We start from the raw sequence: 72,089 nt of genomic DNA, 5'->3' as shown, positions 1-72,089 counted from the left end.
AAGCAAGCTTCTTGTCGACTGAATAGATAATAGGTCTCCACACATGTATGTGTAATGGAGGTCTCAGGGAGAACACACCTGGAGCTTCCAGAAATGTCACTCATATGCTAATTGAATCTCTCTTACATAGCTGTTACTTTTTTTAAATATTTGTATACAGATACAGGTATGATTAATACAAAGCAAACTGATTTAAAAGTATTATTGAGTTCATAATTTCTTTGTCACATTATGATTTGTGTAATTCAGAAGTCCTCAGAGTGTGGTCTGTGGACCCTAGGGGGTCCCTTAAACCGTTTCAGAGGATCTGTGAGGTCAAAGATCTTTCTTATAATAATAATAAAACATTTTAAATTCTAATATGGCAAGTATCCCATATAAACAAAAGCTCTTTGGGGTCCTCGATAATTTTTAAGAGTGTAAAGGGATCCTAAGACCAAATTTGAGGACTGCTGACTTTATGGATAATAATAATACTAATAATATGATGAGGCAGGTCTGTGAAGTTTTTGACATTGTAAAGAGGTCTTCATTCTTGAAAAATCTGGGAACAATTGGTGCAGGCTAAATTATGGTTTGGGTGAATGGTTACCTTTAGCCAGCAGAAGAAAAGACTTGGGGAAATAATAGCAGCTTTCGAGTATTTGAAAAGCTATCATGTAGAAAATGGATTAGATTGCTCTTTTTGGTCCCAGAGAGCAGGAGCTATTTTATTTTTGTTTTTGTAGTAACTAGCACGATGCTTGGCACACAGTAGGGAAAAGACCGATGATTTAATTAGCCTAGGGAATGGTTTGTAAACTCTCCACCAGTACAGATTGGTACCTTCTCTACAACTTATATGAGCACTAAGAGGTTAAGAGACATGCTCGGTTTCAGCGCTAGCCAAACCTCACCAACTCCTAGCTCTAGTTAAGTGGGCACTTGGCAGCCTTGTGATGTCATACAGAGAAGTCACAGGGCGGTATTCAAGGGTCTGTAGGTTGCACACTTTGGTACCGGTTAACTTTTTCTTTATAAGAAAGACTGAGTATTCCACACTGCACAAGAACTCCTCCCAGGGTTTTTAACTTTGTTTTATTTTCAAAACCAGGTCAAATGAGCTTTCTGAGCAGCTGGTGTAGATACAGAGAAACCAGCTTCCTTCAGAGAGCAATGCTTTTGGCAGGGAAGAGAAGGAAATCCCTTCATACTTGAACATTTTCTAATTGCTTATTTATTGTATTCTGGGGTGTGGCATGAGTACAGAGAAGCTATCACCTCAGAGGGCAGCTTTTAAAAAAAAATCCTTGACACCATGATTCCTTTGACATGTTTCCAGCATTCCCAGGTAGGCCAAGGTGTCCTACAGAAGAACCTTGGGTTACACCTATAAGGGGGTCTGACTAGTGTTAACATAAGGGAGGGCAGAGCTGGAGCAGTTGGCCATGGAGGAAGCTGACTTGGCTGGTGTGGTACAGAGAAGCCAGCTTGTTTACATGCCTAGTCTATGGCTGCTGCCGTAAGCAGAAAGTGCCTTTCAGGCTCTATTTTTTGGAGGTTTATTACGTATGCCTAGTTCTCAATTCCAACAGTTTAGTGAAGATCTAAATAAATAAAATTCTAGGTTCTACCTTAAAAAAAAGAGAGACATGCTCAGGGTCACATGGTTAATATGTGTCAGAGGTAGGATTTGACCCCAGGTCTTCCTAGATCTGGTCAGCTCTTTCTAACTTCCATACCATCATGTTTCCTTTATTAAGTAGATACTTAAATATTAGTTGAATGAACGAATGAACTCGGAGTAACATTTAGAAGCTGCAGAGAGGCAAACATTTCTTTAGGTAAGAAAAAAACTTTTTGATAATCAAGGATATCCAACAGTGGAATGAGCTGCTTCTGGAGGAAATCAGTTCTCATTCGATGGAGAAGACAGTCAAGTACTTGAAAAGGATGATTCAGAGAGGATTCTTGTTTAGGTACAGTTTGCATTAAATGGCTGCTTACATTCTGAGACCTATTAATAGCAAATATGAGACAGAATAGTGTAATGGAAAGAAAAGAAACTTTGAAGGACTTGAAAACTCTTATCAACACAATGACCAACTGTGATTCCAGAGGACCAATAAGGAAACATGCTGCCCACTTCCTTGCTAAGAGGTGATAGACTCAAGATGCAGAATGAGACATATATTTTTAGCCATGACAAATGTGAGATTTTTTTAACTTGTATATTTATCACAAGTGTTTTGGTCTTGTGGGGGTTTTTTCCAATTGGGTAAAGATAAGAAGAGGGAAGAGAAAATATATTTTTGTTCATTAAAAATTTAATTTAACTTGCTTTTTAAAATAAGAACACTGGGTTTGAAGTCCTGAGACCTGGGTTTAAATTTTGACTCTGCTCCGTACTGTCTGCATCACCTGGACAGGTTTTTTTCACCTCTATGGCCCTCAGTTTCCTCATCTGTAAATTGATAAAGTTGAAACAGATGATTTTTGAAATCCCCTCCAATGCTAAACCCCCAAATAATAGGGCCATAATCCCTTAAAATTAACAAAGAATTTCACATATGTGGTCATATTTAGTCTTCACAATTTCAACTAAATCAATAACTGGGTTCTCCTACATGTGAAAACTCTTCCCACTGTGCAGATGGCAAACCATCTATAACTTAAGGTCTCAGGGAGTTGCCTGAAGCTCAGTAATTTACCTGAAGTCATAGAACTAGCATGTGCCAAGAATGGTATTTTAACCCTATGCCACCACATGATTCTACTAATTCAGCCTGACTCCGATTTTACAAATGAAGAGACTGAGGCTTAAAGAGATTAAATGGTCAGTCCACAGTCACTCAGCTAGTTAGTGTCAGGGTTAGGTTTCAGACCCTCCATACTCCAAGTCTAGTCCATTCTCTGCCATACTCTTCTGCCTCTATTTACTCTTTGTTTGATATCGTGGGCTTAGGGGCCTCAGATGGCTCTTCTCTTCATCCTAGCACTTGGGTCATATGTCATGTGGCCGAAGCCCAGAGCCCATCTGGACTGCTCCTGCACAAGTGACCAGGCAATTTGGGTTTATTCATTCTCTAGCCTAAGGGCAGGCTGCTTTCAGCTGTGAGGCTATTCTTTCTGAAGGCAGAACTGGACTGAAGAGAAAAACACTCTATGGGGAAAAGAACAAAGGACACTCCTTGTCTTTATCACTGGGAGGAGAAAAAAAATAATCCAGTTCATAGTTGAATTTTAAACTCCCAGTATGTGACAAGCCTGTGACTTCCAAATATAAAAACAGCCTGGCTGAAAAAGACACCTAAACATGTACATTAATTCCTTTTCTGTTATTTTCTAGTTAAAGTGACCATGTAGTGGGTCTGTCTTGTTTCTTCCTATAGAGTTCCCCAACAAAATTCTACAAGAACTTTGGTTATGAGTATTCAGAAAGACTTAAGTATATTGCCCTGAGCCATTAATCTGATTTGGCCTTTTTTGTTCCTGGACCAATAAAAGGATAGACAAAAACAAGCACACATGCAGATGGGTCTGTTGTCAAACACCCCCTCCCCCCCAAAAAATAATAATACAGACAGAAAAATTGAATCATCTGTCAAAAAGAACAGCAAAATCAGAAAGCCCCCACAATGCAGCCACAGGAAATCACTCACATTTATATAGTACCTCTCCTCCCTAAGTGCTTTGAGGCTTCAGAGAGTTCCCTGCCCCTCTCAATCTCTGGAGAGACAGCAACCACTGAAATAATCCACAGAGAGAAAAATAGAAAGTATTTGTGATCTCTCTCTCCCCCCTTCTCATTTTCTTCCCCTCTTTGTATATAGCTATGCACACTCATACCTCACTTTAGACAATAGATGTGTTCTTGAAAATGTATTTATAAATCAGATTTGCTATTTAAAGGAACCTTGGATTGGATCCTTTTGTAGTGTGAAATCAACCACAGTACATCTGTTAGGAAGGTTTGGGGTTTAGTAATTTTAACTACTCTTGGAAAAGCAGCTCGGCATGGTATGTTGCAGGCTGGTTTCAATCCCTTCCTCTGACACATACCACCTGTGTGACCATAGACAGATGCCATAACTTCTTGAATTTGGATTTAGAGACAAGGTGCCAACCTGCTCCCCTGCTGATGAAATCAAGTCTGGAACCATGACAACAAAATTACAAGGCCCTTTAAGGCTTCCTGAAATGCTTTCTTTACAATCATCCTCTCAAGTTGGTGATAAAAGATTTTGGTCCCATTTTTTTTAGGAATAGAAACTGAGGCAAAGAGAGGTGAAATTACTCTCCTAGGATCACACAGATACTGAATTTCAAGGCTAAGCTGGACACCAGGTTTCCTGGCTCCATGTCTATTCTTTCTACTATATTAGACTTTCCAGAAACGTCACAACTATAGAGAAAAAGATATATCTCCTCACCCACTATGCTGTCACAAAAAGAACGAAGGGCCACGATTCAGGAGGTCCAGTTTCTTGTCCTGGACCTACTACTAATTTGCTGGGCCAACCCCTTCTCCTATGGGTTCCTCATCTATATTCTGAAGAGGTTGGATAGTTGATATCTAGAGGGCCTTCCAGCTCAGAGATTCTTCAGTTTTCTGTATGTAATACTTATGAATAATACAATAATTATGAATGAATAGAAAAGCATTTTAAGCACTTACTATCTACCAAGAAATGTGATAAACACTGAAAATACAAACAGGAAAGCAAGACACCCCCTGTTTCACATTCTAATTGAAGGACAAATCACATACAGGCTGTATGGTAGCTGCACATGAAATGGCAAAGACCGATGGTATATAGGGCAAATCAGCAGGGCAGATGACAGGGTTTGCTGTTCTTTGAAAGAGAGATGGATAGATAGATAAATAGATAAATAGATAGATAGATAGATAGATAGATAGATAGATAGATAGATAGATAGATAGACAGACAGATAGATACATAGATGGATGGATTGACAAACAGATATTACACACTTATGTTCCAGGCACTATACTACATGCTAGAATATAAATTAAAACAAAAAGACAATCACTACCATCAAGGAGTTTTCATTCTCACAAGGGAAGACAACACATACAACAACCAAGCTGAAAACCAGGAAGGTAAAGGAATAACTTACCTATTAGGACACAAGGTGGAAAAATCTAGTTAGGAATAGAATTAGGAAGGAAGGAAGTATAGCTGGCTTGGGCCCTTCCTCAACTCACAAATCAGAGGAAGGGGCTATAGAGGGAGAGGGATCTCCAGAATAAGAAGGCTGCTAGGTTAGGACATGAGAATCAGGGAATCAGAAAAGAAGATAAAATAGCTAGGACTTATGTAGCATTTTAAGCTTTGTAATGCATTTTTATATGTTTTCTAAAGGGTTAGTCTTCAACTGGAAGACTCTTCATGCCAGCTTCTTCCTAGTCTTTCTTTCCCTTTAGTGACATGAAGAGAGGTTGGCATCATTCATTTTCTTTCTTGAAGCTGGAAGGCAGAAGAGTCAAGGATCCCCCTCTTCTCTTGCTCTCACTAACTCTGCTCTGCCACTCATTCAGGCAAAAGGCATTGGTCTCCACCAATGAGGAGAAGGTTCCATACCACTGGGCTTTAGGGCTTAGATTACTTAAGAAGGCTTAGGAAATTTAACATCACCAAATATGTGATTAGACATATTTCTATTACTTAAGCTTCTAATTATCTTTGCCTGGTTCTAGAATTGTATATTCCCTTTTTCCTCTTGAATAAGTCTCCAAAAGTTCTCTCTTGTGGTTGGGAATATGTGAAAATGGGGGTAAATGGGAAAGAAGGAAGTGGGTGCCGTTTAAGGTCTCTTAGAGATGGTAGCAGCAGTAGAGGAAGGAAAACAGGTGGCCAGTCACATTAGATTGTTCAACCAATGTACCCAGTCAGCTAAGAGTTACAGGAAGGTCGGGAGGTTCATTTTCTCAAGCTGGGGTTCAGTGATCAGAGAAGCTTCATTAGGAGTGAAAAGGAAAATTCTAAAGTCCAAAAGAAAGTCCTTGTAAAGCAACCCCAAAAGCAGGACTGATGATTATTGAGGCCTATGATCTGGGTTTGGATCTTTTCTTCTTTATACATTCAAGTGTCAAACAAGCTTCCTCAAGCCAATACCCGCTTTCTCACTAGCTATGACCCATTTTGGCAACTAGGTAGTACGGTGGATAGAGTGTCTGTCCTGGAGTCAGAAAGACCTGAGTTCAAATGGGACCTCAGACACTTACTAGCTGAGTGACCCTGGACAAACCGCTTAATTCTGTTTGCCACAGTTTCCTCATCCATAAAATGAGTTGCAGAAGGAAATGGCAAACGATTCCAGTATCTCTGCCAAGGAAACTCCAAATGGGGTCACAAAGAGTTGGAAATGACTGAAACAACTGACCCATTTTATGAAGAATCAATATTAAAAAATTCAAGGTTAAAAAAGAGAACTTCAGAGAGATTAAAAACAGAGAGCTGCTCAGATTTATAAAAGGATTCACCAGAATGTTCCTTTTGAATAATAGTTTTCCCCAATGTAATTAAAATATGATTGAATTTATAAAAATTCAATTTACATGCAAGTTTTTATAGTACAATTATTACAGAAAGTGACATGTACTGGTGTAACTAGAGAACACTTGATTTGAATCATAGTATAGCTGAATCTGACAAAGTGGATAGAGAGCCAGCCTCTAAAACTTGAAGACACGGATTCTAGTCTTGCCTCTGACGAATACTGGCTGTGTGATATTGGAAAAGTCACTTCAGCTCTCAGTCCTCTAGGTAACTCTCTAAGATTAGAAAATACAAAGAATGTGGATTCCTTGGTAGAGGGAATGTCCTCACCTGGGAGTTATCTGTGCCATTGAAAACAAGGGTCCAATATTTTACCCCAATAACTGAATCCATGATCCAATGAAGCATTTTATGACAGTTTGTTGGTTTAACTCATTTTATCCAATCATGATCTCATATTCTCCTCCTATTGGTGTTTTGGCCTGGTGGATAAAGACTGGTAGGATGTAGATGGTAGAAAGTACTACCAAAGTTAATTGCAGCAATAAGTACCATTGGCTTGACTGTCATTGGCCTTTTTAAAGCAAGAGATGAAGTCAGGAGTCAGTCTGGGTACCCTGAAGGTTGGAGAAGAACAAAGACTCACGATATCATCTCATCTGTTCCTTTTGAAGCTGGCTTCCTATTAGACTGCATCACAGTATTTGCATTTGTTCTAGTCCTAAGAATCAGGTCAACCAGGGAAATGAAGGGAATGAGCAACCCAGAATTTCACTGCTCTTGGAGAGTTCCTAGGTAGAATTGCCTACAATTTTGGATGAAATATCCTATTTTGTGATCATTTTTCACCTATTATTCCAATTCAATATTGCTTTTTATTGAATTGAGGATAGAAGCCAGCTTATTCAGATCTCTAAGGTTCTTGACATTAAAGTTCTTGGCATTGTCAAATGGTTCAAAATCAGAAACATACACTTTTTATCAATGGGAATAAGATTAAGGAAGAAAAAAATGTAACTTGCTTTGACATGGCACCCTAAGGACCTCAGAACTTTTCCATTTGACTTGCAACTGAAACCTCCTTCTCTGTGTATTAATTCCTCCATTATGAGCTTCTTGAGAAGGACTATCCTGCTTGCTCATATTTGTATTCCCAGCACTTAGCAGAGTACTTTGCATATAATAAGAGCTTAATAATGCTTTTTCATTCATTATTTTAGTGCCAGTGGTGTATAGGTTGTTCAAGGACTAGCGCCTCTGTTACGAGGGCTTGTTGAGCCCCTTTCAGGTCTGCTTATCCACCTTTGGTGTCCACCAGGCATTTGACTCTCAACCGTGGCTTAATTGCAGAGGCCACACCCCAGCAAATCATCTTGCCAGATTAGCTAAACCAGGTTGAGGGTAACCAGCAGGCCTCAAACCTGTTGGTAAGTTAGGGGGATGTCTTCCCCAAGCATGAGAAAACTTTCCTTGGTGGAATGAGCTGATGAGAACAATTTGTTCCAACAGCCATGAAGGTGGCTGAAGCACTTACTGCAGAGCACTTAGAGCTTGTTCAGACATTGAAGATGCCTGGTCATCCACTGCATCCAAAGCCATCACCAGTCTCCCTGACTTTTGCCAATGGCTCTGGAAGAGTGTGGCTAACGACTTTGTGCAACTCTGCCTCACTTAAATCCAATTCACACAAGTCAAGACATCACCTTGTGATAACACTAATCCTCTTCAAAACCAAGGGACGAACAACAGTTTCAGTGACAACCCTATAAAAAAATTAGAAGTGAGAAAAATTTGTTCTTCCTGTCCTACACTATTGCTTTTTTTTCTCTACTCTTCTACTTCATGCCCTTCCTGCACAGACTCACAACCCTTCACCTAGTTCCTGGTGCCATGGCATCCCATGATGACCTTTCTCGGAAAACACCAAATAATTTGAACTTCTCTCTTTACTATGTCCTCAAACAAAACTGGACAGCTCAGTGCTGTTGTGAGGATAAATGGATAATCTATATAAAATGTTTTCAAACTTGAAAGAGTTTTGAAAGAAATAAATGTCTTTTATCACTTTGGTTCCCTTCAACTACCTATCACTTTGGAAAACAACTGGAATCATGGAAACATAGTGTCACTGAATTACAGAATTTTGAGATGGAAAAAAAAAACTTTAAAGAAGACCTAAGTAAGCACCTTCATTTTCCAAACATGTAAAGTGAGGCCTAGGAAGATGAACTGACTTTCCCAAGGTCATAGAGTTAGTCAACAGGAGAACCAGGCTTCAAACGCAGAACTACTGACTCCAAAACTATTCTAGATTTAGGGGTGATACATTTCAAGCTATGATACTGATCACTGCTCATGGTTTATTCAATGCATTACCTCTCCCAAAGGAATTTAAATTTTAACAGAGAAGTAAAACTTCTGGTCTGTACTTTTAAAGAATGAATTTCCAATGGAGGTGTTTCAAATCAATAGGGGAAATATCTGAGGCCTTTCTGAGACCCCTCTTGTCACATGATGTAGGTGACAGAGGTGACTGATTATTTTGTCTACTTGTAAAATCAATAATGTTTCTGGCCCTCTACTAGTAAATAGAAGTGATTCCATACACCCATGACAAGAGTAGTCCATGTATGCTGATATGGGTCATGTAGACTGTTAAACCCATAAGGGAGGCAATGTAACATAGTAGAAAAGATGCTGGATTTGTAATCAGAAGATTTGATTCCAATATGAGCTTTGCTACTTACTACCTGTGTGATCATGGACAATTTATTTCACTTTTCTGTACCTCAGTTTCCTTGTCTATAAAATGAAGGCTTAGATTAGAGGTTTTAGATTAGATTTGGTCTAGATCTTAGATTAGAGATTAGATCTAAGGTCCCTTCCAGTTCTGAATTTATGATCTTATGATCCTACATTGTATATTGCCTTTGTCTCTTCAGGCCAACTGAAAGAATCCCCAAATCACGAATCTTGTCCTGGGATGGTGGCAGATCCTCTTCTCTATATAAAGATCCCATGGAAATCAAGGGATTCAGGAGTAACAAGAGTTCAAGGCTAATTCTGGGAGCCCTCTCCAATTCAGGGTAATATATTATATGCTACCTTCCCAAAGGTTGGGCTAGCATTGTTTTTGGCCAAGTGCGTCATTACTCCTCTCATGTCCTCAGGAGATATGTTATAACTGGGTCTTCAATTCAATTCAACAGACATTTATTAATTGACTACCAAAGACCTCAAATTGCTGGGTGGTTGGGAAATAAAAAAAAATTGGGTAAAATACGATCCTTGCCCTCATGGAGCTTCTAATCCAATAGGAGAATATGATGTACACAGATATTTGTAGCACATGATAAGTGAATTTGAGAATACGGTGTCAATCTTTTTTTTTAAGTGCTTACTTTGTATCAGGCACTGTGCTAAGGGCTGGAGATACAAAAAAGGACAATATTTTCTGCCCTCAAGGAGATTACATTCTAATGTGAAGTCTGGGATGGTTGTGGGATATTGTAAACCACTGGAAGTATTAGGAAAGACTACATGGAGGCAGGAGAATTTGAATCAATTTAGTAGGCAAAGACAAGGAGAAACAACAGTCTAGACATAGGAAGTGGAAAAATAACATAAGGCTTGTTTGGGGACTAAGAATAGTTCTATTGGGTTGAAGTACAGATTAAGTGTTGCAGCTAGGTGGTGCAGTGGATAGAGCACTGGGCCTGGAGTCAGGAGGACCTGAGGTCAATGTGGCCTCAGACACTTACTAGCAGTGTAACCCTGGACAAGTCACTTAACCCTATTAACCTCAGTTTCCTCATCTGTAAAATGAGCTGGAGAAGGAAATGGCAAACCAATGTTTTCCAAGAAAGCCACAAAAGGTGTCCTGAAGAGTCAGACATGACTGAAACAACTGACAATAATAGCATAAATCTAAAGGGATAGAATGGTACCAGATTGTAGAGGGCCTTCAATGTCAGGGAAAGGATTTCAAATTTTACTTAGGCAATAAGGATCCACTGATTTTGTTTTTGTTTTTTAAACAGAGGAATGATATGAAAGAAGGGAAAGTATTGTGGCAACATTAGACAAAATAGAGACTAGAGATGAGAAAACCTATTGGGATATTATTTTAAGAGTTCATGTGAGTGGTAATAAAGCCCTCTATTAAAGAAGTGGCAGTGGGAAGAGAGAAGATGGGATAGAGTCAGTTTGTAATGACTTTAACTATCACATGTTATCATCACTAGTATCTTTACTTTTAATGGTCTATAATTTTGTCTATTCAGGCCCTATCTCTCACATTTATAACTACTCTTAATCTTTTATGGGCTGTCATGGCCAAGAAGTCCAACACATGATGAGTAATCTTCAGGTAATGAGCCCCTCATCTCTTAGGCAGGTCCTTGAATTGCAAATGTACAACAGATATAAATTTTAAAAGTTTTTGTACCTAAGACCTCCATAATTTGAACTTTACTAACATTGACTTTGAAATCTGGAGGGAGAAGGGTAGTTACATGTGCCATTGTGGTATTGTATCAAGACCTCTAGGAAATATTAAAATTGTCATTGCAATTGTTCTTACTGTTCTTTCTCTTCACTGTTGGATGATGGAAAGGTATTATCATGAATTTGGACCACCAGCCACAGGGTGTCACCAGTTCTAAATATTAGTTTAAAACACACTTTGGGCTCATTTGAATTTTTGTCCTCCCCTAAATCCTTTTAACATCCCTGTTCTGTCACAACCCCCCACCCTGAAGCATACTACAAGGAAGACAACTCCAGTATTTAAATACACAAATGGATTTATGATATCATCAATGTGAGAAAATCATCTCCAATGATGCAGATCTCCCAATCCAATCATGTCAGTCTATTCTGTTGTCCCTACATCTTCCCATAAATTCCTCATAGGGTATCCACCCAATGTTCTGGAGGCCTTCTTTTTTCTTTTTTACATCCTGAAGGTGATGGTGGAATCCATAGTTTGTCCACTGGTCTTCCCTTGCTTTTGCCCCATGATTAGCCCATCTTCCTTTTCCCATCCTACATTTCTTTATTGATACACTTTATACTGCTCCCCCTGTATAATTCCTTTTCTTTTGCAATATGTTGCAGCCTGCTAACTTCCACTACAAACCTCTTCATTGCCTTTTGGGTGATTTTCAATTTCAATTCACTATGAACAATATGTTCTTTTAAATGCCTCCTTGAAACCAGTTGTTTCCGATCACATAGACATGTGCGGTCAAGAAAAGAAAACATTTTCTCTTTGTTTTCCTGATCTCCTAATTCATATTTCTGAGAACTGTCCTGGAGGTCACTTTTCAAACTCCCATTCTTTTATCTGGCTATGGTTGTCAAAAGGAAATTAATCTTTTGGAGCCAAATGAAATTTGGGCTTCCCAGCACTAGCCACTAATGAAAAATGCATTAACGGCAAGCTTCAGAAAATCCCTGGCTCTCAGCACCAGAGGGTAAATTTAAATAATTCTATGAATATAGATCAATAAAACTAATTTACTTATAGCCTTTGTGTGCAGTATTCAAATCTGAATAAAAGTCATTTGTATTACAATGTCTTGTATTAATTTGAAGTGTCTATTGTTTTACATATTAAATTAATCTTGGTCTTTAGACAGAGCTTCATATATAATATTAAAATATGTAGCATGTGATTTGGTATTAGTAATGCTGGGATTTCATAATTCAGCATGGTTTGCCTGGATGTCATTTGGAAGGTCTGGCAAGGTCCCAGAGGGCTGGGGCTAAAAAGCCTGGGATAAATTGGAAGGGGACCATAGAACTTTTGCGTTCAAGAGGGCTTGGAGGCAATGACTGTTTGGAGACACCCTGGGGGCTTTGGGGATTTGGGACAGGCTTAGTCTGGGGAGTAGCTAAAAGGATTGTAGGATTTGAGAGTTGACAGGGACCTTAGAGGATACCCAGGCTAACCAGCACATTTTCCACATAGGCCTAGAAAAATGAAAGTGCTCACTCAGGGTCACAGGGCAGTAGTGAGTAGAAGAGTTTGGATTTAAACTCAATTAAATTCATTTCCACAGATATTTATTAAGCACCTGCTATGTTCCTGGAACCATGTTGGGTTCTGGAGATACAAAAACAAAAAACAGAGAAACAAAACTGTCCCTGCTCTCAAAAAGCTTACATTTTACTAGGTATACCTAGGACATTCATGAATCAGTTAATACATAGAAACAACTCAAATCTTCTGACTAAGCCCAGTGTTATTTCTACAAGGTTTAAGTGTCAAAGAGCAGTAAACAAAAGGGAATGACTGAGTAGCAAGGATACATGATAGTCTGTCCTGATGATTCAAAACTTGGAAATGATGGCTTCAGGATTTACACATATCATGACCCTATGAAAGCATGGAATCAAGAGTAGTTCCTTTTTTTTCAACAACACATAGGGTGTGAGAAGGGCTAGAGGGAAATAAGGAAGAGAAATTAATTTCAAGCAAGAAGGTAGACAAGATGATGGGGACACAGGGATTCTAGCTGTAATCCCAGCATGGGACTGTATTCCAAAGTAGCCACCCACTCACACCCATTTATGCTCCTGAATGTATCTATACAATAAGACTATTTGCAAAAATATATAGAGTTCAGGTGCATGAGGCCAGACATTTTATCCCCATGTATATGGCAGGAGAAGCATTATGGGGTAATGGTTAGTTGGACTTGGAATCATGAAAACTTATGTTCACAACTCACTTCTGATACTTAGGAGCTGAGAGGCCATGAAGAAGTCATTTAATTTCTCAGAAATTAATTTCTCTGGAAACTCTCTAAGACTATAAGTTGCAAAGGATGGTGAGGGGAATTCCCATTCACAATGAAATTGCAGATCTTTGATATATTTGATATATTTCAGACATGGATCTTCTTAAGCCAACGAATGTCTGGCATCTTCCCTAAAACACCCCCAGACTAACTTTGGGCTTATGATATCAATAGAATCCTCTCTAGGAAAGGCAAGATGCCATAGGTAGAGTGGAGAGATGGAAAAAGAGATCTGAATTCAGACTCCAGCACCAACACTTATTAGCTGTTGGATTATAGGTGAGGGGCTTTACCTTCTGAAGCCTCTGTTTCCTCACCTGTAAAGTGGGGATAATCATCCCTGCAGTATCTGCCTCATGGGGTTGTCCACACATATCAAGTCACCAAGCATTTATTAAGCACCTACTATGTGTTAGGCACTGTGCTAAGAGCTGGGGATACAAAGAAAGACAAAGACAGCCTTTGCTTTCAGGGAGTTTGTAATCAAATCATTAGATTAGATATGTTTGTAAAAATGTTTTGTATGTACATGTTTGTATGTATATAGTTGTGAAATGTTTTGTAGGCTTCAAAAGTCTATGTAAATAGCATCTGGGCAGCATAGTGAATGCAGTCCTGTAATTAGAATCAAGCCGATTTGAGAACAAACCCTGCATCAGCTGTATAATTCTGGGGGTGTTACAATCTCCCCCAACTCAGTTCCTTTATATACAAAATGCGGATAGTAACAGCACTCACCTCACAGGGTTGTTGTGAAGATCAAGTGAGATAATATTTGTAAAGTACTTTGCAAACCTTCAAGTGTTATGTACGTGTTAGTTGTTATTGTTGTTGTTGTTGTTTTTGGCAATTATAGGAGCAGCAGCATCCAAAACACTATAAGCAAACCAAGGGATTCAGGGTCAACTGTAAGAACTAGGGACATCTCATGATCTGGAAATACTGTCGGAAAAGTCCTAGGGTCTCTAAAAGGTTTGAGGAAACTCAGGACCCTCCATCCCTTCCCGGCATTCTAGATCTCTAGGGGACACCTTCAACTCCTCTAGGTCTTTCTTGAGCCCTGTAAGAACTTCCTGTAGGGGGAATATGAATATCTGATACACCAAAGTAATATGGTACAGTAGAAAGTGCCCTATATTTGGTGTCAGAAGACCTGTATTCAAATCCTAGCTCTACTGCAGACTACCTATATAATCTTGGACAAGTCTTAACCTCTCTGAGCCTCAGTTTCCTCATCTGTAAAATAAGTAAGTTGGCCTAGATATAATAAAGCTTTAATATTAGCAAAGAGTTTACTTTTTTCTATATCATTTGAGCCTTACAATAATACTGTGAGGTAATTGGTATTACTATCCCCATTTTTACAGATGAGAAAATTGAGATTCAGAGAAGTTAAATTACTTGTCTAGGGTCACACAGTTAATAATTGACTGAGGAAGGATTTGAATTTGGGTTTTCCCAATTCCAAATCCAATACTCTAGCAACTACACCGCCTAGATTACCACTAAGATTCTTTCCACTTCTAAATCTATGATCTTCTGTCCTCCACGGCTAACAAAAGAGCCTCAGAATAATTTACTTCCCTAGATGTTTATTCATTCACATGCTTTGAGAATCTAATACAGGGTCAGCTGCACGTTTCCTAGTGAATGGAGTAGAAGGGGTAAAAGCCATGACAAGAGAATGGAAGATAGCAGACAAAATGAGTTGTGGGACAACATCATGCTCAGTTCTTGATCAATCATTTAGCATTATGTAGACCTGACCAGTGAGTACTTATGAAGAGAAATTTGAATAAATTAAGAATTGCATCATGGTTTACTTTTATTTTATTTTATTTTATTTTTGTCCTTTAAGGGCTTATGGAGTGGGATGAGCATGGATGGTGGGGAAAAATGTTGATGGAGTACATAAGAGGCAAGTAACCTCCTCCCGCCCCCACTATCATCCCCATCCTTGTTTTTATTCCACTCAATAGCCCCATACATGCCAGTTATTTGCCTGAAAATAGCACCTAAACACTCTGCATTATTATCCATGCAACCTTGGTTTTCTTTAGTTCAACAAGTCAGTGAAAGATTCCTACCACTTTCACTGGTAATGTTATCCCTCCTTTCTGGATAATAGAAGTAAGGCACAGCCAAATGCAATGTCTCTGCTCATACAGCAAGGTTGTGTTGGGAACAGGCTAGATCTCATTCACTTTGCACCCAGAGATTGTGGGTCTCCACAAATAAAATGAAGCTTACAAAAATATCTATGGCAGCTTTTCTCATGAAATCAAAAAATTGGCCACCAATGGGGGCATTCAACATTTGGAGAATGACTGAGCAAATACATAGTCCAGTGAGGTCAGTGTCTCAACTCTAGTTCTGATTTGTTCTTTGATTCCTGGTTCTTAAGTAATAATAGCTAACCTCTCTCTCTCTCTCTCTCTCTCTCTCTCTCTCTCTCTCTCTCTCTCACACACACACACACATATGTATATGTATACATATATGTATACACACATATATGTATATATTAAAGTTTACGAAGTATTTTACATATTTCTCTAATTTAATCCTCACAACAACCCAATTGGATTCGTGCTATTTTAATAATTTTACAAATGAGGAAGCTGAGTCTCAGGGAGGTTCAGTGACTTGACCAAGGTCACACTAGTAGGTGTCTGAGGCAGGAGTTTACTCAGATCTTACTGAATCCAGGTCCAGTACTGTATCCACTATGCCACCTCACCAATAGAGGTTTCAAGATTACTGTTGGACCATAAAAATCTTATAAGGTGTCCATAGCCTGCCATGAAACTTGCACTATTAATTCAAATGGCATGACAATGTTTATATTTTATAATCATTTATTTCTGATACGCCTTCATTTTTGTCTCCCTCAAAGCAGTGGAAGGCTTATTATTTATTTTGGTGAGTTTTTTCTGTTGTGGCAAGTGGAAGGAAGTAGGTGAGATGAGCCACGTGAAAAGAGGTATATTTACCTGCCCAAGTATATATACTAACAACATTTGAGAATCACAAATAGTACAATGTAAGTTATAGTAAGTTAAAGCATTGTAACAACATTGATGAAGCTTAGGAAAAGTCCAACTCCGAAAATTGATCATTCAAACACCTATTTACTGTGACTGCTATGTCAAATTATTTGTGAGGATGCAAAGTAGCCATGGCCCCTGAGTTCAAGGTGCCAGCAACCTGGTTAATGAGGCAAAATAAATAACAGCAATAGCAAACATCTATATAGTGTTTTAAAGCTTGCAAAATGCTTTACATATATTTCATTTCATCCTCATAACCATTATCCTCATTCTATAAATGAAGAAACTGAGGCTAAGAGAGTCAGAGAGAGAATGACTTATCCAGGATCACACAGGCAGTAAGTTCTGAAACAGGATTTGAATTCAGGTCTTCTTGCTTCTAATACCAGCCCTCTATCTACAACTTCACCTAGCTGCCTCAATGATAATAATAGTTAACGTACATATCAATCAATTGGTCAAAAATCATTGAATAATGTGTCCTATGTGTCAGGCATTGTGCTAAGCTCTGGAGATACAAAGATATATCTCAAGAGATTTACATGGGGGTGGGGAGGGAGGGGAGGCAGAAAGCTCACCATTGAATATAACACTATTGTTAAAAAAAAATCTCATGTACATTATCCTAGTAACCATATGAAGTAGGCAGAAATAGAATTTCTCCACTCTAAGATGAAGAAACAGATTCAGAAATAGTACATGATTTGTCTACCTCCCTCCTGGGGTACTATCACACACTCTTAGCATATGATGTGACCCAAAAGACCCAATTCCCTAAGGCCCATTTCATCTGAGGCAAAAGTAATGAGGAAACCAGCCTCCTCAGTCAAACCTCCATCTTAATAATAAGTAGGGGAAAATTAGATCAACCACATTTTTCAGCCATATCTGATTCTGATGTTTTAGCATTGACATTCATGATGTCATATAAAGCCAAGATTCTGAGATGAGAGTTTAAATTCCAGCTTCTCCTTCCCTCAAGGAAAACTTTGCAAAGGCTCTCACCACCCTCATTGGTGCATTCTAATTCACTATCTAGAAACCCCCTTTTAAGGGGCATTTTGGTGGTGTCCACCCTTCAAGGGACCCCAGATACTACAGGGGCTCTCTTGGCTAACTCCTGCCCACATGGAGTCCAATAAAGGGATCCAAGTTGTTCCTGAAGGTAGAGAGCAGCCCCGATGGTTTTAACACTCAAACAATTCTTCGCATTCAAGATTGTAGAGGATGGGTTAGGAGGTGTTGGGGCTCTTCCCCCCAACCCCACAGTGGTCACTGGGTAGAAACTAGTGGAGTGTTTCCTAGAATTCACTATTAGGCTTGATAAAAAGAATGGCACCCCACCTTCATCTCCCAGGAGGTAAAGTTCCTTCTCTCTTACCAGAAGTCTTCAAGCAGAGGCTAGGTGACCATGGGTCACTAGGTGGCAACTAGATGGCCTCTGAAGTTCCTTCCAACTGAGATTGGATGACTCCCAGTGCTGCCACCCTTAATAGAGACAGACAATAGAGAGGCACAAATCAAACCATAAAAGGAGAGTGAGAAAGGCAAAAGCCAAATGAATAGATGCAAAGATGAAAGCAAACAGAAAGTCCAGAGAAAAAAGGAAATGACCAAGGGCCAGAGCAGTGCCCAGAATGTAGCAAGCAAGAAAGAAACCAAGGGAAAGGGAGGGGAAGAAAGAGGAAAAGGGAGAGGAGAGGGGTGAGAAAGGAAGAAGGAAAAGCAAAAAGAGGGCAAAGGAGAGAAGGGAGAACATTACTAGCATAGGCAACATTACCAGTTATATGGTGTTGGAGTAGGGAAACCATTGCTTTCAATTCCCCCTGAACAGTCAGACCACAAAGTAGGTCCTGCTACACTGGAATAGGCCAAATCCATCATTAGATGGTAAGAGAACTCTGTTTTCCAGGAATGAGAATGCCCCCCATCAAGTTTGCCTGTGTGATTTGTCTTTCCTGAGGAAAGTTTCCCAGCTTGGGAGTTGGGTGGGGGAACAACTGTCCTTTCACCCCTACCCCCTGCATCATTTTAAATCAAAAGAGATCCTTATGGGACCGCGGCTGGAAGAAAGAGGAGCAACAGCATCAGGGAAGAGGGAGGGCACAAAGGGAAGTCAGTGGATGATGATGGAGGAGAAATCTTGATTACACAGGCCACTCTAAACGAGAATTGTCCAAGCTGATCTCCATGTGAGCCACGGACACAAGATAGAAGATCTTTGCCTAATAAAGCTGAACTCCATCCTGGTTTTCTGCAGTTCCTCAGTTTCCTGACCCTCAAGAATCCCTCCGGACCTGAGTCCAGAAAGTCCCCTTACCTAAGATGACAAACATAGCGTCTATTGAAACTAAAATCACTTCCCTAACCCCCTCCACCATATATATATATGTGTGTGTGTGTGTGTGTGTGTGTGTGTATGTATGTATATGTATTTATGTATATGTGTATATACACATACATACACACATATATACATCTATATACATATACATTCTAAACACACACACAAAAATGCACAAACACAAACAAGAAAATGACATGAGACAACAGCTGTTTATCTCCTTTCCTGTTTCTGATAATTCTGACTTTTTTTAGAAAGACAAGAATTTGGTAGCAGAGACACATGAGGCCATTTTCTTTCCAGAAGTGATTGGGCTTCTAAGAAACTATGACTGCAGTATGTTTGCAAAATGCTGTTGAGAAATGGACCTTGAGGAGTCAAAGCCGCTAGAGTCCTTGGAAAAAAATGTACTCGCATTCAGTGTGGACTTTATTAAAAATAGTTCACATTTATATAATGTTTTAAAATCCATGTATAAGGTGTCCCCCTCATAACAGCCTTGTGAGGTAGATGGTACAAATATTATCATTCCTTCTTTTCAATAGAAGAAATCTTTTTCTCAAAGCATTACTCAAGGTCACACAGCCAGGGAGAATCAGGGCTAAGTTTCAATCCCATATCTTCCCTGACTCCAAATTCAGGGCTTGATGCCTCTCTTATACAATGCAATGAAAATAGTTCCTCATATATATATAGTGCTTTATGATTTTTAAAACACTCATATCTATCACCTCATTTTTATCAATTTTTTACATCAATCTTGTGATATCCAAGGGCTGGTATGAACAGGTCCATTTTACAGATGAGAAAACTAAAGTCAATGACATTCAATGTGCTCATATATTCCAACGACAAAGAAAATTCAAACCCAGATCTCTTGACTCCTTGTAGGAGGCGCTAGGATTCCTGAAAGACCTTTGGATCACCAAATTTGGTTGAGGGAAAGCTCCTATATAACACCAATGGAAACATTATAAAATAGTTTTTCTTTACAAATACCAGGAGGGAATCTTAAGAGCACTCATATGGAATGAATTAGAAACAGTCTCTGCTCTGGTTTCTGGGGGAAAATACATGCATACATACATACATATATATGTATGTATATATATTAGTGAGGATAGATTTAAGTTAATCAATCATCTCTCCCAGGTGTATTTACATTTTCTACCTGATGTCCAAGTGGGGAATAAACATTTATCCCTTGTTAAAGGAATTTAATGCATGAAACAGTAGGGTCAGGGAGGAAGGGAGGCATTTTGGAAAATTAGGAAGCAAAATGGTTTCCTACACACAGTATCTAGATCTAAGGCCAGGACTGTGTTCTTGTGCTTGTAGAACTTAACAAGGTGGGAAGATAAACCATATTTCCACTTTTCATGTTGCCATCTCCTAGAATATCAGTTTTATATTTTGAAAATTCTCCCTTGAAACAAACCCTTTTTCCAATTGAAGCCTCCCATTATACTATCTACCTGCACAACGATTTGTCCATATACTTACCAATCAATGGACAGTCATTGTTTGTTTCCAGGTTTTTTTGTTTTTGTTTTTGTTTTTTGGTTACCACAAATACGTATGACCATTTAGGTATATATGGGATTTTTCTCTCTTTGACCTCCTCAGGGAATATGTTCAGTAGCAGGATATCTGGGTCGAAGGAATGGTAATATTTATACCATGTATTTCATCAAGTTTTTATAAGCAGTGTGACCCTAGGAAAAGGAAATAACCTCTTTGAGCCTTAGTTTCTTCCTCTATAAAGTGAGGATGGTCATACTTATACCACTCACCTCACAGGGTCATTGTGAGTCAAGTCTTTTGTAAATCACAAAGCACTTCCTAAGCCTGAGTTTGTCCTTGATGCTTCATGGGACCTGTGATCTCACAGATATAGGATTCACATCCCTTGTGCAGATCAAAAGTCATTCACAGCTTGTCATCCCTATGGGATTCTTACCCAAGTTTTGCCATAGATCCACACTGTGGGCATTTGTCTTTAGGATAAAAAATAATAATAATAATTTCTTGGGTATTAGTGCAATCCCTTGGGCTGCCTATTCACTCTCCTTGGCTCTCATGACATAACTCTCCCACCTCCTTTTCTGATTCTACATTTCCTGGAGGGGATCAATCCTTAGCACCACTCTTATGGAGAGAACATTGGGAATATGTCACAGCCTACTTTATATGTGCCTCCTATTTGCTTTTGTTCAGATTATGCGAATGTATTGGCACTTAGAAAGGGAATTCCTATTGTAGAAACTGCATTGACCAATGTAGAATAGTTTTGTATCTTATGGTCTTGTTGAGTGGGACTCGAGGAGTTAAGTGACTTAACCTGTGCTCACACAGCCTTTATGTGTCTGAGATGGGATGTTGTTACCTTCATTTTACAAGTAAGGAAATTGAGATTCAGAGTAATTTACCCATGATGCCATGATTAGTAAGAGTCAGAGTGGGGCTTTAAAGCCAACTACAGCTCTCTATCACACTGTCCTACATTACTTTTCTTTTAAAAAATATTTATTTTTGTATCAATAGTTATTATCTCTTCTGATACTCATAACAACCATGTGAAGGCAGGTGTTTGGAGTATCCCCATTTTGTGGATTAACATAATGTCCACTCTGATATAGCTGGCAAGTGTCAGAGGTGAGATTTGAATCCAGGCATCCTAACCTTCCAAATCCCACACTCCATCCACTAGTTCAGACTGCATATCACCATACTGCTTCTCTTAACATGAAAGACATGCGATTCATTGAATGTTAAATGCAGTGCTCCACTTCATAAGAACACAATCAACCCCTTAGGTTCCCAAAGAACAAACAGAGAAAATCCATCCCTCTCTTTCTGCTCTGTCCCCAACCTATCACATCTCACTCATCCTTCCAGACCTGCTTGTCTCTTCCATGAAGTCCATCCCACCTGCCCAGCTGGAAATGAGCTCTCCTTCTGAGCTCCTCTAATCCCCCTTGTCTCTGCAACTTATTTAGCAATTAATCATGTACAGTCTTGAAACACCCCTCTATTGATGTCCTGAGCCACTATTTAAATCTTTTTTTGTTCTTTCATTTTTCACATGTCTATGCCTTGTCTCTCCAGGTAGATTTAAAGTCTCTAGCGGGCAGGGATTGAGTCTTCCCTATTTTTACATCTCCCCCCACCTCCACCCGCATTTTCTGAATATAGACCTCGGTACTTAGCAGACTTTACATCAGGGTTTGTCAATTTGGTTTTAATGGCATCCTGAGGCTGTTCATCTTCTCTGAGTCATCCTTCCTTCTCTTCACCTCTTCCTGGCATGTTCCTAGAGGTCTTATTCTCCCTCAAACCACAAAATTAAAATGAAACAATTCAACCTGTTAAAAAAAAAGACCCAAAATAGTACCACGAGTCTTTCATAGAAGCAATGTCACTCCCTGGGCTGCCACAGCATCTGGAATTGGGGTCATCAGTGGCTTGGCACTGTTCCACCTCAGCAGGTTTCTGGAGGCTCACTGCTTCCAAGTCTCAGGTACCTTTTCTTAGCTCAGCCTAAACGCCTCTGGGGAAACACTCTCTGGGGAAATCCAGTTCAGAAGGATGTTGATGCCTAAGAATTACCACCTTAATAGTCACTACATTGGCTATATTCAGGGAATCCAAGTCTGCATTATTTGTGACCCTAACCTCAAGGGGCAGACAGTCTATGATGATTATACATGTAGCAAGTCTCATTCAAGGTCACCTTAGGCACAATTGGGAAGGAAGTTAAGCTTGCCTTCAGTGCCTCCATTTTCCTTCTGGATTATTTTCCTCTCTCTACAAGGGCCTGATGATTGCTCTCCCTCTCTCACTTCTTTCTGTCAAAGCTTGGAAAAGGTCTGCTATGGATCAATTTACACTTTAGTGTGAATTTAAGGCAGTCCAATAATGCCCCTACCAGTAGCAATTGGCCTTTAAGCAGGGAATTCCAACCTTCAGTATGTATTAAAGGAAATTTAAGTGTTAACAAGGACTGAGGATCTATTGGGAGTTGGGGGAAGGGAAGGTAAAGCCAAGGCCTTCTCTGATCTATGTACTTGCTTACTCTGCCTATCTGTAAGCCTAGCCCAGCCTTCATGTGACTATGGCACTCCATAGGCTGGTACAAAACGAATCACATTCCTTACTCAAAATTTATCATGTTCCATTGTCACTGTCTTCTACCCTGTCTTTTTTGTGCTCTTAAAACCCTCTTTCTTGGTGCCACCAGTCATTCTGGATTAGTTAAGCCACTGTTTTTTTGCAGCTTGTTTTTTTCCTCCCTAACAACTGTCTTCTAAGCCCTTTTGGCTGGCCAAACCAATGTTGTTCTCCTCCATCTCTCTTCAGAAGGCGCCTTATGCTTCAATTCTAGAAAGAATATGTTCCTCACTCTGGAATTTGGGAAATATAAATTTATCAGGTGTTCATTCGTTTATGAATTTACCAAGGAGTTAGTGGTTTTATGAAGAATTTTTCCATATAAAATCCCTTCCAGACACCTTAGGAACTCACTTGAAAGAACATAAACCAATCTGACTCAAGAAAAATGTTGTTCACCTTGCACTGGCCATTGACCAAACCAGTTTGGTTTGAATGAAGTCCACCAAATTACTTCTGAATGAAGATTTCACTGGACTCCATCCACTTTTCTGCTGGATGAAGAGAGGGAGGGTGATATGTCAAGGGCATTATGGAGACAAGGTTGTGTCTCTGAAGTTATAGTAACAAAGTCACTGAATCCAGGGTTAGAAAGCATCTCATAGATCTCTTCAATTCAATTGAGTAAGATATCCTACAACACACCTGATGAGTGATCATCCAGACTTTAAGACCTCCAGGAATGAATACTTTCACATCTCCTAAGCAAGCCCATTCCAATTTGGGACAATTTTGATAGGAAGTTTTCCTTTATGTCAAACCTAAACCTGACCCCCTGCATTTTCCAATTGTTCCTAGCTCTAGTCTCTAAGAACAAATTCAAGTTTAACCCTTCCACATGACAACTCTCCATTCCCTTAAGACTGCTAGCATGTCTGCCCCAACTCTTCTCTCCTTACAGGGATAATAATTATCAGGTTCATACAATTTAATTCTACAAATGAAAAAATGAGACCCAGAGAGGTTGTTTCTTGTCTTGTATCATACAGCTAGTAAGGGCCTAAGATAGGGTTTAAACCCTGGTCTTCTTGACTCCAAGCTCCATCCTTTATCCAGCATACCACCCGGCCCCCACAGGATAAACATCCTAATCCTCCAGTGGCATGATATCTGAAAAGATTCACCATCTTGTTCTCTTTTCTCTAACTTATCATTCCTAAAATGTTATTCAAAGGAAATTAATTAGACTATGAAGAATTGTTCCATTACCATAGCATTATTTCAGTGAACATTACTCACTGTATAATAATAATAATAATTCCTTTATGGCTTGTTTGACTCTTTTTTTGGTGAGGCAATCAGGGTTAAGTGACTTGTCCAGGGTCATACAGCTAGTGAGTGTCAAGTGTCTAAGGTCGGATTTGAACGCAGGCTGGAGGCACCTAGCTGCCCCAGGTTGCTTGACTCTTACAAAAGTGTTTTGGTGTGGAGGCAATAGAGCTGGATTTATAAAGTCCAGAAGATCTGAATTTGAATGCAGATTCTGAAACTTGCAATCTCCATGAATTTGGGAATGTCATTTATTCACCATAGGCTCTTGTTTCATTCATATGTAAAATGAAGTGATTGGGCTAACTGATCTCTAAGATTCCCTGCAGCTCCAAATGATCTTATGATTTATTATTTTCTTTGATCCTCACAACAACCTTCTGAGGTAAATGGTACCAAGTTTATCTTCCCCATTTTACATGAGGAAAGTAAAAATCAACAACGTTAGGAAACTGAGCAATGATGACACAGCAGGTGAATGATAGAACTAGATTCTTTCTTATTGTTCCAAATACAAATGCCCTTCCTACATCTAAGTCAGAGTAGTATAGTGAGGAAAAATGAATTAAATTCAGAGTCAAAGTCTTGGGTTCAATTCTGATTCTCCTCCTTACTAACCTGTGTGACTGTGGATAGGTCACTTCATTTCTCCAAGCCTCAGTTTCCTCATCAGTAAAACAAAAGGGTTAGACTAGATTACTAGGGTCCTTTCTAACTCTGAATCCTATAAACCCGTATAGAGATATAATAAATTTATATGTTCTCCTAGAGTTTAAATTAAGCTTAATTCAGTGAGAGTAGCAACCTCTGCTCTCAGATTTTTTTTCCCTAAAACCATGAGATTCTGCCCTTTATAACGGTACAGTACATATGGGGACCACACAACCCCCGTGGGAGAATAACTGAGTGCACTCAGAACTGCCGCACTGCTTGTCTTGGGAGCAGAAGAGCTCTGTCCAATTCTCTTTTAAGCTCCTACACTGTACGAGGTTCCAAGCATACAAAGATAGGTAAGAAACGGATCCTATTCTCATTCTTATTTATCATATAGATGAAAAGATTTGTGTAAAAAATAAATGATACAAGAGATAGTTAAATAAGAGTGATCAACTTTTGACATTAAACCAGCTTCTCCTCCTGGATATTTTAGCCATGTATTTCTATGACTCTCTTCTCTGCTGGTTCTCTTCCTAGCTCTATTTGATAATTCCTCATCAGTATCTTCTGCTGCTGAATCATCATCAGCTCCATCCTGAGCCCTCTTCTTCTCTCTTTCCACATTTCTCTCTTGGTTACCTCATCAGTTCCCATGGGTTCAACTATTATCTCTGTTCAGATGACTCCCAAATCTAGATATCCAAGCATAACCCTCCTTCTAAACTCATTTCAGATCTTCAACTGTCTGTTTCAGTTTTTCCTTGATATCCCACAGGCATCTTAAACCCCTCATGTGCAAAAACAAGATAATTAACACCCCCTCCCCAAAAAAAGAAAAAATCCATCCTCCTTTAATCTTTCCTTTTTCTGTCAAAGGCTTTCTCATACTTCTACTTCTCAGTGGATAGAGTGCTGGGTCTGGAATCAGGGAATTCAAAGCCCCAGACACTTACTAGCAGTGTGTGACCCCGGGCAAATCACTTAACCTCTCTCTGCCTCAGTTTCAGTTGTAAAATGGGGATAATAATTGTACCCAAAGTTGTTATGAGATATTTCTAAAGTGTTTAACATGGTGACTTGCATATAGTAGATGCTTAGCTATCATTACTATATAGTAATGCTAGCTATTATTATCATTGTTATTATTATTGTTAACTTAGAGTTATTCTTAACTCTCCATTCTCACCCATTACCCATATCTAGTCAATTGCCAAGTCAATCAATCAACAAGAACTTATGAGGACAGGTAGGTGGTGCAGTACATAGAGTGCCAGGTCTGAAGTCAGGAAGACATAAGCTCAAATCTGATCTCAGACATTTACTGGCTATGTGACCCTGGGCAAGTTACTTACCCTCTACTTGCCTCAGTTTCTTTATCTGTAAAATGTAGAAAATAATAGTACCTACCTACCTCCTAGGGTTGTTGTAAAGATCAAATAAAATAATAATTGTAATGTTTTTAGCACAATGCCCGGAATATAGCAAGCACTGAATAAATGCTGGCTATTATTATTTATTAAGCACCTGCTGTGCGTCATGTACTATGTTGGGGATAGGGGATACAAATGCAAGAGGAGCAATAGTCCTTGCCCCCAAGGAGTGTACAGTCCATCAAATATCAGGAACACATATAAAAATACAAAAAATAAATACAAGGTATATTGAGGGAAGGTCCTAACATCTAGGGCTATCGAAAAAGGCTTCATATGAAATTTGGCATTGGAGCTGAGCTTTGACAGAATTTAGGAATTTTAAGAGATAGAAGTGAGGAAGAAGAACTTTTAGACATGAAGGGCAGCCTGCGCAAAAACGTGGATGTGGGAGTGGAATGAGATGCATAAGGATAAGAAAGGAAGAAAATTTGACCAGAATATGGAGGGCATCAGTTTCATGATTGCTCACACTCATATAGTATCTATAGTTTACAAAGCCCTTTCTTCACAATTATCCTGTATTGTAAGTAGTATAAGCATAGGATTTGGGATACTTCCTTTCAAATTTGGGACCTCAAGTAAAGTTTCCTTATATTCGAGGTGGTCCGTGGATCCTCTTAAAACCATAACTTATAAGCTTATAAGTCCCCACCCCACAATTTTTTTTATTTCACTAACTAGCTAAATAATATAATTATTTTAGAACAAAATCACTTAATCAAATGGCATAGCAAGAAAAATAGTAATGGATGATTCCCTCCATAAACCTGGGGTATGCTCTCCCACAAATACATATTGTATCAGTGATGGACATGCGTAGATATAACTCATAGGGTCACAGACATTGAGAACATGTGTGGTCAAGGTACAGCCTGAAGGGACAGTAGAGAGCCATTGATGTCTTCTGAGTTTATATCATTGCACTGCTTTCTCTGAGCCTCTTCCTTCTGGGACACTACTCCTAGATGGACCTTCTCTTGGTTGTTTCATTGTATCTCTTTTTCTACTCACGTTTACCTCTCTATGTTGGGCTTCTTTGATCTGTACTGGGTGAATTACTCTGATGACCTTGTGTCTTGTAGGTAATGATCCTGGATACCAGCATTTGTGTTTTATCTCTTCTAAGCTACCTGCTGGCCATTTCAGTTCTAGTATTCTCAGATGAGTTGACTAGAAAGCCTCTCCCTGATAAGGACTGGCTGATAGCCTTTTAGTCATAGTCACAATCTATGAGCCACCATATTCAGCCAAACAGATTATGACCAGTAAGTACGGCAGAGTATGACACTTACATCGAAAGTCTTTTAACCTCAGAGCCTGGGGCTGAGATTGAAATACTTTGGCCCAAACAATTATCTCCCAAACAAGTCTCCACTAACCTATCCCATATTCTTATCTTTATAATTCATATCTGTCAATAACAAAATACTCTTATTTTCCAGCTGTATTTTGATAAATGAAATCCTTGCTACCTACCCATGCAAGTATCATTATATCTTACAGCTGAGAAAACTGATTATCAAAGAGAAGTGATTTGCTCATGATCATGCTGCTAGTTAATATGAGTTGATATATAAACTCCAAACCCTTCATCTCACACCTAACATTTCAACCACTATGTCATTTGACAATATATAATAACCATAGAATCACAGAATTTAAGTTGTGAGGATCCTCAGCAACCATCTAATCCAATCTATAAATGAAAGGAATACCAGCTATAAAAACCTTACAATGATCATGTAAAAGGATGTCATATATATATATATATATATGTATATATATATATGTATATATATATATGTATATATATATGTATATATATATATATGTATATATATATATAAATCCTTCCTATTATCATAAGTCATGAGTCAGAACCTTAGAGGCTGTCTATCTAATCCAATTCATTCCAATTTTACAGATGAGAAAACTGAGGTGAAGGGAGTTTAAGTGGAATGCCTAAATATTTTTGAAGCAAATATTTAAATCTAGGCCCTTTAACTCCAGAGTTCTCTCCATTGCACCACACTCCCTCTTCATGGCTAAAGACTAGCTTTGACAACCATTGGAAAACTCAGTTCTTATTCACTCCAATCAGCAGCCTTGGCCCCTTTGCATGAACCCTTTCCAGGCCTTATCTGTTCTGCTCAAACTCAGGGATGTTTCCCATCTCTCCTTTGGATTACCAGCTGCCTTACCCTTTTCTATGTCACAGCTGATTTCCCGTGTGAGTTTCAATGTATCATAAGAGGAGGAGGAGGAGAAAGAGGAAAAGAAAGAAAAAGAAGAGGAAGAAGAAACAAAATGAGCTGATTTCATCTCCCCATACTTCACTTTCCATTTCCCCTTTCTCCTTAGCTCCCCTCTTGCTTGACACTGCTCCCTCCCCTCCATAGCTTGTTGCTACTTACATCAGGACCCCTCATTAACCCATTGAACACATAAGGTTTCAAAATCTTGGGAAAGGCAGTTTGGGAGGTGAATTGTGTTCTCCGACAAGTATGTAAAGCATCAGATGATATACTATATCTGAAAGGTCCCATTACGGGAGATTTACAATTCAGCTCTAAGGTTACACTCCAGGTTGAGATTGGCTGACAAGGTCTCAGCTTGGGTTAGATTTATTCATACATATTAAATTATTTTTTTTAATTAGTTTGGTGCCCAGGTCATTTCTAAACTGAAGGAATGTGAAATAAATAAACAACTTCCTGAAACAAAAAAGAAGCAGACCATGGTTTGTGTTAGTTACTGGGTTTATACTGAAATGCTTCAGGTTCCCAAGTCATTAAACACTTCTACACATAGACTGAAACACCACAGGGCCATGTTAAGCTTAGACCTCTGCAAATCAGTTCCTGCTGTCACCAGTCTCCCCTCATCTCTAGGGCTCAGAGATTCATGTTTCCCTAGCAAGAGTCAAATGTCTGCAATGGGGTAGAAAGGGACAAGTTTGGCTTCCCTGGATTCCCTCTCTGGCTAGCATCCATTCTGCATCCCCAGTGTAGGGATTATGCGTGGGAGAGGTCAAGGGAAGGTATTTGTGTCTGGCAGATTGTGGAGAGGAGGTTCTAATCACACAAACACATACCCCAGATGGTAAATAAATGAGAAAAGAAGCCAACAGAGCCAAGAGTTATTCTGGGAGCAAATCTATGGAGCTTTGAACAGCTTTTCATTCCCATAATGTAGCTCTATGATTGACAGTCACTCTGGATGGATGGATGGGGTAGGCATTTATTAAACTAGTTTGTTGGTCTAACCAGGACATCTTTCCAAAGTCAATAGCTCTTGATGCTTCAGAGAGATGTAATACAACTTTTTTTTCCAGTACCTGGCCAAAGATGTCCGTCAAATATATTGTGTTCAGTGTGGTAACCAGGGGATCTGATGACAAAACTGGGGTAGGGAAGGTAACAGGTCAAGGATTTCCTAATTCATTGAATTACCATTCCAGTGAATGAATTTCTGAGTAATAGTACTACCAAACCAAAACAACAGGGCATAGTGACTAGAATCTTGACCTCAGAGTCAGGAAGATCTCCTTTCCAAGACCACTTCTGTAACTTACTAGCTATATGACCATGGGCAAGTCACTTAAACACTCTGAGCCTCAGTTTCCTCATCTATAAAGTACAGAGAACAGTGTCTCTTTCACAAGTTTGTTGTGAAGATAAAATGAGGTAATTTATGTAAAGTGCCTTGTAAACTGTAAAAAAGGTTGTGTAAATGTGGGCTATTATTATTATTCTGATGTAGGGAGATGGCATTTAAAGAGATTTTGACTACAGACTTCCTTTAGTACTTCATTGTGTTATAGTGGTGAGACTAGATTCTCAAAGGCTTTGCCAGTAAAGTTCAAGATCTAACAGGTCTACCAAGGACCAGGCAGGTAATGCACTATATTGAGTTCAGTCTATTGTTGTTTCCCAAAGTTATAAGCATTGTGAATGCCCAGAAGGTGCCAGTGGCTACCACTTCATTTATGGCTGCCTCACTCAAGGAGAAGATGGATGGGGTGTTGAATATTCAGAGGACATTGTAAAGATTCCCTCTCCTTATCAAGACTTACAGAAAGCCCTTCACCAAGAAAAAGTAAATTGGTTTCCATCTCCCCTACCATGATCATGACAGTTCCATAGACACCAGTTACCTCATACAAAACACAATGCACTCCCATTCAAATTATTTTATACATCAAATGACTGAGCAATACCAATTTTACTAGTGTATATTCAAACAAATGTAAAGAAAGGATTTTCCTGGTATTCATGGTCATTGACAAGGTATCTCTATACTTTTTTCTCCTAGCATGGTGGTGAGCTATTCCTATACCTCAATGCCTAGTTCTGAACAGAATAACCATTCATAAAGAGCAAGCAGCTCTTAGTACATCACAGATATTTTGGGAGTAGAGTTCAGGTCTATATCAGGTTGGATTTATGAAAAGCATTATCTCAGAAAAGAGACTAGAGATAACTGGAAGAGAGCCTTGTAGACATTGTTTAAACAGTATAAACATCTGACCACACTCTCTGAGTTAGTCTAGGAACCTGTGATCTTGCAATAATTGATCAATGTGGTTCTTGAAGACTTTATCAACCAGCATATATTGAAATATTTAGATCTGTTCATTTTCTCTTGGCATATACAGGAGAGGGCACATATTTCAGAAAGTATTAACCCAATTACCTCACTATGGCTTATGTTGCAAGCCCAAAAGTTCTGTTTTTCTACCAGAATTAGGTATGTTTCTAGAAATTCTTATTAGATCCAAGGATAATGGGACAGAAACTGGACCTGTGATTTCACTGACATAAGGTACTCTCAGGTAAGGAAACTCTTTCACTCAATGCAGGTCAGCATTTTCCCTGAAATTCTATTTTTTAGACAGTTGCCTAAAGTACTGAGATTAAATTCCTTGTGCAGGATTCGATGTCAGTATGAGTGTCAATGGTGCGACTTGCGCCCAGCTTTTCTGATAGGCATTAAAGTTCTTGATTCGTATCTCCTCAGATGTTCCCTCTTGATGAGAAAGTGAGAGAGTGAGCCCATAGGACTTCATCCTGCTACTGTACCGCCATTACTCCATGCCCCTAGAAGAACAGTAGCTGGAAAGGTTCATACTTGCTGCTATACATACATGCAACCAGAAATAGCATCTATTATTATTATTCTGATGTAGGGAGATGGTATTTAAAGAGATTTTGACCACAGACTTCCTTTAGTACTTCATTGTGTTATAGTGGTGAGACTAGATTCTCAAAGGCTTTGCCAGTAAAGTTCAAGGTGTAACAGGTCTACCAAGGACCAGGCAGGTAATGTACTGTATTGAGTTCAGGCTATTGTTGTTTCCCAAAGTTATAACCATTGTGAATGCCCAGAAGGTGTCAGTGGCTACCACTTCATTTATGGCTGCCTCACTCAAGGAGAAGATGGACATTGAATATTCAGAGGACATCTCCACCTGGGCCTCCCGGGCCTCAGGTTCCCCAAACTTTGACCCAGCCTATCTGTGTTTTCACTCCAAGTGTGTGGATCACTCCAAGGGGAAAAAATGAGAAAATAGCAGAATCTACCAGGTATGGAGAACAAATAACATCTTAAAAGCCTTAAGAAGGCCTTCTTATAGTGATGACACTTTGGGGGCAGGGTAGGGTCATCAATGGGTGCCTAACTCCTTCCAGGTGATGCTGTTTCTGGAGCAGATACGGTAGCTATAGCTTCTGGCATGGTTTCTTTCCTCTGAACCCTATAAGTTCCTGGGACAAGTAAGGCCTTGGGTTCTAACCTTTCCCCAATAAGTTTTGCTTCAGTGTCTCTCTCATAGAAATCTCAGAGGTATCTGTCTCCATATCACCCTCTTCATTTCCTCCCCTCCCCTACACATATGCCCATAAAAGAGAACAAGAATTAGGATGTAACACTAAGGCCATGCTCATGAATGCCTTCCTCAAGGGACCCTCCTGCTTGAGTAGTACAGAGTAGTGGCCTTACAGCATAAGGGGTAGTCTCTTTACTCTAATATCTCCTTGTATAATCAGGTTCTATTAGCTTGAGTATTTTAGGAATACTTCCTATAAAAATCCATTGTTCCTGAAAAAGAGCACAAAGTCTTTTCTCCAGCCAGGGAGGCCCAGGCTTGTACAGAGGCTAGATCCATTTATAGCCTTTCTGGTACTGGCAGAGGCAGTGGGTACAGACTAGAGAAATGTGGCCAACCAAGAAGTTTGTCTCTTTCCCCCTTCTTCATCAGAGCCTAGAGTACAGAACTCTCCTGAATGGTATTGATCTTCAGCTTGGATTCCTGGCTCTCTTCTCTCTGATATTTGGTGAAGCCCAAAAGATGACAATTATGGAAATGTTTCCATAATTTGTATAGCAAATGATAGCCTCTACGTGAAGCCATGCCAGCAAGGCAAAGCATTAGGCTTTCTTCACAGACAATATTTGATCCATTTTGTCAAGTCACTAACATGTCCACCAAAGGAAGAGAAATGAGTAATTATATAGTACCTACTTTGTGGCAGGCACTTTGCAAATATCTCATTTTGAGACACAACAACCATGTGAGGTTGGTACTGTTTTTATCCCCATTTTATGTTGAGGACACTAAGGCAGATAGATAAAATGACTTGTCAAAGGTCACACACCTAGCAAGTATCTGAGGCAATATTTGAACTCAGGTCTTTTTAACTCCAGCCCCAATGTTCTACCCACTGAGTCACTTAGCTGCCTCTAATATCAGCATTACAGCTATCGTCTGGTAACAAGACCATCTCTTTTCCTTAGTTTCCTGTAATAAACACTGCTATTGGCTTCTTGATAAACTTCTCTTACCATTAAAAAAAATCTGAGTTTGGAATACTCTAGTGGCTATAGAAGAATGTTGACTTTTTATCTACAAATGATGATGGTTTGCTAATCTATGGGCTAGAGTATGACTGAAACATTCTAGTAGAACAAGAGTATCCAGACCCACCATGACGGAGGCAGTAGAGTCCAGAGGGTGGGACTCAGGCAGAATAAGGCTTGCTTTCCATAGCTCGGGAAGTAGGGTTAGCACAGAAATCAGAAGTCACAGAGATACCCTGACTGGACCCAGGAAAGGAGAGTGAGTCTACCAAGCTGAGGATATATCAAGAATAATGGTGTTTGGGATGCCTGAGACAGGTCACAAGGCCCAATGAGAAACTAAGTTCCAGGCCAAGAGATTACATGAAGGGTCAGGAAGTCATGGTCTAGTTGTGGGGGACCAAGGCTGGTCTTGGAAGAAGAGATGGCAGCTAGGTTGTATAGCTCTGGACTTGGAGGCAGGAAGACTTAAGTTCAAATCCTGCCTCACATATTAGCTGTGTGACTCTGGGCAAGTCATTTAATCTCTCCTGCCTCAATTTCCTCATTTGTGAAACAAAGATAATAATAGCACCCCTCACAGGGTGGTTGTAAGGATCAAATGAGATAACATTTATAAAGTGTTTTGTAACACCTTAAAGTGCTATATAAATGCTATTATTATTGTTGTTGTTATTATTATTCTGAAGTATGATTTCAGGAAAGTTCATTATGCCTATCATTCCCAAAATCTTCCACCACCTGCTCCTTCAAACATGAAACTTTGCCATCAGAGCCTTGAATGCATGTATCAGATCCTTTCCTGAAAGCAGGTTTTATTGTCAGGAATAGAATATGAGCCAGTTGGGGCACCTGAGGTGGGAGGGGAAGGAAAACTCTCCCCCTGCATCCCAAGAAAGAAAGAAGGTACAGACATGGGAAGTGGGCAGTTCTAAAGTCAACACCACCCAATTTTGCCCTGAGCCAGCACACATGGAAATTCCTGTCTGGACCCATTGTTGCACCCCAGTTGATTTCAGGACACTAGGAAGAAGCCCTGAAGTCACTGCTTGGGATGGTACGTGCCCTGCCCTTTCCTTTCATAATAGGCTCACATTTCTTCCCCTGACAATACCTTTCAACTCATCAGGAAAAGGAAGGGGAAAAACAGCTCACATGTAGAGGTTCCCTGATAATGCTATTGCCTGGCTAGAAGGATGGTCTGATTTTTCCACCAAGCAATTACTTAAATGGTGTTTTGGTCCTTTTTTCTCTGGAGCAGGACATAACCTTTATTGACATTGTGGCTGCTGCCACATCTGTTACGTTGACAGAGAGACGGAGCGGGGCCCAATCCTAATGATGGATTTGTCGTTGTCAAACCTTCAGAACTATTTGTCACAAGGGGCAAGAGGGAGCCTGTTGTGAATGAAGGGATCCCCAGTCCCTGAAAAGAGGGACCCTCCTGCCTCGATGTGCAGACATCCGCCATGTACAGACATCCGCATGCTCCTTCTTCCTCCACCTCTCAGGTGGGCTTGAGTCTCGAACATGCCTCATTTCTAACAGGACCTCTTCCATCCCTATTTGCAGATAACCACCATGATCCTTCCTCCTTTATTTCTAAGGTGGGCTAGAGTCAAAAGGAATGTGCCCTGTTTCTAACAGGACATCTTTCACTGGTTCTGACTGGCAAATACAACAGCAGTAAGCAGTGTTCCACACGCCAGGAACACAATGTCTCCGGTATCCATAGAGAAGTCCTATAAATCTATCTCCCAAAGATAAATGAATGTCAGAAGAAAATAGGGGGAAAAGGGACCCTAGTAATATCTACAGAGCAGAGAGAGCCATTGATAGAGATCTCTGTCAGTCCATTAATAATAACTACATATGGTGTTCCTTCAGGTTCTTCTTTCTATATTAATCATAAGCATTTTATATAATAAACCTCTGTTTGTCCCCACAATCTAGGACACCCTTATTCCCATTTGGAGCCCTTAATGATTTAGCAATCCCAACCAGACTTGGCATTTGAAAGGACGGTTGTAGTTATAGTCTATCCTGAACTGAGGTCCTTTGGAGGTAATAAAACACAAAGGAGATGCTATCTAGTGGGTTTGGAGGATTTCATTCCCTTGAAAGTCAAGGAGACAGCTGATTTAAAGTTTCCAGCTAGGTCATACAAAAGTCAGTGGCAGCTACATCCAGCTGAGTTCAGAGTTTGAATATTTATGGTGTCAATCTGAAATCCAGATAACCACAAATAATCTAAATCCATTAACTCCCCCTCCACAAGGAAAGCTTTCTGGCTGCTAATACTGTGATTGCTAGGTTACCACAGGCCTAACACATGGACTTCTTGGATCAGGGCTTTTTTCTTTAAGGTAATTTCTCTTTTTGTGCAGTTGTGTCAGACCAGTTCTTGGTTCCATTATTCAGGAAATTCAGGCATGAACAGCTGTGTTGGGGATGTCCAGACCCTGCAAGAATTTTGGTCAATCAAGTTAGCCAAAATCAGAATAAGAAGCTGTCTCAGACAGACATCTCATAGCAGAACCATGCAATGATGATGCCTACTTAGCCTAACCCTCTGCAACCTGCATATGTTAAGCACATTAGTCAATAATAATACCTCTGGCATTTATCTCACACAGTTGCCTTGAGGAAACACCATAGCTAAGTGACTCAGTTGATAGAGGGCTGGACCTAGTGTCAGAAAGACCCGAGTTCAAATTTGGGCTCAGATATTTACTAGCTGTGTGACCCTCAGACAAGTTGCTTAGCCTTTGTATGCCTCAGTTTCATTATCTGTAAAATGGAGGTGATAAAAGCAGCTACCTCACAGGATTGTTGTATGGACCAAACAAGAAAACCTACATAAAGCACTTTCACAACATAAGTGCTAGAGATTAATAGTATTTTAATCATTATTGTTATAATGAGAAAATGCATATGAAACATTTTTGCAAATTGTTAATGAGAGAGTCCCATGTTAATGAGAGTTGTACTTGCTATTAAATCAATAAAGATAAATCAATGAATGAAGAAGCATTTATTAACCACTATGTTCCATGAAGTATGCTAAGTACTGTGGATACAAGAACATTTATATATCACCTACTATATGCCAGGCATGGTGCTAGGTGCTTTAAAATACTGTCTCACTTGATCCTCATGACAATCCTGGGATATTGAGGCTATTATCATTCCCATGTTATAGATGAGAAAACTGAGACAGACAGAGGTTAAGTGAAACAAATTTTTAAACAATCAAAACTGTCTCTGCCCTGAAGAAACTTATATTCTAATGGAGAAAGGGAACACAGATAAGAGAGTAGTAACCAGGGAGGATATTTTGGTGTGGGAAGTTATGGGAATGGTGAGTGGAGTCATAAGACAATTAATTAACATATCCAGTAATCACCTGATTTATCTATTTTTTTTTCCCTCAAGCAAAGAAAGTACCCACTCAGAGATAACTTTTCTCCTTTTTTCTAGAAATTTTCATCAGCTATACTAGGAAGTAGCTCTTGTTAAATCTTGAAGATTTACTTAGAATAGAAGCCAAAGACTCATCACCAAACCATTACATGGCCAAGGACCCTGACTTAGCAGGGACTTGGGCCCAAAGTTATGGTGGATAATACTGGGGGAAGGGTTCTAGAAAAGCCAATAAAGATAGGGCCTTCAAAGTCCCACATCTCAGAGAGGACAACCAACCCCTATAGTTTTCTTTGGACTGGGAGACTAAGTACAATATGAAAGAAATGCAAAATTTTTTTTCTCTTTTTCATGAAAACCAATGTTCCTCTAATTTATATTGGTTCCTTCATGACAGTTCTATTTCTGGAAACTTGATCATGACTAAGAGATGACTCTAGGATTCTTTTATTTCTACTTTTTATTAATTTGTTTATCTTTAGTTTTCAATATTTACTTCCACAAGATTTTGAGTTTCAAATTTTCTCCCCATCTCGTCACTCCCCCACCCCAAGATGGCATGCATTCTGAATACCCCTTCCCCTAATCTGACCCCCCTTCTATCTCTCCCCCCTTCTCTTATCCCCTTCCCCTTCAATTTTCCTGTAGGGCAGGATAGATTTCTATACCCCATTGCCTGTATTTCTTATTTACCAATTGCATGTGAAAACCATTTTTTTAAACGTGTTTTTAAAACTTTGGGTTCCAAATTTTCTCCCTTCCTTCCTCCCCACCCACCCTCATTGAGAAGGCAAGCAACTCAATACAGGTTATACATATGTAATCATGGAAAATACTTCCATAGTAGTCATGCTGTGGAAAACTAAGTATATTTCTCTTAATCTTATCCCACTCCCCATTTATTCTATTCTCTCTTTTGACCCTGTCCCTCCTTAGAAGTGTTTGCTTTCCCCTCCCCCAATCTCCCAATAAGTCTCTTCTGATTTTTCTTTCCTATTTATCTCTTCATGTTTCACTTGAGTCTTGTATTTGAAAGTCAAATTTTCTATTCAGCTCTGGTCTTTTCATCAAGAATGCTTGAAAGTCCTCTACTTCACTGAATGATCATTTTTTCCCCCTGAAGTATATTTCTCAGTTTTTCTGGGTAGGTGATTCTTGGCTGTAATCCTATCTCCTTTGCCCTCTGGAATATTATATTCCAAGCCCTCTGGACTCTTAATGTAGAAGCTGGTAAATCTCATGTTATCTTGATTATGTTTCCACAATACTTGAATTGTTTATTTATCTTTGCTTGCAATATTTTCTCCTCCACCTGGGAATTCTGGAATTTGGCTACTGTATTCTTAGGAGTTTTTCTTTGGGGATCTCTTCCAGGAAGTGATCAGTGGATTCTTTCAATTCCTATTTTTCCCTGTGATTCTAAAATATCAGGGCAGTTTTCCTTGATAATTTCATGAAAGATGATGTCTAGGTTCTTTTTTTGATCATGGCTTTCATATAGTCCAATAATTTTAAAATTATCTCTCCTGGATCTATTTTCTTTTTTTATTATTAATAAATTTATTTATTTTTTGTTTTCAACATTTACTTCCACAAGATTTTGAGTTCCACATTTTTGTCCCATCTCGCCCCTCCCAGTACCCCAAGATGGCATGCATTCTGAATACCCCTTCCTAGTCTGCCTTACCTTCTATCTCTCCCCCCCTTCTCTTATCCCATTCCCCTTCTATTTTCCCGTATGGCAGGATAGATTTCTGTATCCCATTTCCTGTATTTCTTATTTCCCAGTTGCATGTGAAAACATTTTTTTAAACATGTGTTTTTAAAACTTTGGGTTCCAAATTTTCTTCCTTCCTCCCTCCCCACCCACCCTCACTGAAAAGACAAGCAACTCAACATAGGGTACACATGTGCAGTTATGCAAAACACTTCCACAGTAAACATGCTGTGAAAAACTAACTCTATTTCCCTTAATGTTATCCCCCCATTTATTCTATTCTTTCTTTTGACCCTGTCCCTCCTGTTCTGGTTACCCCCCTTCCCAATCTGCCCTCCTCTCTATCGTACCCCTACGCTCTTGTCCCCTCCCCCCTCCATTTTCCTGGAGGGTAAGACAGATTTCCATACCCAATTGAGTGTGTAAGTTATTACCTCCGTAAGTCAAATCCTATGAGAATAAGATTCACTCATTCCCTCTCACCTTCCCTTGTTTCCGCTCCACTGGCATAGCCTTTTCTTTTCTGTTTTTTTTTTTTGTGAGATAATTTACATCATTCTACCCCTCCCTTTCTCCTTCTCCTAGTGTAATCCTCTCTCACCCCTTAATTTTATTCTCCAGATATGACCCCTTTATCTTCAACTCACACTGTGCCCTCTATCTATCTATCTGTCTCTCTCTCTCTCTCTTTCTCTCTCTCTCTCTCTCTCTATATATATATATATACATATAATTCTTTCCCTCCAACTACCTTAATACTGACAAAAGTCTTAAGAGTTACAAATATCATCTTTCCATTCAGGAATGTAAACAGTTCAGCCTTAATAAGTCTCTTATGATTTCTCTTTCCTGTTTACCTCTTCATGTTGCACTTGAGTTTTGTATTTGAAAGTCAAATTTTATATTCAGCTCTGGTCTTTTCATCAAGAATGCTTGAAAGTCCTCTATTTCACTGAATGACCATTTTTTCCCCTGAAGGATTATACTCAGTTTTGCTATGTAGGTCATTCTTGGTTGTAATCTTATCTCCTTTGCCCTCCAGAATATTATATTCCATGCCCTGTGGTCCCTTAATGTAGAAGCAGCTAAATCTTGTGTTATCCTGATTGTGTTTCCACAATACTTGAATTGTTTCTTTCTGGATGCTTGTAATATTTTCTCCTTGACCTGAGAACTCTGGAATTTGGCTACAATATTCCTAGGAGTTTTCCTTTGGGGATCTCTTTCAGGAGGAGATGGGTGGATTCTTTCAATTTCTATTTTGCCCTCTGGTTCTAAAATATCAGGGCAGTTTTCCTGAATAATTTCTTGAAAGATGATGTCTTGGTTCTTTTTTTGATCATGGCTTTCAGATAGTCCAATAATTTTTAAATTCTCTCTCCTGAATCTATTTTCCAGGTCAGTTGTTTTTCCAATGAGATATATCACCTTGTTTTCTATTGTTTCATTCTTTTGAATTTGTTTTACAATGTCTTGATTTCTCATAAAGTCACTAGCTTCCAATTGCTCCATTCTAATTTTTAAGGAAGTATTTTCTTCAGTAAGCTTTTGGACTTCCTTTTCTATTTGGCCAGTTTTGCTTTTTAAGGCATTCTTCTCCTCATTGGCTTTTTGGACCTCTTTTGCCATTTGGGTTAGGCTATTTTTAATGTGTTAGTTTCTTCAGTATTTTTTGGGTCTCCTTTAGCAAGCTGTTGATTTGTTTTTCATGATTTTCTTGCATCACTCTCATTTCTCTTCCCAGTTTTTCTTCTACTTCTCTTACTTGCTTCTCAAAATCCTTTTTGATCTCTTCCCCATGGCCCGGGACCAATTCATGTTTTTCTTGGAGGCTTTGGATGTAGGAGCTTTGACTTTGTTGTCTTCTTCTGGTTGTATGTTTTGATCTTTGTCACCAAAGAAAGATTCTATGGTCTGACCTTTTTTTTGTACAGTTTGCTCAGGATCCCATCCAATTACTTGAGTTTTAAACTCTTCATTAAGGTAGGGGTCTGCTTCCAGTGTGGAGAATGTACTGTCCAAAGCTTTGGGGGTTTAGTGCAGCTGTTTTCAGAGATACTTCTAGGGACCTGTAAATTTTTAATTCTTCCAAGATACAATCAAGGGTGAAGTGTTTACTCCTTTCCTGGCCAGTGTTCTGGTCTTTGAGTGACCACAAGCATGTTTTTCTGCCTTGGAACTGTGAGGAGGATTTCCTCTCCACTGAGGATTTCCTCTCCACCACCACTACGAGTTCCACCACACCAGCACTCCTCCTCACCCCAGGATTGCCACCCAGAACTGTGACCCAGATTCAAGCACAGGCAAAGCAAGAGAATCCTTCCTTAGCACCAGCAAAGAGATCCCTGCAGTCCCCCTCTGATCAGCCACTCGATTCCCCCTCAGTCTGTGGGCCAGAAGCTCTGGGAGCAGCTGCCATCCCAGGGCTGCACTCAGGGCCTGGGGCTAGGACCAAGCTTCTCTCTCACCACAGTCACAGACTTTTCCTACTGACTTTCTAAGTTGTCTTTGGCATTTGTGGGTTGAGAAGTCTGGAAACTGCCACAGCCTCCTGTGATTCAGTCCTCTGAGGCACGCTTCAGGTTCACTGAGGCCTGTTTTGCCTGCACACCCATGCCGAACGTCATTCCTCTCCCTGCCTGGCATGATATACCTTTCAGATCAAATATCCAGATTGTCTTGGGCTGGAAATTTGTTTCACTCTGTCTTGTTGTGGGTTCTGCTGCTTTAGTATTTGTTAAGAGCCATTTTTTACAGGTTTTTGGAGGGGTTTGGGAGAGAGCTCAAACAAGTCACTGCTTTTACTCCACCATTTTGGCCGACTCCAGGTTTCTTCAAGACTGTGCCAATGAAGTAGATATTGTTGATCCAACTGTTAAGGCCTAATGATGGACTGGATATATGCCACTCAAGAACCAGGATTATCTAAGGTCATGGAAGCTCATCTTAATGTTGGCTTCTGGGCAATGAATCTTCTTAAACATAGCAAGTCCTAAAACTGTCTGCTAAGGCATAGAGGGGTTACAATTTTTATAATTGCAAAGGGAGTACTTGGTGTATTTGACAGATGTAATCACAGCTCTCAAGAGGTAAAGTAGTCTGGTGTCAAGAGAACTGGACCTGAACTCAAGAGTTCTGGGTTGAAATCTTGCTTCAGATACTTTATTAGCTACATGACCATTGAGAAGTCATTTATCATCTCAGAACCTGTTTGCTCATGTAAAATGATGCAATAATACTTGCACAACCCATCTCACAATCATTCAGTTAATAAACAATTATTAAGGGCCTACTATGTGCCAAGCACCAGGAATACAAAGGAAAATAAAAGACAGTCTCTGCTCTTAAAGACTTTGCCATCTAATAGGGGAGACGATATGCAAACAGCTCTGTACTAATGACTATATACGGGATAAATTGGAAATAATAGAGAAAAAGTACTAGAATTAAGTGAAATCTTGTAAAGAAATCACATTATAATATAAAATGTAGTGGCCATAGTAGCACACACCTGTGTCTCTGCTACTAAGAGAGCTTGAGGCTGGTGAATCACTTAAACTCTGACATTGTTAGCTGTAGTAGAGCTGTACAGTCTCCACCAATATGATGAACTCCCAGAATTGGGAAGCAGGAAAAAAGGGGAGATGAGACTTCCTATGGAGGAATAAATCAGGCCTTGTAGGAACAAGAGGAGGTCAAAGTTTTCATGCTGATTACCAGGAGGATTGAACTCTGAATGGCTGTCTAACTTCCAGCCTAGGCAAGATAGGAAGACCTAATCTTAAAAAAAATAAATAAATAAATGAAAGAAAGATAGATATAATAGCTATATAGCTATAGATAAGTGAGTGAAGGAAGGAATGAAGGAAGAAAGGAAAGAAAGAATAGAAATAAGGTGAAAAATAAATCTGAGTTATTTAAGTTATATCTCCATCATCATACTCCCTTATAGTACAGTTCTTTACATTTTTTTTTCAAAGTACATTACCTCTGTTCTCTCATTTGATCCTACCAACAACCATGGAAGGTAGTAAGAGAGACTTTTGTTATTTACCCCTTCACCCCTCCATTTTTACACATATAGAAACTGAGGCTGAGAGCAATTGCATAATTGGCAAGGTCACATAAATAGGAAGTTGCATTCGGGGCCAAAAACCCGGGCTTTTTGCTTATTTGTCCAGTATTTTGACCATGCCAGCTGCCATAAATTATCAGTGCAATCTTTTTTCTTCATCATCACTGTCATCATCATCATCATCATCATTGAGTATTCAAGCAACTGTCTCTTTAAAGTGCCATGCTATGAAATAGTATATTAATCAAATGGATCCTTACTTCTGAGAGCTTACAATCTAAGACTGATGAGAGAGATGTGGATGTATCCAAAACATATACAGGAAATTGAATAAGCATTGAAAAGTCATGGGAAATAAATAAGCATGTCAACTTATATACAAGAAGGAGGGCCAGTTCACTCTATGGGAAAGATAGTGAAGGTGGAGGTCCCAGAGATGTATGCATAAACCAGGTAAAAGGGAATTGGCTTACATCTTTTGGAAGAGAGCTTCCTGGAGAACACTGAATTTTAGAAGCCAGTAGAATTAAATAAAAGAGCAGATTTAGTTTTTTGGAGTACGTAATTAAGTTTATTCTTACCCGAAGGCCATTTCCACTCTTCCTCAGATGCTAGCTCCTTCCTCCACACCAGCAGTGAAAGCATCCTAATTCAGATATTCATTCTTCCTGCTTAGGCTAATGTTGTATTTTCTGTTTCTAGGAATAAACCCCAACAATCTGTCCACACTGCAACTCAAGTAGTCCATCCAGTATCCCACTATGATTATGTCATTTCTCTACTCAAAAACCACTGAATAAGGTATGAACTCCTCAGAGAAGCATTTGAGATTTGGCATAGTCTAATTCCAACTTATCATCCAACTCTATCTCACATTACTTCCCTTAAAATATTCTATGTTCCAGCCAAATTTGACTATCACACTTCTCTTATTATTCCCTCTTTTAATTCTATTCCTTTGTTCACATAGATCACCGTCCCTTAAATAAACTTCTATTAGCCATCTCTTTGTTTAAGTTCCTTCAAAGTCAAGTTAGGTCACCTCCTGCATCAAGTCTGTCCTGACACCATCCTTATCAACTGACATTGATGTCTCCCTCTTCAAATATATCCAAGTATCTATATCCCTCCATATATATACAAATCCTTCCTTCAAAGATTATAAGGTTCTTGAGATTATAGATTATAAGATTCATAATTATAAGGTTGAGGAAGCTAGGTGCTCAGTGGATACAGTGCTGGCCCTGAAGTCAGGAAGATTTGAGTTCAAATCTGGCTTCAGACACTTACTAGTTATGTGACCCTGGGCAAGTCACTTAAGCTGTTTGCCTTAATCTACTGGAAACCACTCCAATATCTTTGCTAAGAAAATGCCATGGACAGTATGGTTCACGGAGTCACAAAGAGTTGGACACTATTGAACAACAGCAATAACAATTATAAGGTTCTGGAGATTAGTTTAGATTATGCATTGTAAAGATTTTGTGAGTTTATCCTGAGTTCCTATCTTTGCATCCCTACTATATAGTATAAGGGCTTACATAAAGTAAATACTTAACAATTTTTGACCAATTGTCGACTCAGCTAGAATAGAAAAGGCATGCATCAGATATTTTCTGTACGGCAACTTCCCAGTGCTTTCTGAGATATGACATTTAGGGAGAGAATCTCAAAGTTCATAATCCGCTTCTGCCACCCAAGTGTTTTTGTTTTTATTCAATCCAAGTCTTTTTTTTTTTTTGCCAATTTGGTTTTTATTTGACAATACATCACTTCCTGGTTTTAAGGTCAAGAGAACTTTAAAAAGCTTTTTTCAAAAGCTCGTGTTGCTTTTTGGACAGCTATTATGTCTTACAAAGTAACATTGAGATAAGTTAAGGGTAAATAAATCAGAAAAGTACCAATTACATGACCCTTGAAAACCATGCCAATTTGAGAACTAGAGAGGATGTGGAGTGATATATCTTGTTTTACTAAGCCTCTTGAATCTGAAAAGGTATCTGAGATATTTTCCAAACCCCAAATGGTTTCCAGGTTCAGCCATTAATAACAGTGATGCCTTATGGTAAACACTCATGTCATCTTTTCCTAAAGGTATGCCATTCATAGAAATGCAATAGAATATAAAGCATTAGCTGAACCACAGTTCTTCTTGCTTCACAGACTGTTGAATACCAACTATGCTTAAAAAAATCAATTTATCTATGAATATTTAATGAGTTTGTACAATGTGTCTATACTATTAGGTGCTATGGGAATTACAAAAAAAAACCCAATAAGGCATGGCCCTCATCCTCAATGAGCTTATACTTTAATTCGGGACATAAGACTAACATACGCAAGGTGATTAGAGAATAATTAGGTGCTATTGGGTACAATTAAAAAGATTACAGTTCTATGTAAAACAGAACTTAATTATTAGGGTGGAACTGGAGGAACTATTAATAGATGACACAGAATTTTTGTGCTCTGAAATTTCCTTTAAACAAAAAAGCATTCATAAATATTCTGGATTATTTAGATATTCATCTCTATATGAGATCAGACAAAATTATCTTGGATTCCCAACTCTCAGCATCAATGATTCTAAGTTGATTACCTAAAGATAAAGGGTCCCTGTGTCCTTGTCCGTCAAAGAGGTCAAATATTCCATTCAATACATTGATACTAGAAGATATGTAGTGATCTACATTCTCTTTAAAATTGACCATATAATAAGGAATTAGAAACAAATTAAATACACATAGATTGGAGAATGACTAAGCCAATTTTGGTCTACGAATGTAACAGAATGTTGCTATGTCATAAGAAATAATGAATAGGAAGATTTCAGAGAGGCATGGGAAAACTTAAGTGAACTGATACAGAAAGAAGAAAGCAAATCCAGGAAAAGAATACACAATGACTATGATGTAAATGAAAGAACAACAAGAACAACAATAAAAATGAACCAGAATGCTGTGAAACTATAATGACTAGAAAACTTGACCACAGAGAAAAGTTGAGAAAATATACCTCCCTCCCTTCTTTATAGAGATGGGTATATGATATTTTTATATACTGTTAGATTTGGTTGATTTGTTGGTTGCTTTTCCTGAACTGACTCTCCCACCTCCATCGCCTTTCTTGTTCTTAAAATCTTTGTTACAGGGTTGAACTCATTCTGGGATATTTTTCCAACTTGTACTTGATATACCTAATGGTTACTCATAAGCCCCCACCACTGTGCTGCCCATTAGTACTTGAGATATCTCCAATAAATACACATAACATCTATGGAAAGAGTGGTCGCATTCTTAGAATATAATGATAGTGAGGCACACATGTGAGATACATATGTAAAAAAGGCAATTTATAACTCCTGGTACTAAAGGCACTGATAGATCTTCTGTCTTTATAAAGTTTTTAAATAGTTCCCATTGGATATGGTATCTCCGTTCAGTTGGGTTCCCATATGCTATTCTTTTCCATAGCTGACTCACTTACAAGGGTCCTATTTCTTGAAACTTCTTCCTCCTTTAGGTAACTGTTTCTCTGTACTCATGTCTGTCTGGCATGTTTGTTTCTGTTCTTTACTGCCTGCAGGGTCTTCTGGTCCAGTAAGTAGTCCCTTTTCAAAGCTGCATGACTGATATATATGGGAGAGGAAGGGGAGAAAAACTCTCTCCTCCTTACTTCAAGGATGTCCCACAAAGTGGCTCCTAGCTTGACATGTTATCAACTCTCAAGTTCTGAAATGCATCCTGGGAGGTAGGTGCTATAATTTTTCTCATTTTACACATGAAGGAACTAAGGCAGACAATTTAAGTGACTCATCCAAGGTTCTGCAGCTAATATATGCGTATAGATGGATTTGAACTAAGATCTTCCAGACTCCAGGTCCACTGCTCTATCCACTATGCCACCTCACTCCTTTGGGTGAGGGGAGCTGAAAACCTCCCTTATACTCTGGATCCCTGGGGAGATAAGGGAATAGAGGGTTATATGTGGAATTGAGGGTGATATAAAAATAAAAGATAGCATGAAAATTGTGTATATAGTTTATCATACATAAAAATAGTATTAAATATAAATTTATATGTAAAAAATAATTTACCCTAAAATTTGCCACCAGACTGTAAGCTATATGAGGACAATATTGTATTTCAATTATTCATTCATTCACTTACTGTGCTGTGTGCAGAGCACTATGTCATTCAGGCCCAGAGTAAGTACTTAATAAATTGTTAGACGAATTCTAAACAATTACTACTTGGCAAACATTCTTTCTTATGAAATATGACTGATGAATTTTAGCTCCACTCTGAAAGCAGGTCAGTAAAGTCTCAGGATGGAATGTCCTGGGAGTATCCCTCCCTCTGCTCCAGGGAGAATTCTGTGTAACACACCTAGTCTCCCCAACAGAAGCAGTTCTATTTCAGATAGATCAGTGGGGGTAGCTAGTTTCTCCAAGTCTCGAACAAGAAAACTAATTGGAATCTGACCTAAAGGATGGAGGAAAGACAGAGTTTTCCTCCTAACTACCAGGCTTGAGAATTGAAGTTTAGGGTTTGCCTAGCACCATCTTTATAAATAAATCATCCATGAAACAAACTTAATTAGTTCACAGACAAGAACATCTCCAAGAAAGGCTGAAAGATATTACTTTAAACTGGAAATAAAAGGTCACCACCTCAATCCAATGAGGTGTCTTCCAGGTCACTAGGGAGGCCCTATCTCAATGGAGAAATTGAACGTTTGGATTAACCAGGGTGATAACCCTTACCTAGTTCTGGTAAGGCAGCATTAGAATCACTTAGCAACTAGCTGGGTGAGAGAGTCTCTGTTGTGATGCAGATGGAAGCCTATATATACTTTCTTCCCACCATAAATCACTGATCACCATACTTGAAAAACAAACATCAAAATCCCCAACTAGGATAGAGAGCTGGTCACTTTGCCTTCAGCTGTGATACTAGAATCATTTACAGAGCAGGTACCAACAACCCTGCGGACTGTATGTCATATCATCTATCATAAAAAGCCAAACCAACAAGGCATGTAAGGATGGTTGCTGGGGACTCTTGTCAGCAGTGTCAGAATTCTTCATTGACAAGACCAGGCAGTATTTAGTATTCCAGACCACTGGAAAAGTTCAAATGGTACATTCCATCCTAAATCCACTCTGAAACCAATAGCTTATCCACATCCTGGTGACATAGATCAGTATTTGAGGGGTAAATTAGTGGATCTGATTTTGGGGATATGTCCATTTCCATCACTCTGTCCACTACCTTTCTGTCTTTCATTTCTGTGGTGGTGAATGGGCATGGAAGCAAGAAGGCTGGGCTTGGAGTGATGTAAGACTTGGGTTTGGATCCTGTCTCTATCCAGCACTTTCTAACTGTGTAACTGGTAAGTGACATAACCTCCAAGCCCAAGCTTCTTCATCTACAAAATGGTTATATTAATAGCCATAGCACATCTCCCAGAATTGTTTTAAAGGTCAAATAAGGTAATGAACGTAGAGCACTTTTCAAACCTAAGAGATCTGTAGAAATATCAGCTATTATCACTATTCATTTGTACTCTCTAGTTTATGGACAAGGTTAGTCATTTAAAGTGGTCACTATTGACTTTAGTAAGTTGATCTAAGATGGAGGCAATGTGGTTCAATGAAAATGTGACTGGATTTGAAATTACCTTCCATTTATACTGTACATATCTTATGTTGCAGAATTGTTTTCATGCTATCTCTCCTTCTTTATTATCTGAGATTCTTAAGGACAGGACCACGTTTTCAACTTTCTTTGTATCATCATAACTTAGCACAGTACCTGACTTGCAATAAGTGCTTAATAAATGCTTTTTGATTACCTAACTTGAATTCAAGGATCTTCAATCATCTAGTTCCCATCCTCTGGTTGCGCTCCTCTGGACCCTCTCCAGATCATCAAAGTCCTTCCTAAACTGTGGTATCTTATACTCAAAAGAATACTCCTGCTATGGTCAGGCCAGATTCCAGTGAGACTATCACCTCCTAAATCCTAGAATCTATGGTTCTCTTAAAGCAGCTTAAGATCAGAGTAGCTATCTTCTCTGCCACATCACAGAGAGGAATGAGAAGATTTCTGTAAACTGATGCAGAGTGAAGTTAATAAAATGAGAGAAACTATGCACAGTAATTGCAACCATAGAAACAGAAACAACAGTTTAAAAACTTGCCATATTTGAACTTGCAGACCACTAAAACCCCATTTTTTTTCAGATAAACTATAAACTCATCAATCCCACCCGAATATGACCCAGTTCAGGGGAGTGGATTCATGCTAACTAAACTCGTAAGAGATTGACTAATAAGAAAAAGTATCAATGTAAGATGAAACTGGCATCAGGCAGTCATCTCCATGGGACATCTCCTTATGGAGGATGGATAATTCTACTCAGGAGACCAAATTACAACAGAATCAAAAGGTTACTTAGTGAGCAAAGAGAGTTAGATATTCTTAAGGGATATTCCCTTCAAGCTCAAATAGTTTCTCTACTCTAGAGATATATTGGCTTAAAGAACCAGTTGCAGTGGATAGAATCAGATCACCCTCTCCCCAGGACAATGTGGAAAACACATTGACAAAATCATATTTATCTCTGTTCCTTTTTCTAGACACTAGACAGACTCATTCTTCTCTAAGGTTGAGATTATCTTATGCACACACATTAAAATATAATCAATTGGTCATCATTTTTTGAGGAGATACTAGTAAACACCCTGTTCTTCTTGGCTAAGTTTTGGAAAATAGCTTTCTTAATTGATTAGATCACTCACTCAAAAATGACATGACTTAATGTTGTCCTTTGAGACTTCTGGGATTTGGGCTACAGTATGGGAAGTAGGTCAAAAGTTTCTAGCTTGACCAGTGCCCTTTTTATTCTTGTACTTGAATTGACTTGCATGGCACCTAGAGTCATTATTGGGTTTAGAAAGAATCTTCTCACTAGGGCTTCAAGGGCATAGTATAGTAGATAGATTAATGAATGTGGAGTCAGGAACACATGGTTTCAATCCTGGCTCCAGCTCCATCATTTAATATCCTTGTGATCTTGGGCAAGTGACAACATCTTTGTGCCTCAATTTCTTTGCCTATAAAATGAGGGGAATAGACTCTGACCTCTAAGGTCCCTTTCAATTCCATATAATCCTATGTTTCCTATGCATATCTCCCTGAACCACCTGTAGTATGGTAACATGTGGGAAAGTGTACATCCTATGCATAGGGGAATAGGGAGGACTTTTCTTGGCATTTACTTTGCTATTATGGCTATGTGATTAAACGTCTTTGGCTTTAAACTAATGTGACCTTTGGTTAGCTTAGTAAAATTAAACAAGTAGGGGTTCACAAGCTGTGATTCTGAGTGGATCCTGACCCACAAGGTGTCTCAAAGCTAGGGGGAATTTATAATGTGTAGCCCATATATAATTCAGAGTAGGTCAGTTTATTTTACCTAAATAATACTTCAAATTGGTGTCCACTTGCTAAGTTTTCAAAAGGTACCCTAGTCTTACCAACAACCTTAACTAAGAGGAAGGTATACTTGTTGCCCTTTGCCTAAACTTTCTCCCTTCTAATCTATCCTGAACATCACTGCCAGAGCGAACTTCCTGATGTACACACCATTCCCCTGTTATGAGCCTTCTATGGCTACCTATTGCCTACCAACTATAGTCCAAACTCCTTAGTCTGGTATTCAAAGCCTGCCAAAAGCTACCACTGATAACCCTTCAAACTTATATCCTATTTCTATCCTTATTGCACTCGGTGTTCCAGCCAATTTTACCTACTTGCCATCTCTCAAATAGGTCCTGCACTTTCCCTCCTCCACATCTTTGCTCACATTATTTCCTACAATTAGAATGCCCCCTCCTCTGCTGATTGCCATCCTACCTTTAAAGTACAGCTCAAAGGCTGTATGTTGTTTAAATATTCCCCTACTGGAGTGATCCCTGCCTCATTGAATCTCATAACATTTTGAACTCTTCTTATGTATTAATCATATTGAAATTAGTGTTATATCAATCTCTCTCTCTCTCTCTCCATACACACACACACACACACACACACACATATGTGTATATATATACATGTAAATATACATATATATATATATATATATCTTATCACTTCTATTTTAACATCCTTGAGCATAGGGACTACATTTTATTTATTTATCTTTTTTTATCTCCCAGTGGACTCAGGATAGGACATTTTACAAAATAGCAATTTAATAAATTTTTATTGAATAAGTGAATAAGCAACTTAATAATAACATCTGACATTTATACAACATTTTTAGGTTTACAGAGTGCATTGAATCCATTATTTTGTTTGCTTTTAATAACAACCTTTTAAGGTAGGAATGCTAGGTATGACTATTTCCATTTTAAAAATAAAGTAACTGAGACTCAGAGATGTGATATGACCTGTCCATGGTCACTTAACTAGGGTCATAACCTATTGTCACATCATCTTTTATGACATTTTCCCCTTATATTAAAAGTCTTGTTAATGCTTTTTTTTTTACACTATAGTCAATTCATGGTAGTTTCTTTCTTCCTTCCTTCCTTTTTTTCTTTCTTTCTTTCTTTCTTTCTTTCTTTCTTTCTTTCTTTCTTCCTTCCTTCCTTTCTTTCTTTCTTTCTTTCTTCCTTCCTTCCTTCCTTTCTTTCTTTCTTCCTTTCTTTCTTTCTTCCTTCCTTCCTTTCTTTCTTTCTTTCTTTCTTTCTTTCTTTCTTTCTTTCTTTCTTTCTTTCTTTCTTTCTTTCTTTCTTTCTTCTTTGTGATCTTTCTTTTTTTCTTTTTTATAGCTGGCTATTCCTAATACTTTTATATAAATTTTCATCAGCTACAAATTCAAATAATTTTTTTTCTTTTACTTTGTTCCAGATTCTTAAGGCACACCCTATTTGTGTGTACAATTCCTTATATTCTGACTCTAACATTCAATCAATCAATGAGCATTTGTTAAGCACTTATTACATACCAATCATTGTAGTGAGTACAGAAAGTCATCATTCTACCTAGAGAGAAATGTCCAAGGACATTCTCAGACCCCTGCATGACAGAATCTGTACTCACTTAGGGAAAGATTTCTCCTTGCATGGAGAATCCTTTCTTCCTTGCATTCATAACAGCACCTCCCTACACACAAACAGCTGTTCAAAGAATTAGGACAGAATGAAAGCTCCTTGGGGTGTTACCGGCAATTTTTAATGAGCTGCTCAGGATTTAGACCCTGCCACAGAGCAACTCTGTGGAGTTCCAGGTTATTTTCCAGTGACCATTTCTACCTAGCTCTTGCTATTTGTCGGTGACATCTGTCCCATTCCTTGGGCTCTTTGAAACTCTGAGCAAATCACTTTTTCTCCCTGGCTGTCTCGATTTCTTCAGCATCTGAAATGGACCTGCTTCCTCCTTATTGCTCTGAAGATTAAAGAGATAAACCATGGCAAAGCTAAAGAAATTTGGAAAGGGGATGTTACTGAAATATCAAGTCCCATCAAGATTGGCAGAAGAGTTTAACCTAAACAAAGCTTCCTGGAGATTGTCCTTAGAAGCATGTACTGAAGGAAGGATGAAGGCTGGGCACCATTCCATGGTATGTATGGTTTCGCTGTTATCAAGGCAGCATCACACCAGCCTTAAAAGCAGGATAATCTTCACTGATCTGATGACTGGGCTTGGCAACAGTTGTTCGCCCAACCTTTACGTGTTGAATGTGGAATGTTAAGTGCATTTTAACAGTCGTTAAGCACATTAGTGCTTTTATATTATGGGCCCTTTGTCTGTTGCCAAGTTCAATGTAAATTAAAATGATATGCAGGCAGGCAAGAACTATTGAACCTGAACTGCTCTGTCTCCATCTAGTAGTCACAGGTACAAACAGGAGCCAAACAGCAGGCGGGAAACTTAATCCTTTGGGGAAGAAAGGTGAATTGGAAGTGAACATAGACTCGAGGTGTCTGCCCTCCTGTCTGCCTTTGACAGCAGGGCTGAGCCAGTTTGCTGGGGCCAGTCTCTATCATCAGTCTAGATTGCCACAGACCTATTGACCATGTGGCGATCTGTAACGATCGCTAAGATGGCCCCTGGTGAGCCATACTGATCACTTTGACAGCACTGAAGTCTGCTTCTTTGCCCTGAATAGACTTGGCAAGAGAGAAAGACACACACGTACTCACTATGAATTAAGTATTCTATGGCTTCCTGAAAGTCTGGTATATTTGAAATGGACTTACAGATGTATTCAAAAACATACCAGGCTCCCAAAGCTTTCACCAACATTTTAAGTTTTCCCTAGCCAAAAAATTAAATTCAAGACACATTTATTGAATGCCTACTGTATACAAGGTGAGAAGCAATATGCCATTAGGATAAAGAACTGACTTGGTAGTCTAGATGACACTATGTTCAAATCCTACCTTGATCCATACTAGCTCTGTGGCCCTAGGCAGGACAATTAATCTCTCAGGGCTCCCAGAAAAGTAATCACTTTTTAAGGGTGTAAGTTGTTGAGTAATTGCTAATCTGACTTTGAAAAGCCCACACAGAACTCTCAGGATTGATGAAATAACAATTTTTAGATTATGTGTGCAAGATTCATTGTTCAGTTTTTTCCATTATTTTTGATTCTTCGTAACCCCATTTGGAATTTTCTTGGTGAAAATACTACAGTGGTTTACCATTTCCTTCTCCAGCTCATTTTCTACATGAGGAAACCGAGGTAAACAGGATGAAGTGAATTGCCCAGGGTCACACAGATAATAAGTTTCTAAGACCAGATTTGAACTTAGGAAGACTCATCTTTCTGACTCCAGGACTGGCACTCTATCCACTGCACTATCTAGCTGCCTTTATGTACAAGATACTATTAGGCAATAAGAATACAGAGATTTTTTTAATAGCACAATTCCTCTTTCAAGGAATTTACAATCAATAAATATTTATAAAGTTCCTACTATGTGCCAGGCACTGTGTTAAACATTGGAATCCAGCAGGGAGAACAAAACACACACACACACACATACACACAGACATTTATAATACAAGTTAGTGCATATAGGGGATCAAACAATCACATGAGCATTTTATAAAGGATGAAATCACTTCTAACAAATGTCATTTGATAAGTTTTCATGGAGAATGTAGCCTCCTGAACTAACTTATTAAAGTAAGAAAAAAATTTTCACTAGACAGAGGCACAGGGAGGGTCCATTCTAGGAATATTGGGCAGTTCCTGCAAATATGCAAAGGCAAGAGAGGGTAGGACAGGGCTGCAGGAAATTGGAAGGCAAAGATGGCATGCTTGTCAAATGTTGGCATCCACTCCCTAATTTTTTTATTGTCCAACCATGATAAGTTGTGTAGGACAGATGGGAAAATAGGAGATTATTATGAGGAAATGAAGCTTCAGCACTCAAGATCTTGGAGTTTGAGCAATTTCAGGGGACAGTGAGGCCTTTGATACGTGTGCCTGCAGTAAAGTGATGGCAAAGGAGTTGAGGGGATTAAGAAAATGAAAGGTCAGGGTGTTTGGTCACTAATAGGCATACTGAAATTCAATAATGTAATTCATTTCAATTCATTTTTAATTGAATTGTTGAATATTGAACTCTTCAGAAATATCAGGAGAAAGGGAGGAACTTGAAGTCAAAGTTTTTGAGAAAGATTGTAGACTATCCAGGTGGTTAGTAAATGACAATGGCAAGGGCCAGTGGAGATATAATTAGCTGGCATGAAGTTTAAAGGGATGTTGGTGGTTATATAAGTGCTGTCTGGAAGTGCCATTGGGAAACAAGGAGCATAACAACTTCTCTTGGCCCAGTGAATTGTTTAGTGAAGCCTAGAAAGTGAGCAGCCTGCATTGGCAAAGAGAAAAGGGTTGTATCCTTAGAAGAAAGGCAAGTTCTAACTGAATTTAGTAGCTATAAAAAGTGTAAGAGGAAAAGTTTGTTGACAATAAACCAAAGATTACAGAATGCTCCCCAGAGGCAGAGGAAGATAAAGATAAAGACAGGGTAGGGCTGAGATGAACCATGATGAGGAGATCACCAGGAAGGGTGGCAGAGGAAAAGCACTTGTGACTCCAGTGATAACTTTGGATGAAAGTGATTAGAGCTGGACGTTAGGAAGTAAAAGTTGGAAGTGACCATGCCCTGAGGCTATACATGTATAGTGACTCCAGAAGGCATGGGTAAATTAGTTTAAAAAAAAAACAGGGCAAGGGCAGATCACCCCGAATCAGGAGGTCTTGCTGACTCAGACCAATACCTATTTCCAGTTATTGGTGTGTCTAACTAATAACTGGCAAAGATGGGATTCAAACTGAGGAATCTCATTTCTGACCTCTCAGCCTACCCTACTCTCATTATTACATATTATGCTGCCCACATGCCAAGGATGGTCCCAATAAAAAGCAATTATTAAGCACCTGATATATATATAGAAGACTATCCTAACTGTTCTCCTACTGGGAAATAGATAAACAAATTGTGGCATATGACTGTAGTGGAATATTATCATGCCACAGGAAATTACAAAATGGAGAATTTCAGAGGAAACTGGGAAGACTTCTATGAACTGATGCAGAGTGAATGGAACTAGGAGAATAATTTATACAATGATAACAATTTTGTAGAGAAAAATAGGGGAAAGCATTAGAATTCTAATCAATGAAATGATAAACCACAAGTCTAGAGACTGAAGATTAAACTCATAGGTCACTTCCCATCAGAGAGGTGATGAACTTAAAATGTAGTGAGAAATATAAATTTGGGGGCAAAGCCAATATTAGAATTTCTTTTGCTGAAGTATACATGTTCATATGAGAGGGTTTTTTTTTTCTGGCTCATTGGGAGAGGTAGTGGGAGGGACAGATTACAAATCCATGTAAAATAAATACACAAATTTATTATTTTTTAAAAGATGTCCTCATCATGCTTATAGTTTAGTAGGGACATGGAAAAGCATGCTGGAGCCAGCTTGAACCTGATTAAAAAAAACTGGTTGTTGAATTTTCAGTGTGATCACTTACACCTCAGAATTTTGAAAATTATGCAAATCAGGACTCAATATATTGGTTGGTTCATTATCTAGATGCAAGAAAGTGATAGAGAAAATGTTAATAAAGCAGATTAAAGTTAAAGGTGTGTCATAAGTGTGTTTCTTCAGAGAGCTGGTTGTTAAACATTTACTCCTGAATGAGACACAAATAGATAACTGTATTACATGATAAGTGCATGAGAGATGTTTAGAACAAAATGTTAAGTGAGGTCCAAGGGAGAAGGCAGTTACCAATGGGAGCCAGATGCATTCTTCCACGCATCTCCATTTTTTTGTTTTTGTTTCTGTTTTGTTTTTGTGTCTTTAGCACGTAGCCCAGTGCCTGGCACATAGTAGGTACTTCATAAATTCATGTCAGTTTAGATTGAATTATATGGAGAAAGTATTACTTAAGTAGGGCTTTAGAAGGCTAGGGAAGGACTAGACTAGCAAAAAGGGAGTCTGAAGACATTTGAAGCATAGAGAATGGTTTTAGCAAAAGCCTACTCAGGGGACAGAAAATAGTCAATGTGACTTTTCAGAAACAAAGAAAAGTGAAAAACCACCTATTGCCATCTGGTGACTAGATATATTCATTACAGCTCTCATTTATTTTTAACCTTTATCTTTAGGCATTTCAACTCCTCCACACTATGTCCTATTATTGTAATTGTCCAGCAAGTAAGAGAAGAAAATCACAGGATTGCCCCCTAATACTAAAACAATGAATACTCCTTGAGTACAGATGTATGTTTTGGCCTCTGCAGCTGCAGCTTACACGGAATATGGGGTGGGGGCTTCTTAGCAGACCCAGTTTTAGGAAGTGACTGACAAAACCACACATAATCATTGCAGGGTAATCATGGTTCAGGGAGTTGCTCCCCACAATAGTTGGTGTGGCTGTCTATAAAGACATGATTATTGGAAAACAAAGCTTCTGCAGCTGGATTGACAATAGAACGGAATTCTTTGCAGAATGCTAGTTAATTGCTGCCAACTTACAGATCCAAGGTGAAGTAGGATAGAAAGAAAAGGGATTTTTTTTTCCTTTGCTTTCCAGACCTATATATAAGTGGGCCAAGTATAGTTCACTGTTGGCATAGAAAGAAATGCATCAGACATCCTCCCACATTTGCCAAAGACTTCCCAGATCAGACTGGAGCTGAGGTTACTGGTCCCTATGCTACCTGGTCAGCAATGTCCAGTGTGAACCCAGGTGACAGAGCGCACAATCCTGAGTGGGGAGAGGGGAGAAAAAAAAATATAGCTGGAATAAGAGGAAGAAGCAAAGAATACAAAGGAAGAGGAAGAACTAGAGACCAAAATAAGAGAAAAAGAAGGAAGCAACCATTGGGGTTGGGTATTAATTTGAAAAATGGGGGCTCCCTGTCATATAAATGGGAATCAACTGTTCAGAAGGGCAAAATGAAATGAGTATTTTTTTTCCTGCATGAGTACCTGCCCTGGCTTTCCCTATGTCTAATCCAGTGCTAGGCTCTCCTATGCATCCAGAGATTGCCTTAAAACCTAACATTGCTTTATCAAAAAACTAGAGTTTGCAGAGGCATCTGTCAATGTTAACAAGAGGAGGATAATGGGGAAGAGTATAGGGGAAGAAGAGGAGGAGGCTTTTTTCTCGTGGTGTTTACAAGTCTGAAAGTCACTCAAAGCTATATAGCCATGAGTCATAAGAAACCAGCCTGAGAAAAGATGATCTGTAGAAGACAGCACGATGAACAAAAGGATGGAACACCCACATGGTAAAGAGTTGTAGCGGAGCTGTTTTCTCCATGTCTCTTTTTCCCACCTCCTCCTTGTCTTAGGATCTAATACCACTAATTCCTGGATTAAGATTAGACGACCCTGGTGAACAATTGGCAATGTATACATTGGTATAATGAATCTTTTTAAAATCTGTTTCTTCTTATGGATGCTTGTATATGCTCAGGGCACCTAGATGGTACAGTAGATAATGTGCTAGAGCGTGACTGGAGTCAGGAGGACATGAGTGCAAATCCAGCTTCAGATATTTTCTAGATGTGTGACTCTGGGCAAGTCACTTTACTCTGTTTGCCTCAGTTTCCTCATCTGTAAAATGAGCTGGAGAAGGAAACAGCAAGCCACTCCAGTATCTCTGCCAAGAAAAGCTCAAATGGGCTCATAAAAAGTCAGACGTGACTGAACATCAACAACAAACACCTGTATATGAACATCCTCTATTTTTTTCACAGACATGTTCCTGCATGTTCAGTGCTAGGCACATGTCAGATACCACCAGTGGGGCAATGTTCAGGATCACCTATGTGATTGACACATTAGACACCAGAGGAGGAAATGGACAGCAGGAAAATGCAAACTAGGCATTGGGGGTTTAGGTCTAAGCTGAGCATGAAAAACCAAGACTGATATTAGATGTCAACATATTGTCACAGGGGAAACCTGGACTCCAGTGCTGTTTCTCACAACATGAGACTTGCCCTGTGTGAACTTGGGCAAATAATTTCCCTTCTCTGGGCTTCCATTTAATTCCCCTTTCTGTACATAATGGGGCAAATAGGTGAGGCCCATATGCTTTTTTTTGTTTGTTCGATTATTTACTTATTTATTTATTTACGTATTTATTTTTGGTTTTCAACATGCACTTCCATAAGATTTTGAATTCCAAATTTTCTTCCCTTTTCTCCCTTCCCCCCACCTGAAGACAGCATTTAATTTGATATAGGCTCTACATATGCATTCATATTGAACTTATTTTCACATTAGTCATGTTGTAAAGAAGAATTAGAATCAATGAGAGGAACCACAAGAAAGAAGAGACAAACAAAAAAAAAAGAAAGAAAAAAAAAGAGAGAGCAAATAATATGTTTCACTCTGCATTCAGACTCCATAGCTCTTTTCTGGATGTGGACAGCATTTTCCATCATGAGTCGTTTGGAGTTGTCTTGGATCTTTGGGTTGCTGAGAGGAGATGAGTCTATCAAAGTTGCTCATCTACATTGTGGCTGTTACTGTGCCATATGCCTAATCTTCAGGAACCTGTATCCACCTCCAATGGGGCACACTGAAGGTCTTGATCTGTTAGATGTGGGAACTGGAGTGGATGACCTTCAAAGATCCCTTTGTGTCTAAAGCTCTTGATCAATTGGTATGAGGTGGTGCAGGATAATGGCTTTGATGTTTATCAGCTATATAACTTTGGTGCTAAGGTGTGCCCTCCCTCTCTCCCTGTCCATCTAACACCCTTCCACACACCATCCCTGGTGATAGCCTTGAAGTTAGAGAGATCCTGTATCAATTTAAAAGGAGAGATAGTTTCTACTTTCACTCTCTTCTTTCATCTTTCCAGAACTTAGGGTATATAATTCTTTATCTCTAGAACTTCCATTGATAGGAAGTGAGTTGGGTGCCATCATATCCGTGTGCTACCTCATCCAGTCTAAACTGGGATTTCAGGCCTCTGGCTGCCTTCTCTGCTATATGTTGTTTATTTTTACCCCTGATGCCAAAGTGACGATGGTGAGACTTTTCTGAAGTAACTGCCTTGGGAGTTCAGGAGTTCCTAGGTTTCCCAAACAAAAGGAATACTACCAAAGAAGCCCCCTATACCCACTACAGCACTTGGAGGAGACAACTGATAATAGGAGGAAGAACCCAACCCCTGGCCTGGCTACTGAAAAACATCTACCTTGAGGGAGCTGTTGGGACAATGCAGAACAGAGGGGAAGGTGAAATGAATATTCAATAATCTCACAAAATGTTTCATGTTTTGACAGCTTTAGATAATAACCATCTTGCAGAGTAAAATAGTAGTTATAAGTTACTATTTTATACCTAAGGTTTTGTCAAAGCATGCTTGTGAGTCTTTTGTGTTTTGTGAATTTCTTTTTTATAGAAGAAATAAATAGCTGTCCTATACCTGAAACATTGTACACCAAGTAATGTTTTATTCTTTTTTTTTTAAGGGAAATCCTAGATATTAGACAAATGTAAACTTTCTATGATTCTTCCCAGGGCTCCAGAATGGAAGAATAATGAGCCAGAGAATTCAAGAAAAACAACATAGCCCCCTTTTTAGGGATCAAACCCATGGTTTGAACTCAGTTTGTTCACATTAGTGTAGATCTATGGGTCCATTTAGATAGAGATGGTAAAAGTACCAACACTCCTAGGTCCCCTCAAATTCTGGGTCTGTGTACTGATATATATATATATATAATTTTGGACAGTATGGATTCAAAAGGCCCCTTCCAATTCTAACAATCTATGATGCTATAATGTAGGTAGCAAGCTTTCCTATAGCTGGGGGCAGGGGGAGGTGAAAGGATAAAGTGATGGTAGAGAAAACAGGGACACTGTGTAATGGAAGCAGTCCTACATATGAATTAAGTAAAGGTGCTTCCAGTCCAGCCCACACTCAGGTTAAAAATCTTTCCAAAGATTACACAGCCAGTAAGCACCAAAGTCAAGATTTGAACTCAGCTCTCATGCCTCTAGCCATACTGTGCTTTCTACTACCCCACATCACCTCATACCAATCAATGATAGAATCAAATATCATAGCTGAAGGGACCTTGGATGTCATCCACTCTAACTTCCATTCCTTCATCTAATAAAAAAGTGAAGCTGAGGCCCAAAGAAGAAAAATGACTTGCCTGAAGTCAAACGGGTAGGAAGCTGTAGAGCCAGGCTATGAATTCTGGTCCTTTAATTCCATGTCTGAGATCTTTTGCACTACATCATATTCTCCCACTGTCTCTGATTTGATACTGCTTCTAACAACAATATAGACCACTAATATGCTGGGTCGTTAACTCAGCATTGTCCCCTCCCTGGATAAACCAGAGGAGGTGCTGTTCAGACTAGCCAGGTTATGGTTGTGAATCTAGGAAATAATGGAAAAAAGATGGAGAAAGCACCAGAATGAAGTCAAAAGAGATATCTGATTCATGATAAGTCAACTGGGAAGACTTAGTCTAGGAAACTTCCTTCAAAAGGCAAAAACAAGTAATGTGAAACAAAAACTGGTAATGAATATTAAGGGAACTGAGTGGAAAAGGGGGAAGCTAAACTAAGAATTAAGACTTTGCCACCTTCCCCACATGAATTGACTTATTCCCTACATATTCCCAAAATGTCATTTCTAACTCATTCTAACCATCCCTAATATCTTCTGCTCAAAAATCACATACTGCATAGGCAAGGAGTGAAGGAACCAAATGTAGGGCTGTGAAATTCATAAGGGGCCCCCAAAAGGCATGTTAAGTCTTCCTCCACTCCTTTGTGTGTAGGGAGGTTATTGACCTGTGGTGGAGAACTCCTAGGATATCTGCTGCAGGCAAGTGGCCTGTTGACCTTGGTCTAGAGGGGGAATAGGAAGAAAATCTAAATGGATAATCTCTTTTCAGATCTGTAGGATTCTTATTCAGTAATGAATTCAAGTGGTTGGATGCTGAGGTTCTTTCCTACTCTAGGATTATGGAGTGAAAGAATCCCTAATGATGGAAGTCTAGATGGATAATGCCTTTGTAGGGCATTTTCAGGGCCTTTTCCACTTGTTATGGAGATCTAAACATGAACCAAACCTTGATTGAAGACAAAGCAACTTAAAGAGCATTATTGAGTAAGAAACTTCCAATACTCAGTTCAGTCCACATAAACACAGAGGTTGAGTTTTGAGCCATGGGTGCCTATCTGAATCTCCTTATTGTTCCCCTTTAAGACCCTTGCCCCTTTATACCTTCTTTCACCTTTCCTAAATAAAATCTATTACACCTGATTCTCCTAAGCCCTGGCTGAACAATAAGAAAGATATCACCCATACCAAGTCAAGTCAATTAGCATTTATTAAGTGGCTACTATGTGCCAGGCACTGTGCTAAGTGCAGGGGATACAAAAAAGACAAAAAGAGTCTTTGCTCTCAAGGAGCTCCCACTATAAAGGGGAAGATGACATACACTATATACAACAATATGCAAACAATTTCCTGTGTGTGTGTATGTGTGTGTGTGTGTACATAGATAATTGGAGTTGGAGATAATTAATAGAGGGAAGGCTAACTAGCATTAAGGGGAGTTGGGAAAGTCTTCTTGTAGAAGGTGGGATTTCAGCCACAAGTTTGCACCTTATGACCAGCATTACCATCTGAAATTTAGTCTCTGAATTCAAGTCACCTATTTGCTAAAGAGGAAGGAGAGTGAGCCAGATTCAAAGGCTTCCAGAATGGTCAAGTTGCTTGAAGAAATTGGAGTCATTATAATCCTTAATGAAGTGGTTAATTTCTCCAATCGGGGAGATGAAGCAAAGGTCAGGGTATGAGGTTGTAGTTTCAATTAGAATCAATTCAATAGAGAAGTCTCTGCTCTCCATTAAAAGTGAAGCACTGTCTGAGAACAGTTCTGGGCTGTGTTGTTGCATTGTAATAAAGCCCCTTACTTGAGGGCTTGCCTATGCACCAAGGAAACACTTGTAGCTGAGAAAATGTTTCCTAAAAAAGAAAAGATGAGACATAAGGGCTCCTCTACAGATCTCCAACTGTGGTTCCCTAATTTCCAAATTAATGTTTCTCAGAAGGAAGCCTTCTTCAGAAAATCTCTCAGGTTGTTGGCAAAGCACTTCATGAATTCCCTGCTAACCACTGCATACTTCATTTTGTTGGAGGTATGGTCGAAGTCTGACTTAATCAATTGCTCTAGTAATCTGGCTTCCCCTACCTGCGCACATATGCTATTTTAGAAATGTCACTGGTAAATTCAAACACTTGAAAATGGATTTTCCAGGCCAATTGTTCAATCAGTCAGAATGCCCAAATTATGGTCCAAGTGAAATCCGGGACCCTGTTACAAATGTAAAGAAAAGGAGAAACCATCTTCCAAGTGTTAACTACATAGGAAACATTCAAGGCCCAGTGTAAGGGGCAAGTTGCAGTTCCCTCTAGACCTGGCTTGGTTTTGCCCTCTCAAGGGCTATAGACAGAGTTGTGAATGAATTGTGATTGAACCTGACATGGTCTGGGGATCAAGAGGATGGTGCTACAGGTACAAAGTTCTTACCAAGGCAAGGATAAGAGTTACATCATGAACGAGCTAAAACAAATACCAAACAAACAAATCAAGGACCCTTGAGGCCAGAGACACAAGACAGGACAACAGAAGCTGGGAATCACAAGGTCCAAAAAGAGTTAGCAAGAGGCAAAGTTCAAGAGTTTTAATATAAGACACAGTGCATATAGAAAGAAAATAGGTAATTTCTCAATTAATCTTTGGTTTTATGAATGTTTTGGTTTATGAATGTTCCTTCATTTTAAAACTTTTTATTGATATCAGCTTTATTTCCCAATATACTCCCCTTTCCTCCACCTATAGAGCAATCTCTTATAACAAAGAATAAGCAAGAAAGGAAGAAAAAAAAAACACTTAACAAAACTAACCAACACATCAGCTAAGTCAGACATTATATGCAGAATTCCATATCTATAATTCCTTTCACTTCTGCAAAGCAGAGGGGAGGATGGTGTATTCTCTAATCTTTTCTTGGGACAACCTCAAAAATTATAACTAAACAACACTGTTTTTCTCAGTCTGTTGCTGTTGTCCCTACTTACATCATTTTAGTCATTATGTATATTGTTTTCCTGGTTTTGCTAACTTCACTTTGCATCAATTCATTTGAATGTTTCTAATGGGAAAGTAATGTTTTTATCACATGTATGCACCGTCACTCATTTAGCCACTCCTCATTTGAAAGGCTCATATTTCACTTCCTCATAAGTATCACTGAGACTTAGTGGGATATGACTGAAATGTAGTTCTAAAAATGTAAAATGTAGCTATTTCTAAGGGAAAAGGATACATAAGGGAGGAAGAAAGAAGGAAAGGTTGGGAAGAATTACATATTAAGAATATATACTCATCACTCCTGACAAAAATGGCTGCCTAAACATGAGGCAGACTGCCTAGCTCCAAAATACATCTTCCAGAAAAATCATGAATATAGAAACAGACTGAATAATGATCAAGAAATCCAATAAAAACCACAATGGGTAACTTCTTCCACCCCAGAGCTGCATGAAAAGACAACCAGAAGCCCACAGACTATAGGAAATGGGACTCATCAGAAAGCCAGAACAAGTGTAGACTAGGCTTAGTGTAATTAGAGATATGGGAGGGACTTATGTCTTTTGCAAAGGCTCTGGGTCAAAAGGCAACAAAATCAGAAGTTCCTTCTCAGAAAGCTTGTGTGGTCAGAAAATAATTGTGATACCAAAATAATTTAAAAAGAAGGCTGTCTATTATAATAATTTAAAGCTAACAAGTGACAAGTTCAGAAAGAGGCACAGTTAAGCAACACCATTTTGAAAGTAATTTAGAGATTTATTACATACTTTTTAAAATAAGTCTCTGCCACTACACACACACACACACACACACACACACACACACACATAAATGCACATGTTTCATCCCATCCTTTATTGGGTTTGCTGCTCCAAAATTAATTTTGAGGTATTATTTTAAAGTTGTTTGGAGGGGAATTTGAAGAGCTTAAGTGAGTCCCTGCCTTTTTTCTGCCATCTTGTCTCTCTACACAGCTAATCTTAAAGATAATTGAAAATGATTAAAGATTGTGATGTATGCTGTATCAATTGTATCATAAAATTACAACAGTTTAGAATTGGAAGGAATCTCAGAGGCCATTCCATTCAAATCATAGCTGAACTCCCTTGATAAGAGGTCATTCAGGCTCTGTTTAAAGATTTTTAAAGCTAGACAATTCATTATCTACTGAGGGAAGTGGTTTCCTTTTTGTCAAGTTCTAACTCTTAGGATTTTTTTTTTCCTAATGAGTCAAAAATCTGTCTCTGTGCACTTTATTTCCAAGAATTTGCTTGGTTTATTTCCATCATTGTGGGGACAGCCTTGTTCTACTGCAACAATTCACAATTTCAGAGTAAGAAAATATGACTTAAAGTCCTGATTCTGCTACATACTAGGTGTGTGACCTTTGGGAAGCAAGGCATTTCAATTCAGTGGGCCTCAGTTTCCTCATTGGTTAAATGGGGATAATAATACTTATAATATCTATAGACAGTCATAAGAATCATGATAATATGTATAAAGTAACAAAAGCAATAACATGTGAATAGCACTTTGAATTTTACATTTTCTCATTAAAGCCTTGTGAAGTAGGCACTACAGTATTCTTTTCCCCATTTTACAGATGAGAAAACTGTGGCTCAGAAAGGTTACTTAGACTGGGACAGACAACTAATGTCAGAAATAAGATTTGAATTCAGATTTTCTTGGCTACAAGTCAAGCATTTTAGCAAATGCTATATAGGTACGGAGTTATTGTCATCATGTCACTATAATCATCATGATGCTTACATTCCTAGGTGGCCTATGGTCCTAGAATCATGTACCTGGAATCATAATGGATGATTCTTTCTTCAGGTCCTACCATTTAGCATCCAAGTTTAGCAATGTTCAGAATTTTACAATGCAAAATGACAAGTTAAAAACTGAGGGTGGAAGAGAGTGACTCACAACTTACAGAGATATGTCTCAGATGTTCATCAGAGGCAAACAGATGTATTAATTGACACATACTTCAGGGCATGTTATATATTTAAATTGAAAGGAGAATAACAACAGTGCTTATCCATCTGTAGAATGGGACTGTTAATCCTTCCCACCTGCCTCACAGAGATATTGAAAAGGTAAAAGAGGTAACTCAAGAAATGTATATTGAGGTCAATGGAAGCTTTGACAAGTATCACGATGTTATTACAGGGAGAAAACAAAAACAGTTTGTTTGTTTATTTGTTTGACACTGGTTTTTCACTCTATTGGGGAAAAGATGAGGATACAGGAAGCAATATAGGACAGCTGTTCTACGGAGATGAATTAATATTATCAGACAATGAAGATAAAGAAGAATTACTCAGCTCTCATTTTGCTTTGTAACCCTAGGCCTACATATTTCTGTTGTCTTGGCCAAGGAGAATGTCCTTGGAACTGGGGAGTTATCCAAGATAAGCAGGAATAGCTGCGTGTATTGAGTTCAAATCTCCAGGCATGGACAAATTGTCTCCTGCAGTACTGAAAAAAAATAACACTTATGATTGCTGACCCATCATCAATGATGTTTGGAAGATAGGAGAAAGACAAGATTTTTAAAACAAAGGGAAGACTGTAGAACTTTCAAATATCAGGTAAGTGAGCTTGACATTGGATTCTTTGCAAACCTCTAGAATCTATTATTAAAGCGATGGTTAGGGAAAATCTAGCAAAAGAAGCAGTGAGCATGTCATCAGCAAGAATAGGTCATGCCAAACTAATCTGCTTTCTTTTTTGAAAGTTAATTAACTTACAATTCAGGGGACTGCTGTAGATAGTTTACTTAAATTTTGAGAAAGCATTTGAAAAAAAAAAGGTTTCATGATATTCTTGTCAACAAGATGGACAGATATAGATTAGATGATGCTAACTCATTTATTTGTTCATTTCAGTCAAATACATTCATAACTGGTTGAATGGTCAGATCCAAAGAATAGCCATGAATGATTCAAAGTCAAATTGGAATGAAGGCTCAAATGGAGTATTCCCAGGATCTGTCCATAACCCCACACTAACATTTTTATCAGTGACTTTAAGGCACACAGATGGCATGCTTAACAAATTTGACAATGACACAAAGACAGAAGGGGAAGTAAAACATTGCAAATCAGAATCAGAGTTCAAAAAAGTTCTTGACAAGCTTTATAGAACACTGAATCTAAAAAGATAAAATGTAACAGAGATAAATATAAAGTCTTATATTTGGATTAAAAAATCAGTATCATAAGTACAAGATAGAGGAGGCATAGTTAGATAGTAGTGCGTCTGGGGATTTTAGTGAATTGAAACTCAATTTGGATACACGGTATAATATGACAGCCAAAAAAAAAATGACTAGCCTACCCTTAACCTGAATTAAGAAAGGTGTACAGTACTGCAGATGTTATAGTCCTGAACTACCCTGACCCAGTCAAAACATACTTGGAATACTGTATTTAGTTCTAAGCACTGTATTTTAGGAAGGACATTCATAAGGTGAAGAACATCAAGGGAAGGTGACCCCAAAATTGAAGGGCCTCAAGGTCATGCAATGCAAGAAAGGATGTTCAGATTGAAGACAACTCACTGGAGACATGGGATCATACTTTTAGAACTAGAAGGAACCTCAGAAAGTATCTAATTTTGTCTTAAATTTGCAGATGAGAAAACCAAAGGACAGGGAGGTTGAGTTGAGTGACTTGCCCAAGGTCATACAAGTAGGAAGCCTCAGAGGCAGGATTTAATTCTGGTCCTCCGACTACATGAGCAGTGTTCTTTCCATTATGCCATGCTGCAGTTTTGAAGTATCTGAAGGGCTGTCCTGTGTGAGATGGATTAGCTTTGTTCTGCTTGGCCCTGGAGAGCATAAATAGGAACAATAGATGTATCTGTCCCCAGCCAATTCTGATGTAATGTAAAGAAAACCTTTCTAACCGTGGGTGCTATCTCAAAGTGGAACAGGCTGCCTCAGCAGTTAGTGAGTCCCCCTTTACCAGAGGTCTTCAGGACAAAGCCAAAGAAGTATTAACTCCAGTCACCATGTACCATTGCCTTAGCATAAATGTATTCATTTGTGTAGTCAAGAGATACTTTCTAAACTAACCGAGTTTTGTTTCTTAGCACATCGCTGGCATAGAGTAGGTATTTAATAAATGCTTGTGGACTAACTGATTGAGCCCAAGACCTTGGGTAGGGAGACACAGTATTCCAGAAACTGAACTCAGAAAGAGTCTGGTGATTCCAAAGATAACCTTGAGTCCACTTTTCATCTGTGACCAGGGCCTTCCCTGTATTTCCTTTGAATTCAGTTTAATTCCATTATTTTAACCAACTTCAACCACATTCTATGATCCCAGTCATTAAGTACCTGGAGGATGAACTCTATTATTCATAACCATTGTGTGGTTCCTAGTTTATATACTTTAGAAGAATTATTCACTAGCAGAAGAGCATTACGGACACCTGATAAAGTGACATCTGGGGTTTACACCTGGAAGGGAATTTAAAGATAATTTAGTCCATCCTTCCGGCTTTAAAATTGAAAACACTGAGGCTAAGAAGAAGAAAAATTATTTGCCCAAGGTCCCACAAGAACTGAGAAACACAGATATAAGTTGAACTCAGGTCATCTGATCAAGGGCTGCTAGGTAGTGCAGTGGATAGAGTGCTGGGCCTGGGGTCAGGAAGACTCATTTCCTGACACTTACTAGCTATATGACCTTGGGCAAGTCACTTAGTCCTGTTTGCCTTAGTTTCCTCATCTGTAAAGTGAGCTGGAGAAGGAAAGGCAAACCACTCCAGTATGTTTGCCAAGAAAACCCCAAATGGGGTCATGGAGAGTTGTACACACAACTGAAAAAACTGAACTACAACATCTGATTAAAGTAACAGAACTCTAAATAATAAGCAAACAAAAGTTGTATTAATTAAGAAGTCTATGCTGTATTAGGCATTCTCCCTATTGTGTTGTTATTAGGTCAGCCATAGCAAAGGCAGGGTAAAAACAGGGAGTATGCAAGTAAATGTTTAACAACTAGAATTCAGGGGAAAAAAAAATGTGTCCATGATACACTTCCAAGTTTAATATGCATTATTAACATTTTCTTCATCACTTCCTTCAGCCTGGACAATCAACAAAACAATAAATCAAGCCCTGATTTGTAGAGTTTTGTAATTCCTGAGGGGCAAATGCCCATACTGAAAATTTACCAATTGGCACCAGCACATCCCCTAGGTAGAGATACACCACAAAAGGGAAAAATAAGGCCTGAGAGAGATTGTAGATGCATGAGGCTCCTGAAGGAGAAGGTGATCAATTAGATTAAATAGAGGTCTGCTAAGACTACACTAGCTGAATACAAAAGTCTTGATGAGGGATCAGGAGCAGCTTGGCTAGACGATGAGCAGGCAGGAATGTGTAAGAGGCCTTCCCCAGGAAGAGAAGCGTGGCAAGAGCAACTCAGGCAGGGGACTTCCCCCTCCCAGGGAAAGTTATTAAGGCACAGAGGTCAGAACAGTAGCAGATCAAGGGAAAACTTGAGATAGAGAAGAAGATGCCTGAGCCAATGACAGGTGCCCTAGACTGTCAGGGAGGGCCTGAGAAGGAAAGTTCCCTGGAAAGTTCTGCCTGTACCTCTTATCTAACTGTGGACATAAATGAGAGGTCCCAGAGAAGAAACAGGAATGAAGAACATAGCCTCTAAGGATCATTCTTCATAGTTGGACAAGAGCTACAAGTCCGGCTCTTTCAGTCATACACCTCCATAGAGCCAGGTGAATGTGTTCCACCACACTGAGGGGGAAGCATTCCTGTTGGTCCATCCCCTTGTTCTCACGGCAGAGAAGAAGTGAGAAGGCTATGTCAGAACACCCAGAAAAGTGCTGCATGGATACATATCTATGCTCTTACCTATGATAATCCTTGAAATACTAGAAATACTACCCTTCTCTCAGTCCCTTCAAACAATCCTTACATGGCATGATCTTGAGGCCCTTCAGCTTATCCATGCCCTTCTTAAATTATGGCACCCACAACCAAATACCTTTAAAAGGATTCTTCACCCATAACAGCCCACCCCTACATCAACCTTCACATAAATTTGCTATGAGGTTCATTAGACTTCAGTCATAACAATTGCAAATAGCCCAGAATGGAAGAGTCAGCCTCCAGAAGTAGTGGGTTCTCCTCCAAAGAGGTCATCAAGCAAAAGCTGGTTGACTATATATGCGTATACATATATGTATGCATGTGTATGTATACATACATGTATATGTGTGTATATGTGTATATGCTGTGCACACTTATACACATATACGTGTGTGTATTGTGTATGCTGTGCACACACTTATACATGCATACATGTGTGTATGTGTATGTGTGCATGTGTATATATGTGTGTGTATATATACATAAATGTGTGTATATATATATATACACACACATACACATATAAATTTAATACCATTATTTGAGAAGTAGTCCACAGGCTTCACCATAATGTCAAAATGATTCATGATACAAAAAAAAAAAAAGGTTAAGAAGGCCTAATTCTGAAAAATGATGACAAAAAAGCTATATAGAATACATACATATATATATATAACTTTCTTGAGAAATTATTATTAATTGTATTATGAATATCTTTGGCAGCAAGGTAAAGCCTATGGACCTCTTTGAGTAATTGTGTTAAATGCAAAAATAAGATACATAGGATTACAAAGGAAACCAATTATATTTAAAGTTAGTAAAATATTTTCTTTAAAAAAAATAAGTTCAAGTTAAAAATACCTAATTTAGAGGGAATTCTGGTTTCTGAACCTCCTTCCAACACTGAGATTCTGTGGTTCTATGATTCCCTCCTCCTTCATATTTAATAAATCAAAACCAATATTGTAAGGTCTCTCAAGGTACTTCCATTGAATATATAATTCCTCTCACTCCCCATAAAGGAGGAGTAGAAGAAAGAAAGAATAGAGATGATGGGGCTTGCATACCTGCATGACCAGGGAGGTGCCTTCAGGAACTTCCAGAAGAGGGATACCAGTATCTAAATGGCAGGGGCCCATGTTTCCTTGCTGAGCTCAGTCACTGAGCCCCTCTCAATCTGCTTAGTGAATAATTCTATGACCAGAAGAGTCTGGTGGCCTTCTGCAATCACAAGGCAGGTGAGACCAAGAATAACACCAACTGTGGGGGCTCCTGTCTTCTGATTCTGTCTGGATCCCAAGTCCATTTTCCCTTGTGTGGTGAATCCCAGTTTCAGAGCTCCTCCCAGAGTTCCTGTCTCTCCAGCTGAAGACTGGACCTTGCAGAAGCATAAACCAAACATTATGTGGGCGCTCCTCTGCCCTTTCAGAAATGTTGCTGACTTCCTGAGAGCCACGTCCGGCTTGACACTAACTCGGGACTTCTCTGCCCTTGGGGGTTCATGCATCAATATCTGTGTGAAAGAGGGGCTCCCCAGAACCCAGAACCTAAGAGCTAAATAAGACCAGGTGGTGAGACTATGAACATCACCTGTCTTTGTAGTATTGTGGAGGCTGGACATGCCAAGCACATGGATTGCTGTCAGAAACCTATAAAAGCATGAGCCAATATACTGACTACAGTAGACTTGCATACAATTTCATTTATTCATTCCCTCACTCAGTTCTCTCAAAATAAACATAACACCCAATATAAAAACTACACTTTATGCTCAGCACTGAGTCAGGTGCTGTAGGACAAGAAAAGAGGGAAACAAATATTTATTAAGTGCCTACTATGTGCCAGGCACTATATACTAAAAGCATTACAATTATTATCTCATTTAATCCTCTCAACAACATTGGGAAATAGGTGCTATTATTATTATTTCCATTTTATAATTGAGTAATTGAGACAGAGATTAAGTAACTGCCAAAGCTTACACAGCTAGTAAGTTTCTGAGACTGGATTTGACTCCAGGCCCAGGGGTCTTTCCACTGTACCCCCTAACTACCTCCAAAGTAAAAATAACTAGTTTGTTTTTAAAGCTTTAAGGTTTGTAAAGCACTTTACAAATATTATTTCATTCAATCGTGATAACAACTCTGGGAGGTAAATGCTGCTATTATTCTCATGTTACAGGTGAGGAAAGTGAGGCAAACTAAGTGACTTGTCCAAGGTCACAGAGCCCATCTGCGTCAGAGGTGAGATTTGAACTCCTGACTCCAGGACTAGAGCTCTATCCATTGTACCACCTAGTTACTTCTAGAAACAAGAAAACAAAAAGATGTAGGACTCGGGAATGGATCTGTGATTTTATCGATACAGAGAACTCCCAGATGAGAAAAGTCTCTCTTATCAACTTGGGTCCTTAAGTTCTCTGTAACTTAGAGAAGTATTGAGAAGTCAATGGACTTGCTTTGTCACAGTCGAGCCTTACCTCTGGTCTCTTGGGCCAGCTCTCTGTCCTAATAGGCATGCCATGGCTGACTTTTTGACAGTAGGAGAAAGAAATTCTATTCATTCAATTCAATTCACTGGAGAGAAATACATCTATTTCTTTAATTGGTTTTTTTTTCCTCCCTTCTAGATTTCAGCCCTTTGAATTCAAAGAATTGTGGTGACTCAGTGGACTTGGAGTCAGGAAGACCTGAAGTTATGTCTAGCCTCCAACACTTACTAGCTATGTGACCCTGGACAAATCACTTAACCTCTTTATACCTCAGTTTCCTCAACTGTAAAATGGCTATAATACTAGCATCTGCCTTCCATGGTTGTTTTGAGGATAAAATGAGATATTTGTAAAGTATTTTTTAAACCTTAAAACTCTATAATCAGTACTATAAATAGCACATAAATGCTAGTTATTGTTATTGTTGCTGTAGATGTTATTGTTATTCACTTCTGAACTTCAAAGCAGAACATTGTGTACCTTGGGCACTTGACAAATACGGTTGATTAACTGACTAGAAGAAAGGAGGGGCTTTATAAAGATAACAAATAACTTTCCTTTTTTCTGGGGCTTGATGGATTATATGTATTACCACAGTTATTTCTTTCCTGCAACATTTTTCATTGCAGGAAGTATTAATGAATTAACATGGTCCCAAATCTCTGCTTATCTCCTTTCCCATTTTAACAGGTAATT

This window comes from Vombatus ursinus, unplaced genomic scaffold, assembly GCF_900497805.2.
Source record: "Vombatus ursinus unplaced genomic scaffold, bare-nosed wombat genome assembly UNPS02014789.1, whole genome shotgun sequence".
NCBI lineage: Eukaryota > Metazoa > Chordata > Mammalia > Diprotodontia > Vombatidae > Vombatus > Vombatus ursinus.
The sequence above is the reverse complement of the archived record's forward strand: the minus strand, read 5'-3'. Positions refer to the sequence as shown.